Source organism: Phodopus roborovskii, unplaced genomic scaffold (assembly GCF_943737965.1).
Source record: "Phodopus roborovskii unplaced genomic scaffold, PHOROB, whole genome shotgun sequence".
Lineage (NCBI taxonomy): Eukaryota > Metazoa > Chordata > Mammalia > Rodentia > Cricetidae > Phodopus > Phodopus roborovskii.
In genome coordinates this window covers 3620010-3692098 of record NW_026125540.1, presented here as the reverse complement: position 1 = coordinate 3692098, position 72089 = coordinate 3620010, and the positions used below count along the sequence as shown (strand labels likewise).

General features: G+C 37.2%; 1 protein-coding gene across 2 annotated transcripts; it reads left to right on the top strand.

The window, feature by feature from the left end:
- Positions 1 to 46766: 46766 nt before the first annotated feature.
- Pcdh18 (protocadherin 18) lies at positions 46767 to 59878 on the top strand. 2 transcript variants are annotated; one of them, XM_051176894.1, is made up of 4 exons: positions 46767 to 49786; positions 50583 to 50671; positions 50765 to 50928; positions 58018 to 59878. In XM_051176894.1, the coding sequence occupies exons 1-4, from the start codon at positions 47300 to 47302 to the stop codon at positions 58683 to 58685; spliced, it is 3408 nt and encodes a 1135-aa protein (XP_051032851.1). In that variant the 5' UTR covers positions 46767 to 47299; the 3' UTR covers positions 58686 to 59878. The 2 variants fall into 2 exon arrangements, with proteins under 2 accessions (XP_051032851.1, XP_051032852.1); XM_051176895.1 differs by having other exon boundaries at positions 46769 to 49786; positions 50586 to 50671.
- Positions 59879 to 72089: the final 12211 nt, after the last annotated feature.

Genomic DNA, 72089 nt, shown 5'->3' with positions numbered 1-72089 from the left:
ACTGCCTATGGATGGAAGCAATAGCACTTTCTGCTTCATGTTTGTCAGTCCTTATATAAATTTAAGTCTAGGTTGTTTTATTACCTAGAGAATAAACTATGGATGAACTGCTTCTGTTAACAAGATTCCTACATTTGCCACAAAGTTTTCGAATCCTTCCTTTCACTGAGGTGTCACTTTACCTTTGTGTATTTTTTGATCATCTTTCAATGAAAGATTTATTTTCCTATGGCCATGAACTTACTTAGGAACTTTTCATAACCTGTAATGAATACATAACCTCTAAGAATACAGTTATACACTGGTATTAATACAAGTAAACAAATGTGTTGTGTATGCACACACTCATATTCCATTACACATGTGTACATAACACACACACACACACACACACACACACACACACACACACACACACATTTGGATTATTGTGTCAGCCCCTACAACAACAGAGTGAAGTGTTTCACAATGGTCACAAGAAGGCTTGAAAGGCAAAAAGGCTGTTTCTGCTCAGATAAAGACGGAAGTTTTAGAATGAGAGGTAGCAATGTTGTGCCCCAGGCTGAGGCTGAAGCCCCATGAGTCCCTTGGTGTTCTGCTGGTACTAAGCTTGGTGCCAAGGCTGAAGATTGTGAGCCTGACTACCAAGGCTGATGGGAACAGCAAAGAACACACTGCTCACCAGAAGTTAATTGACTCATAGCCTATAGGATGTGCTGTCTATAGGATGGATTGTTCCTCTGAGTTTGCCCATTCCTTCTGGAAACAACCATATAACCACACCAAGTGTACATTGCCAGTTTTCCAGGTATCTCAAAATCCAGTAATATTTACATGATCATTCATCATGTTCCTTTAAATTCTTTGTACAGAAGTTATGTCTATGTAATTATTTTTTGTTCTAACAACGGTCCTGTGTTTTGAATACTACATTTCATTCCACTTTATCATCTCTCTATGACATTGAAATATTTTCATGTACAGCTTAGATTAGAAGCTATTTTACATCATGACTTGAAAATACCCACTATTGGCTATTAGTTTGAACTTCTAATCCTTGGGTAGTGATGCTGTTATGAAACAGTGGAAAAGTAGGTCCTTGAGTCATGTTGAGACATCATGGCCTTGCTGTTTTCTGTTCTCCTGTCTGCCTTCCATTTACCTGCTACATACTTGTCCATTAGAATGTTTTTTGCAAGTGAATGGTACCAACAATCCATGTGTTCAAAACTCTGAAATTGTGAGTCAAAGTAAGGCTATCTTCCCATACACTGCTCAAACATTATTGACCACAGTAATGTAACTATGAGGTTGATTTCAGATACAAGAGGACAGTGTATAAAGTCCATTAGGATATCAGTTCCTGTTCCATGAATCTGTTTCTTGCCAATATTTCTAATTTTATTTCTTTCTATCCACTCGTGCTTCTTGAAGTAGGTATAGTGGTAAACTTCCTTCCTGGCATTCAAGGTACTGAGTTCAATTCCAAAAAACAGTACACAACGTGAAATGTAGAAATTTTGCTCTTCTCTCTCAGACCTCATACATTCATGTCCACAGATTGACCAATTAGTTTGTTTTCTACTATATTGTGACCCTGTCAAAGCAATATTTCTTTTCTTTCTAGTCTCCATCAGATATTGTTGTTAGCAATACAAAAAAAAAGTCTTAAATATGTTCCTTAAAATCAGAAGTATGCTCATCTCACTATAAATTCCACTATTCTTACGAAGCTAGCCTTTTGTCTTCCTTTATTAGGACAACAGTTAAAAACTGAATGTTTTAATTCTCTGCTTCACAAGAGAAATTCCACTGCGTGGAGGAAAACATGGACTGGAACTCAGTTTGTGCAGAAACTCTGTTCAATCCATTATCACACCTGACAAATTCTGTAAACTGTCTTTGAACTTTCTATAGCCATAAAAAGAGATAACACATAATTGATATAGACATGTGAAGAATAGTTTATACTCAAACTTTGCAAGTCGTTTAGTGATTCCAAGTGTTGGCTTTCATTTTGACTAGGTGGTTCCTAACCAACACTTTCCATACCTCCAATTCATGCTCCACAGTGCCATACTCATCACCTCTCACCTCCTTACTCAACAATTCCCTACTTTCCAGGATCTCTTTACCTCAAGTGTGTTCTAACTCACTTCTTTGCTAAACTATCAGAATATTTATTAAAGGAACTTATTAAAAAATATCCCTTGATTTTTAGAGAATATTCTCAATGAGTTTCCACTGCCAAGTAATAATTTGAACTGTTTTATATAGGGTTATCATACACACATTGATAGACCCAATGTTTCACATTTATGAGACTTTGTGTTTACATACATACACACACACACACACACACACACACACACAGTTCTAGTAATTACTGTCACTGATACTACTGAATTAGGACTTTTAATGATTTATTATTTTATATACTATATTGTAGGTAGAGTTTATGTGTGACATATGTATTTGTGAGAGTACAGGTATATTGTGGTGTGTATGTATGCATTCCAGAGGATAACCTTGGAGAGTCAATTCTTTCCTTCTACTTTTGGTTATAGGAATCAAACTCAGAACTTGAGGCTTGCATTACAAGGACTCTTACCCACTGAACCATCTGACTACTACTGAAGACAGCTCTGTTTTTAATCTGCCTGACACTCTGCACACTGTTTTATTCCTCACTAGACTTGTAGTAAAGTGTGCCAAGCCATAGTCTTCTGCTTTTGTGGAGAATTTCTAGTCAGTCTGGAGCACCTCTGCAATCATATTATTAGTTTATATTTTTGTTTTGCTTTGTTTTATAATTTTGTAAATTTTTATAAATTTACCTTTATCCAACACATATTTCCTGACTGCCAGTTCCAGTCACTTTTTCCTCTATTCTTGTGTGAGTTTAATGTCATCCTATGTTTCAAATTGTGCTTTCTTATAGAAAATGATTAATAGTTTTAATCTGTACATTTTCTACTTATTATACTGTTTTATTCATAATAAATACCATATGCTGATTTATTCTTCATTACTTATGTACTAATATATCCATTTAGTTACAAAATTATATATGATGCTATTTATATATTTGTTTATATTTATGATCATAGATTTATTACAGTGACTCTGATCAATGATTCACACAATTCATGGTGATTTGTCATTTATGTAAAGTTAATGGAAAAAGAAAGTGAGCTGACTTCATTGGATATCATGCATGTTCAATCCTAACTTTTATACATATTTTATACATATTAGTACACAGCCATTCACTGAGATGTAGGAAACCTCCTGGTGGCCATATTTCCTTGTATAAACAAAACAACTATCTTTCTGTCCCCTAGAAACCATGGGTGTCAATAGCTCTTCAGCTAGGTGTGAGTCCTCAGATCACACTGCCATCTTGAAATTTTAATTCTCTTGACCATTTGCTGGTCTTATATAGGTAACCACAGTCACTGTGAGTACTAACTCACAGTGTAAGATGTATAAGAGCTAATCAAATCTAGAGGGCAGCATTTCACAACACTCTGCCCCAACTTTGGGGTCTAAACTTCTTTCTGACTCCTTCTTTGCCATGTTCCTTGGGCCTTTGGCAGGAATTGGTGAGGAAGAGATTTGATACGGATGTCCTGGCAATGCTGGAGCATTCACAATCACTTGTTCTAGTCAGTAGTGTATCTGCCTTAACCACCTACAGCAACAAAATCTCTGGCCAAATTTGGGAGTGGCACAAATTTATAGTTATAAGTGCAAAATTTAGAAGGCAGTTTCCCAGCTTGACCATTTAGAAACAGCAAAAACAAAGCAACATTCATGTATTTTAAAACAATTCTGTCTCAGTTTCCTATACCTTTCACCTTTGCTTTTAAGAAAACTTACTTGACTATGAACCAGAGCTCTCTGTATGTGCAAGTGAAAGAGTGATGTAATTGGAAACATCCTAACTTTTTTCTGTGGGAATAAGTATGAGAATAGAAAATAAAATAGATGGAGGAGAGAACAGAGGTCAAAATCTTCCACATATAGACATGAAACAGCAGGCTTAAACTGATTTAAGAACAGAATTACAGGAGTGTGTCCACTGCACTTGAAAGATGTGCCAGCGTTAATCTTTCTGCTAATTCTGATTCAGACAGAAACCTTGATGTAAGCTTCAAAATGCCCCCAGGATACAGAGTGACAGCAGATACAAATCTAGCTTGTGATTGGTGAATGGCACTAGTAATCCTGAAGGCATCACAGGCTCTGAAATAGAAACTGCAACCTCCTTGTGTTTCTTTTGTCTGAGAAAATTTTAAAAAGTATTTATGTGTTTCAGAGGACACAGATACCAATGATTGAGAAGGTGTCCAGTGACTAGGCATGTTTTTAAGACTAGAATGTGTTTAAAAGTTGTGGGTCTCTAATCCCTTTAAGAAGCAGTTGTTGGGTCCAATGTGTGAGAAAACCAAATTTTGTATTTTTACACAAAGCCAGTTTCTTCCTAGATATCACCTCTCCCTAAAGTTAGTGCTGTAATTCTCCCACAAGTCTGGGTTTCTCCTGAGAGTAGTTATGTCTCACAGTTCATAGTCTGGAATGTGTGACTATGTGACAGGAAGATCTTCCCATTTTTTAAAAATTGTTTTTCTTTCAGAGAAGTTAAGACAGAGTGTAGGCATGTGAAAACCAAAAGGCAACAGGGAAAAATATGTGATACATATTTGTTTCATTTTGAGTACATCTCTCAGTCCATTCAGTATGAATGCCAGTGATTCTGGAATTTAAAGCAGTTCCCACTGCAGTCTATGCCAATAAAGGCCTCTACTGCAGGAACCTAAAACGCAAGCTATAGATTTTAATGAGGAGCGCCTTCATGATTTTCATTTATCAATATGAGAAAATGTGCAGTAGCTTGTTAATTCTATGAAAAAAATAATAGGGGCTATCTCTGAGTCACAACTTTTGAGACCCTACTTCTCATACTGGGTCACCTTGCTCAATCTTAATACGTGGGGATGTGCTAAGTCTTACTGCAACTTGATATGCCATGTTTTATTGATGCTCATAGGAGACCTGCTCTTTCCTGGATGGAGATGGAAGTGGAGGGGAGTGAGTGGTGGGAAGGGGAAAGGAGAAGAGGGACTAGGAGGGAAGGATGAGGGAAAGGCTGCATCCAGGATGTAAACTAAATACATGAGTCCAAAATTTTTTCATTAAAATGATGATAGATACGTATAAAATAAACATTGAAGATAAGTGCATGCACATGTGAGCGCACACACGCAAACACACACACACACACACACACACACACACACACACACACACACCTCACAATAGAGTTACAAGGCCAGTAAAATGGTTCTGTGGGTAAAGGCATTGCTATCCAGCCTTACAACCAGAACTCAGTCTCTAGAACCCCAGAAGCAGGACAACTAGCTCATACAAATTTGTGCTCTGACTTCTACCAGTGTTTATTTCCTTTCTTTCTTTCTTCCTTTCTTTCTTCCTTCCTTCCTTCCTTTCTTTCTTTCTTCCTTTCTTTCTCTCTCTCTCTCTCTCTCCCTCTCTCTCTCTCTCTCTCTCTCTCTTTTTCTGGTATACAAGCCTGTGTGCACACACACACACACATACAAGCTACCTGCCTCTTGTTCACTCTAAATGGAGCTTCTTTTTCCTCACTTGTGTATCTCCTTTTATTAAGCTGTTGGTGTCAGGACAAAAGTTTCCTTATCTGAGGTGATAGATAGCAGGGAAGCTTGCTTCCTCATGCCTGCATCTTTCAGTGAGCAAGTAAGATTGGGAAACATATTTATAACAATACATGGATGCACTGAATTAGAAAAGACAGTTTCAGAGCAATGACAAGCTTTTATTTCCCCTCTGATGCACACTCCACCAGGATATGTCACCAATGTGTCTTGGAGCCTTATGTGCTTTGAAAGCTCACCCACCCCCTTGTTTGTGTTTGCTGCTGTTGTTCTTTTTGCTTCTTTTTGTTTTGTTTGTGTTTCCTATGAATCAGGAGTATACTTATGAGGTATCTTCTCTGAAAAGAAGCAATAGTTTTTATTCTTGCATTCTGAGCCTAATTGATAATTTCTATGCAAGAAGTAATTGACATGCTAAACCAGATGAGGGAAAGCCCACAAGTTCTCAACTACAAAGAACCACAGGCAACTGGGGAGCAAAAGAAATTGCTTCTCCAGGGAAGAGCATACCAATTGGTTATCCAATATCAAATTCTCAGCTTGGAAAACATATATACAGGTAACATTATAAAGATGAATAGGATATATATATATATATATATATATATATACATATATATATGTATGTATATATATGTGTGTGTGTATGTACATACATATATGTGTTTATGTATGTACATAGACATATATATATGGAAAGTGAGGTCATGAATTTGAAAGAGAGTAATAGTTTAGAAGGAGCTAAGGGAATGAGGAGATGATGTCACAATATTAAAATCTAAAATAAATAATAAAAATGAAGGGAACCCATCATGACAGAACAGCCCTCGCCTATCAATGGTAGATGAAGTTTTCTCCAGTTATTACAAAGATTCACTGCTGTAGTAAAATTAATTTGAGAACCATTCCAGAAATGAACCTCCTAGAGGACCATATAGACTTCAACAAAGCCCAGGGTTTTTTTATGATCTCCGTATCTACAGCTACCCCTATTGAAAGGGGCAGTGAATCCGGACACTTTGGAAATGGTCTATAATATCTGCATCATTAATTCCTGACTCATAGTGAGGTAATAACTGAGCTGTATTCTCAGATTTTACTTAGCAGATATTACATTTTAACTAGCAAAATCAAATTGCTGGAATGTGTTTCTATTTGGAGTATAGGATTGTTTTTGAGTTCAGTGTTATTCTAAGTCTCAACCTTCCTAATGCTGCAACCCTTTATTTAATACACACTACATGTTGTGGTGACCCTTGTTTTGTTCCTACTTTATAACTGCAATTTTGCTACTATTATGGGCCATAATGTAAATATTACTGGAGATAGAGGTGTGTTAAAGGGGCCACAACTGACATGTTGAGAACCACTGCTCTGAGGTGCATCAAGTTTACAGCACTGGAAAGATTGTACCTGCAGCCTATTTGCTCTTCCCCATCTGACGCACAGGAGGGTGAGTTATTGATAATCTCCTATTACTTGTAGACACAAATCCTACTATGAGACACAAGTCCTGCTATGTCTGAAAATACTGAAACACCTGCCTTAAAAGTTCAACATTCCTATCTTTCAATGGTTTCCTTCTTCTCTAAATTCTGCTATCTGAAGACATTAGTAGTCCACAGCCTAAATTGTGGCAGACACTGCAAATACACTGACAATCATCATAGATCTTACAGTTCCTTTAAGAATCATGTAGTCCAATTTAGGGAGCAAAATAGCTGTCAGTAATTACAGAAGAGGGGATTTGTAACATTCTAATGACACAGAAATGCCTCTGCATGTACTTATGAAAACTGTGACCTGTTTTGTACTGTGATTTGCAAATCTTCACTGGAAACACTAATGTCTATTAGTAATTTTATCGTGGGGCGTGTGTGTGTGTGTGTGTGTGTGTGTGTGTGTGTGTGTGTGTGTGTGTGTAGGGAGGAGGGCATATGTACCATTGCATAAAAGTGGGTCTCAGAAGATAATTTACAGAAACTGGTTCTCTCCTCCCACAATATGAACTCCAGACCCTGAACTAAGGTCATCGGGCTTGAGGGAAGTGTCTATATCCACTGACCCACCTCCTCATGGGCCCAATAATATGTATATTATAATCATATCTAAGAAGAATTGTGAATCTTAAAAATGTCTGAAGTAAATTTAACACAGTTGTTCTGATTATTGGGCAAATTACAGTGTTTGTTATGTATTCCTGACTAGTCTCATGTAGTAAAAACTTGAGAAATGTTGATTACAAGTAAGCAAATTAAACCTCAGATAAGATAAAAGTGAAGTATTCAGTCACACAACTAACAAGTGGAATATCCATTTGATGAGTTCATTTCTCAGTAATGATTGTAATCCCAAGGGACTGCTGTGACAATAGAGAACACACAGTAGGCACACCAGTTTTTATTGACAAATTAGTGAATGAATGAATGACCCCTTGCTGGTCACTGACTGTTAAATCATGCCTTTGTTTTACTAGGTACAGACACACTTTGTAGAAAGGTTTGGTGCCTAGGTAACGCCTGTTTCATGCTTCCAAAGATTTAAAAGTGCTTCATCTTAATTTAAACTTTTATTTCTTATTTAAACATTCCCAAATGTGGCATAATACACGTTTTCCTCTTAAATTTTATCTGCATTGTATGGAAAGATGGGAGCCTGTTACATATTAGTAGGTATCTCCCTGCTAAAGTTAGTTTCCAGTTTCATGGGGACCATTTATTAGATCTGTGATCATGGGGAAATAAAAGTTTGAAAGATCTTCCATGTATAAAATGTCAAGAAATGATATTTCTCCATCACCTTATTGTACAGCTTAAATTGAACTCCTTAGTATGTTCTTTTCACAGTAGCTGCCAATATAGAGCATAAAAATAAGTTAGCATCTATTCCCTTGCATAATTTTAAACAGTTAACTTTTATGATATTCTAGTATACACAAAAATCTTTCAAAGTTTGCTATCCTAACCTATAAATCCCATAACATATTGTCAAATGTTTAGCAACAAAAAAGTTGTAAATGGAGTTGTTATTCAAAGAACTTAAATTTAACTTCAAAACATTTATTTAATTGTTTATACATGGGTGCTTTGCCTGCATGCATGTTGGTGCACCTCGGATATGCCTAACTCTGATATAGACTAGAAGACAATTCAGGGCCCCTGCTAATGGTGTAATAGACATTTGTAGGCTGCCATATGAGTGATCAGAATTTAACCTGGGTCCTCTGCAAGAGCAGTCCGTTCTCTTTACTTTTGAACTATCTTCCCAGACCCTAAATTTAACTTTTTTGTCTAGATCTTTCTGAATTTCTTCCTGAGCTCTGGGATGGGAGGTATGAATATGCACCACCATGACCTGCCTAAAATTTAACTCTAATGCTGATCATTTGACATGCAGTATTCTTGAATGGCTGCTCTAATGCACTTGAGTCTTGGGAAATGAAGACCACAAATAAAGACATTAAAAGCCTTTGGTGCCGTTACCATCTCTGTCTATTCAATACAGAGCATGTACGCAGAGGCACAAGGATTCCAATTCTGAAATGTGCCTATGCCTTAGTCAAGGCTAGAAAACAGCTGAAGAAACCATGTCTTCTGTTACTGCCTTGATACTGGGCCCTCACTGGAGGCCCTCTTGCATATCCTATTGTTGCCTTGTGTCACAGAGATCCTGTGATTTTGGATGTGCAGGTCCAGCCTTTTCACGTGTTTCAGCAGTTGATAGAAGAGGTGGGTGTTGGGATGGGCTACCTTGTAGTCCTGGTTCTGGGCCTGGTTGGTAACAAGGTTGGTGAGCTTGCCCTAATTGTCACCATTCGGGTGAGCTCTCCAGAACAGCCCCAGCTGGCTCACTCAATGTAGCAAACCGAAAGGAATGAGGCCAGTTCCTGTGCTCTCAAACCCTTGTTTCCAGATCGCCTGTACTCACACCAGAGCCAGTTCTACTGTTTTTTTTTCCCACGTAAGGTGCAAGATGCACTGTCTGGATTGTGGCGCTTTGGTGAGGGGCAGAGCCAGCTCTCCTCATGCCTCCGAGGTTGGCTCTACTCCCTGTTGCCGATGTCAAGGGATGGGGGAAGGTCATAATTCCCTTAGTCTTGCCTACCCATAGCCTTTGAGAGAGGGGGCAGAGGCAACGCTCCTGTTCTCACACACACAGGCTTGGCTTATCTAAGCCCCCACTAATATAGTCAGCTCTATTGTGCTGCCCAGGTGAGGTGCAGGGCCAGCTATCCTTAACTTTGCCGCCGGTGGGGGCAGTGCCAATTCTCCCACTCTCGTGACCTCAGGGCCAGCTCTCGCATGCATCCACCACAGGCAGTGAGGGGTAATGGAGGGGGAAGGTCATCTCTCTGTCACCTACTCCAACACACAGTTGATGAAGGCTTGCATCAGATCTCCCAAGTGCAGTGGTAGTACAGGATCAACTGCAGCTCCCTCAATGTGGTCAGTTCTATTATGCTGCCTGTAATAACTATAGGGTCTGCTCTCCCTAGTACTGCTACAGCTATAAGTGGCAGGATCAGTTCTCCCACTCTTGTGACCCCAGGACCAGTTTTTCTGACTGCAATAGGTGGTGTGTGTTAAAGGGCAAGGAACAAGGGACATGTCTTTCCCCCACTCACATGATAGCATTTTTTAAATTAAGGTTCCTTCCTTTTGGATGACTCTAACTTGTATTAAGTTGACATAAGACAATCCAAGACAATGTGGAAAGGATGTATGTCAGTAAAAACGGTAGACAGAGGGAAAGAGCTAATGGAAAACTTTGAGGAACATTTTGGGCTTTAGATGGACTTGTTGAACTCTCTACTTAGACAAGTGCTAGAAACTGTTATAGAAGCTTGTATGGAGTTGGGTCCAGAAATCAATTTCAGGGGCTGAGAGTGTAGATCATTGGTGAGTGCTGGCCCAACAAATACAAGTTCCAGCCTTTGATCTCCAACATCACACAGGAACACAAATGAGCTTCAGTGCCAATTGTAAATGCTTAAGAGCAGATGCAATTTTGTGGGAGAAGATCAATGACAAGAGACAGGAGATTCGGAAAAGTAAACCTAGCTCAAGGAAACTTTGCATTTAACTTGAGAGAGTCTAAAGAAAGGGTTGCCATCAGAACCAGACTGTAGAGAGAATAAGAAACTGAGACCTGCTAAAGAGAACATTATGTTTACAAACATGATCTGTCAGTATTCAGTGCAGGCTTTACATATCATTCCATACTACTTATTATTGAATTATTGGATATTCAATATGAGAAACATAAAGCATATTTGCAAGTAACAGAAATATTGTTTTTTCCATGTCTTTATCTTGAACATACCTATTCACCATTGTTAACCTTAATTTCTGGTTATGGCTCATGCATACTAAGTATTCATTGGCATTAATATATATTTTGCTTTAAGATTTAATAAATTATCATTTTCAATGGAGCTTTAAGTTTGCTTTACAATTATTATTTTTGGTGTGTGCATGAATGGATATAGATCATAGTATACTTGTGGAGTCTGTTTTTTCCCTAATATGTGGCTATCAAGGACCAATCTTAAGTCATCAGGTTTGTTGGCCATTTTGCTGACCCAAATTTCAGTCCAGATTGTTTTTCTCAACTCTTTTGCTTTATACGTATTAGAATAAAGGAACATGGCATAAATCAAAGTTTAAAAAAGCCCTCTTCATTACAAGTATTCCAGTCCTCCTTAAATCAAAGCCTATGTGACTGTTATATATCATGATTAAACTTAGAGGAAGATGTGGGATCTCAGCCATTTTCTCTCCTTTTTTTGAATCATAGACAACCAATTCTTTTAAAGACTTGTTCAACTATAAAACCATCTCGTTCCAACACCATTCTTTGATTTCTTAGATGAGTATTTATTCCCAAAAGATTTTTTAAAAATCTTATAATAGTTTCCCACATACACTTTCTTGTATGAAGTCTTTGATTATGTCAATTCCCTGTTTACTGATGCTTAAAATGTTCAAAAGGGCAGACTAGAGGAATGGGGCTTTACCTTAATAGATTTTACTTAATTAAATGTCATCTTTTGTATTAAGATCCTTTAGTGCATATGAGAATTTTTATTGTTATGTTTATAATTATTCCAGACAATAAATTACTGTACATTTTCAAATTTCTAGTTAATTTAGGCAAAACAGTGCTTGATAGCGTATTCTACTCAGAATGTATCAAGAGACAATCAACTAATTTAAAAGGAAAGATATATCTTGACTCTCACAAATAAATTTTCTATGCAAATGTCAAAGATAATATGCAAATATGCTCATGTTTGCATATAAATATACATAAGTCTATGCAAGTGTGCTAATCAACAATAAATTTTATTTGACTCATAGTTTCAGTCCATGATCAGTTCCCTCTGTTGCTTTGTAGTGATTCAGCATTTATGTTAGGAATGAATACAAGTAGAGCTTCACAATTTGTAAGATGGTATGTAAGAGAGAGGAGAGGAAAGAGAGAGACACAGGAAGAGAGAAAACATTTTTAACTTCAGGTGTTAGTTTATGAAACACATTACTTACGGGAGATGTCATTCTGTATATGTTTCTCATACTGGTTAATGAATAAAGCACTTTTGGCCAATAGGAAAGCAAGATAGGCAGGACTAGTAGACGAGGAGGAAAGAGAAAGAGTAAGGAGGAGCCAAGATGGAGAGTCTGGAGAAAGCAGTATGCCAGCTGGCTCCCCGGTAAGAGAAATACATAGATCAGCAGAAATGGGTTAATAATTAAGACAGAGTTAGCCAATAAGAAACTAGTAAGGGGCCAACAGATTATATCAAATACAGAGTCTCGGTGTGCATTATTTGGGGCTGGTGCGGTGGCAAGACAAGACCAGGTGTCGGGCTGAAAAACCATACTCCATTACACATTACCTCTTGGCTTTTTCAGATATAAAGATGCCTAATACTATGTATTTTAGTCTAAGAAAGCTCAAATTGCACTCATATCATATGTAGAGGAAAAATATGTCTATTTTCAAGAAATATGGAAACATGATAATGAGACATTATTTTAACAGTTATTTTGGAAATCCAGATTGAGGATTTATATTCAATCTGGGGGTAACTTTTGTCAAGGTAATGAAAATACCTGTATACTATAAAAGAATTCTAATTCTCTAGTTTGGAGTGGTACATGTTGAAGAAATTAGTATATAATTTTAAATACTAGTAAGTGCTACAAAGGAAAATGAGAAGCATTATACAATAGTAAGGGTGAAGAATTTGGAAAAGAAGCATTGAGCAGAGAAACCTGTGAAGAAACAGCTTAATTTACAGTGACATTAGTCTCAAATATACAAATGAGCTTGTCTTGCTCAGGTGTATCAAAGAAAGTCTGAAGAAGTTTAAATAAGAGATAAGGGTACAGTGGTCAATAATATTCAGAATATAGGGCTTTGATTTCCCAATAGTATTATATTCTAATTACAAAGGAAAATGGTGAAATTGGCCAGTTTTAATGGCAGTGTTCTTTTTCTCTTCTGTAACTTCTGTTTGTTTTGAACAGGAGAGCTTTGGCAGCCACACATGTGGATAAACACACATGGGGTGGGGGGAGAGGAGAAAGAGAGGGGTAATCAGGCAGAAATTGAAAGAATGTTCAATGGGACAACATACTATAACAGCCTTATGGTACAGTTTTCTTCATCTGTTTAATGGGTACAAAGATGCAAGAACTCAATAACAGAAATATATATGGAAAATATGCAATTTCATAGGCACACAAACATGGAAGGGCATGGAACTTCCTAATTAGAACTATTAAATTGGGAGTTAGTATTGTGTTGCTTTTATGAGTACTAGTTTGATTCAGGTATTGTTCCTCCCTATGAAACCTGTCTCCCACATGCAAGCTTTATGATCTTAAATTGTTCATTAAGACTTTAGAATGTCAGATTCCTCTTCTTAAGAGAAGGATGAGTTCTGGGGGTCAACCAGTCTCACAGTTAAGAGAGAGGAGGGCAGAGACAATATGGAGGAGCTGGTAAGATAATCAGCACAAGGTCATTATCTGAGCTTCACAGAGTAAGAAACAGAAGCAATTCCATGTAATTCCTACCTACTGGAGTCAAAGTTTAGACCAAGGCAGTCTGAAGCTGGGACCCATGGTTGATTTCTCATTATATAGCTACCTCTTATTGTCTGTGTGCTTTAATACTAACTTCAATTTCCAGTGTAGGTCATTATCAATCTACACAGGAAATGGAGATTCCCCCCCCACACACACACACTTTATCATCACTGCTCTCAAGCATACTGTGATTTTCAACTTGGAGATGTGCAATAGTAGAACTATCAGAACCTTGCTGGAGGCCAGGAATGCAACTACACCTCCCGTGATACTCAAGTAACACCCTCAAACCCACAAAAAAGAATCCTCCAGCTCAATCTGTCATTCCTGCTAAGACTGAGAATCTATGGGTTGAGGTAAATATCTACTAAAAAAGAAGAGGCAGCATACAGAGTAAAAAGAACAAACTACAAACATACTGAAAGGGGACAGATAAAAAGAGTCAAGAATATGTAGAAAGTACTTACTGAAGTACAATATAAAAGAGTTTCCATTTCCTCTGAAAGCTGCAATATTGGCATGGAGGGAATGACCTCCATAAATTACTGCTTTACACTTTAACTCATTCTTGACATATGATATTAGTTTTCAGGAATGTGATAAAGGAAAAGAAATGAGATTTAGCCTACACATTTTGCAAACCCAAGATTTTAAACATAATTTTTTGCAGTGTGTGACAAGGAGATGAAGGATCTATTAGCTCTTCTTCAGGATGAAGCATAGCCATTTAGGAGGCCTCCACTAAGTCCTACTCATAAGCATGCTTTTAATTAAGTACTTGAAAAGCCTAATACTATAAAATCTAGTTTCTGTCCTACAGTTGCTTTTTGTCAAATTTTAATAATTAAGCCATTGCAAGCTCTTCTGTGTCCCTCTGCTCTAGAAGTATATCATTTTGTTAGATGCTATCAGTCCTAGTTCGCTTCTATTACCGTCATAAATAGCATGCTCAAAAGCATGTTTGGTGGGGGGATGGGGAGAGCACTTATTTTATCTTACAGTTTACAGTCCATCATCAAGAGAAGAGAAGAACTCAAGGCAAGAATATGGTGGAAACTGAAGCAGAGACCATGGTGGAAGCTGCATACTGGATTGCTCCTTCTGATTCACTCACCTAGCTTTCTTATCTGATTCAGTTCTAGCTATCTTACATAGTTCAGGCCTGCCTGCCTAGGGATTGTGCTCCCACATGGGCCAGAGTCTTTCCACATCTGTCATCAGTAGAGATAGTTCTTCCACAGCCATGGTCACAGGCCAATCTGATGGAGGCAATTCTTTAACTGAAGCTGCCTCTTCCCTGATGACTAGTTTGTTTCCAGTTGACGGTAAAAACTATCCAGTACACCATTTATTTCGGACATTTTGTGCTACTGACATGGCTGCAAAATAGGTAGCAGGATTGGTTGGCTCCCATAAAACTGAGTGATGACAACATTCACAGAACTTAGATTAAGAGAAAATACTTTCCAACACATGGACTAAAATGAGCTATCACTAAATCATTCTGACTTTGACATAAATATATCTCTAATATCAAAAATTATGAGCTCTTAAATTATTTGAAATTAAATTGTATATAACCATACCACCCTGAACACACCTGATCTCATCTGAAATTAAGTGGCTATGAAAGTCATGCCACAGTGGGTAAAAATGGGGAACTCTAGTATGGGTTTCCCTTTTGTAGATGTTACCCACAGTCAATGTAAATAACTTTCTTTAACATGGAATGTCAATTTGCCTAAGTAACAGCAACCAATGAGATGGCTTCTGAGAAAGGACAGACCTCATTTACAAATGGGGTAAATTACACTTCAGAGTGTAGAAAATGGAGGTGGCAAGAGACTGAAGAAAGTGATCACTTAGTCAACTGCTTTCTGCCATCAGGCTGATCCCCAACACTGGATGTTTACTAATTGAAATGATAGTGCTCAGAGCTCTTTATTCTTTATTTTTGGAGGGAAATGTGGTCATTTTGTGAACATTTTAAATCATATAGATATCTGGGATTCTATACTCCTTAGGCCCAAGACAGAGCACTGCCTCTTTGATCTTAGTTTTGCCACTGGTAATGGGAGAATAAGATTGTCCCTCAAACACAAAGGCAAACAGAGCATCTAGCAGTAAGATCAATAAGAGGTCAGTAGAAAAAGACGACTGGCTGATTGAATTCTGAAGGGGGAGAACAGGTCAGACTATACTGTACAGGAAGAGCTGTGTGTAGTGGCTTTGACTCAGAGCCGTACCATGAGCAATGGGACAATGGGGCTGGACACTTGATTTCAGTGGCTACTCAGTGCTTTGGCTCCTAGTGAGTTGTGCAGAGCTTTGACAATAGCATAGTAATGTAAGCAGCACGGATATAATGAAGTTATTTTTCTTTTAGTTCCCTCTAAAATAGAGGGAAAATAGGAATGAGCCATCACTCTGTGATGAATACAGAATATCAGAAAATCACTTCCCATATGCTAGATAAATAACAACCATAAATCTCTCAAATGACAAAAAATAAGAAAGTCTGTTTATAAAACAATTCTTTTAACATCTCCTATGAGAAACCTAAGAGAAGATGCTTATTTAATTTTTAATGTGATGCTTTTTTTGGTAGGAAATTTAATGCTAAGTTAACATTTTTAAGAGGAAAAAATTGATAAATGGATAATTTAAATGTTTTCCTAATTGTAGTGCTCCTTGGGGTAAATACTTCATGATTGGCAGAGGTTTCTTTGCTTCTTTCTGGTTCCCATGGTCAGTATACCATATATTTTTTGGTAACTACGTAATAGGCTGAATTTACACTGTCAAGATTTGGGGAATTTAATTGACAGAGGTTTTAGCTTCTCTAAGGTATACATTTCCACTCACATCTAACTGGCACATAGCGTTTCTAGAATCTTGGGGGTGCTAATAGAAGACAACTCCTCAAAGTTATCTCTCAAAACTGTTGAAATTAATTAAGAGAAATTTGAACTGGGTCATTTGAGAGAATGATTACACACACACACACACACACACACACATATATATATATATATGTGTGTATATATATATATATATATATATATATACACATATATATTTGTTCTCACTTTGAACTTAGGTTAGGAAAACACAGACATGCACATACAGAGACACACATTAAAACATGGCATTATTCACACACAATTGTAGACAATGACCACTCATAATCGAGGTTTGGTTACAAAGTAAAACTTTTGCTACTACATGTATATACTACTGAAATTTTCATGTGATTGAATATATGCTGCCTTCTATCAGCAATATGTTTTTCATGTTTTAAGCATTGGCTATCTTCCTAATTTACTTCAAGTTGCTATACTGAGTATTTGGTGCATATAAAGCTTAAAGAGTCAGTGCCTTTCCTAGTTTAATAGTTTTAGGGAAAAGGACACACATTTTTTATTAAGAGCTTCAAATGATAAAATTGATACATTTAAAAAATATTTTTAGGTTGGCTGCACGTGAAAATAATAAGCGTAATGATATGATGTCAGAATAATGTTATATATTATGGCAAACTAATAACCTCCAGGGTGCTCAACTTCCATGAAATTCATTTCATATCTCATCCATTATGGAGGACCTGTGAAAAATAGTTTACTCTTCCCTTTCTGAGCTATTTGGCATTGCAAGCGAACCTCGTGGAAGCAAAGAGATTAGATACTGTCATTTTCAAAGGGTAAAATCTTTGAAAGTCCCTTCCTAATTCTCAAAATGTCTTGGCAATAAAAATCTCTTTATGCAAATAATAGAGAAAGAAGGAAAGCTAGTCATTTTCCCCCCATAGCTTTCAAAGTACATATATTCTTTTCCTTTAACATGCCACTTAGCCTGGGGCTTTTCCTACACACAATCACAGATCTATGTTCATAGACTAACTTCTCAAAGGCTTCTCTGTGAAGATAGGCATTAACACTTCCCTACAAGGGAACACAGGAAACTTTTAACCCCTTGCTGCCCATCTACAGAGTTATAGCAGACAATGACTCTGTTCTCACCAACACTGATTTGTTTTCTATTCACCATAAAAGATGCACTTTGGCAAGCATTCTGATTTTCATTGATTTCTTACTGCTTAAAAATAGTGTGTCTGGGTGGCTCAGGACCTTCTTTGAAACTGTAAAAATATCCCCAGAACCTCTGGTTGTGCACATGTACCTATGAGTAGCTTAAACCATACAAGCTTTCCCAGCCTAATCATTTGAAGAAACAGACACACATTTATTAAGTATGCAACTGATAAAATTGCTAGACTTTTTCAACATTTTAGGCAGGTTTTAGAAGAGGTTTACATTGGATTGATGCAGGGGTTTTCACACAATATTGTACAAACGCCTTTTAACACTGTCTTTAGATCTTCCATGTTCACTCTTCCATCTAAATTGCCAGTTTTATCACCTAAAATAACTACCAGCCCAAAATTAGCCCTCCAATTGAGCATCCTTGGCTTTCACCTAATCTGCTTGTGTTTCATTTCCATGTATTCAGTTTCTACATAATTCTTAGAATTCAATGTATGGAATCTCATTCATAAAAGGACTTGTGGGCTGGTGAGATGGTGCAATGAGTAAGGTCACTTGACATCAAGCCTGATGACTAGAGTTGTTTACAGTCCACATAATGGAAGAAGATTGACTCCTGAAATTTTTCCTACCTGTATTGATCAGACACATAAACACACTCCCCCCCCACATTCATACATATACACAGAGACAGAGAGAGATCACACACACATACTCACAAATGAACAAACAAACAAATAATAGAATGTTTGTGATTCCCCTAAGAGGAATTAAACTCTTCCCTCTCACAATTCCATTTTCCAGCTATGTCCCAAATCAACACTAGCTACTACTACATGAATGAACATGGAATCTTCCTCAATGCATTGCATCTTGTTGAAGCCTGATTTATAATGGGAGGTGAGTCTTCGACAGGGTCAGCTCTCCCAGAAAGTCAAACCCAACTGGATTCCCAGGTTATCTGTAAACCACCTTCTTCCCTCTTCATGTAGTCCATGATGTGAGCAAGGATATACACCTGTATTCTGAGCTACATGTCCTTAGGAAGTTTTCTTACTTTTGTATTTTTAGTTCAATCAACCCCCTTACCCACCCACCCCCACACTCAGTTTCTCTTCTTTGGATGAAGCTGAATTGTACATTGCGGTAAAATTTTATGTTATTTTACCTTTACTCTCCTGTGATGAACAATACAGGTACTTCATCAAAACCCAATGACATTATATTTCATTCATTCTTTGACTTCATGTGTCAAGTGCAGCATTTGATTTTGTGGATTTTTCTTCCAGAGTCTCAGTGCATGTGAAAATGCAAGGAGAAGCCAGGTGTTGGTGGTGCATACCTTTAATCCCATCACTCGGGAGGCAGAGGCAGGAGAATCTCTGTGAGTTCGAGGATAGCCTAGTCTACAGGGCTAGTTCCAGGGCAGGCTCCAAAGCAATACAGAGAAACCCTGTCTCAAAAACAAAACAAAACTAAACGACAAATGCAAGGAGAGAAACACAGAGGTCCTGTTCACCCATTAGAGAATTTCCAACCACATTCATGGCCACAGGATTGGCACAAAATGCCCATTGCACAAATATGAGTTTCTCTCTGTGCCATATTTGGCTTCTGGGATTGTCTCTCCATATTTATTGAAGACTCCCCTGGAAAAGCTCCACACTCCTATCCTACCATGCCTAAGTCAGGCATGGACTTCCATCTCGGCAATTACTCACCAGAATAAATGCTTTCTCACCCCATCACTCTGAGTGTGGGCTGTCTCCTTTTCCTTACACACACACACACACACACACACACACACACACACACACACACACACACACACAAAGAGAAAGAGAGAAAGAGAGAGAAAAAGAGAGATACATACACAAAGAGGGAGACACACACACATATACACTGCTCATCTACTTACTACTTGAGGTTCTTTTTGCTACTACTAGGCATGTAATTTTAGACTTATCCAATCTCATAGGGAAATCGCTTCAAATAATTTTTTATGGAATCATCCAAGAACTTTAAGTAATTTCTATATTCCCTTCTCCCTCTCCCTTCTTTATCATTTTCAGATACTTTGAGGTTAAAATCTTCATTCTCTATGTCTCTGATATATTTGTATTGTAATATATTCCTTGAATTACTTTTTCACTATTAATCTCCCAACTCTGATAAGCCATTTTTGCCTATATCATTTGATTATGCTATAAATCATGATACCATTTTTCTATACATCTCCTTCCTTTTTTTCTTCCTCCTCTCTTATTCTCTCTCTCCCTCCATCTGTTATCCCTTCTACATTCTTTCCCCCCTTTCTCCATCCCTCCCCGTCTTTCTGGTTTCTGACAGATCTTCCTTAGTAGCTCCACCTGTCCTGAAACTCCTCCTGAGCCAAGGCTGGCATTGACTCAGGAACTTACTGGCTCAGCCTTCTAACTGCTAGGTTTACAGGCATGTGTAGCCACACTCAGGCCTGTTATTTTCTTGTGTTAAATATTAATCATTATTCATCCCTTATGACATCTTTGGCACATAGAACTTTTCAAATAAAACACTCATATGTCCATGTCTGCAGTCAAGTCCATCAGAAAATAGCTCATAATTCTTTGCTAGCCACTAATCTCTATACTAAGGATCCGGTATCATTTTTCTTTTTTTAATTCTTAAAATTAATCATCTATCATGAACTATGAAGATAGTTCTTGCCACTTCTCTGAAGACTGGCATTTATTAAGAAGGTAAATACACCCTCTCCCTCTGTGTGTACACGTGTATGTCTGTGTAGTTATGTGTGTGTATACATATATTTATGTGCATTATTATGTAACCATATATTACATATGTTGCATTTTACATTTATTTAGTTTATTTATATGTATATATGTAAGCATGCCCATGCCACCATGTGCATATAAAAATTCTCTCCTTCTTGAAAGTTCCAGGAATTGTCAGGCTTGGCAGCAAGCACCTTTACCCACTGTTTCTCTCACTCTACATAAACAATTTAATTTTTAAAATCCTAATTATTTGGTGGTGGGAAGGTATGCCACTGCCACAGTATGTGGAAATTGGGAAACCATTTTTAAAAGTTGGTTCTTTCCTTCCCCTCTGCATTTTGGGGATAGAACTCAGGGCATCAGTATTTATCACATAGGAAGTGAGTTTATCTCCCAAAGCATCTCACTCACTAGCCCTTTACCCAATAATTTTCAGTGTTTGGATGAAGTTCAAAATTCACACTCTGTGTGAAAATACTTTGGACACTGTTAAATCCTCATGAGTATACTGAAATATGTATTTGAAAACCAACTTTCATTCTACTATTAGTGATTAATGAAAATATGGTATGAGCATAGACTGTCCATGGAATAGTTTTTATTTTATTTCAGCAGCTGTGAGATGTACTTGTTGAATTTAACATCTAGATATTCCTTTCATTTACAGATAAGAGCTCTAATATGAATTTAAGGTTCCCCAGTAGGGAAATGATGTGGGAAATTCAAAGAACTCTGAAAATCAAAACCTTTGTCAAGAATCTCCTTAGCAATCCCTGAGAAATAACATAAATACAGCCATTTCTCAAGAGCCATATCTAATATACATTTTTCTGGTTATAAAATCTAAGCTCTGTATTGATAGAAGAGAGAAAACTATATATAGTGAGGGAATTAAGGACAAGAAAATTATACTTTATGTTTTAAAATACAAGGTAAATGGAATTATTCTTTCATTTATTTATTTAACAAAATATATCCAATATTCAGTGTAGGCTGCATATGTAATCATTGTTAGAAATAAAATAATGTGCATGATCATGATCTATTATCACCATATTGAATCTTAGAATATGAAGTCGAAAAGTCAATATTAAGATTCACTGTTTTGACAACATCTATATAGTAGGATCCTATAATGAGGTATTTGTCTCTGGTTAGGAGAATAATGGAAAACCATGGCAAAGCAACATGCCTGTAGCATATAAAGACTAAGTGATTACTCACTAGAATTAAAGAGGGAGTGGAAGGGATACAGCACTGTCACATAAGTGGTCATGATTAATAGTATACAGACTTAGCAATGCCTAATGTTCTGCCAAAGAAAGGCTGAAGGAAAATGAGAAGCTGATTGGGAGTGTGAGAGGGGAGGAATAGTTAAGGTATAAACTATACAAAGGATTATAAAATCTGATACTGAGGGAGCTGATTTAATTATACCATTTTCAGCTTTCATTTAAAACTTTTATGTTTTTGTCATTGTATATACACAATACTGGCATGGTCTTATGTAGGGAAAGTTATTTAGTGTCTCCTGTCAAATTTTCCTTTTTATGATTTTAAAGTGAAATTTTAAGTTCACATGAAGAGAGACTTTCTTTGATACTAATGTTAATATAGATAGTATTCAGATAATATATGTAGTATTCGGATACTACAAGAGTAACTGAATTCTACATATTAATTCTTTAATGTATGAAAGTTTTACTTCAATGAATTGAGATTTTCAAACATAGGATTAAATTTTGTATTTTCTTTATTAATAATAGGATTTCATAGAAATTGAGATAATAATAAACGCAATACTGACACTGGCTTAAAATATCTATAGACCATCTCTAAGAAGAATTTTTACATTGTCAGAAAGCAATGGTTGGGTTTTAAAAGGAATTACAGTAGAAAGCAATGGTCCTGTTGTGTTTGGAGAACAACATGGCGTGATAGATACATTTTTTTCTAAGTACCTAGGTGAGTTCTGATTGGAAAGTCCTAATTTTATTGTGAGTATGCAGCCATCTAAAAATGAAGTGTTGATGGACTACTAGATTTGTCTTGACCTCATTCTTGTCTTGGAACAGTATCTGAATCAAAAACAAGGTGCAAAAAGGTATTGGAAAGATTCCTCTAAAAATGTGTTCCCTCCTCTGTGTAGTACCCTTGCTAACATTTTTTAAAGCTAGCATTAGGATTACTCTTGCTATATTACTGGTGTTATCATTTGACAATAATAGCTGACCACATAACAGGTAGTAAATTCTACATATTCACTACCTCATAGAATAACCAATGAATATAGCATTCTATCACTTAGAATGTCCAATATATGGGGTTATAATTCTGCTGTCTCTATTTTACAAAAAAAATGATTTTTTGATAAACAGTGAAATCACTAATTTGGCCATGTTTAAATTCGGTAAATGGCAACTGTGAAAATGGGAATTAACTCCAACAAAGTATATCTCTAGAGTTATATTCTGGTTATCTATGTGTTATACTTTTTTCACCCCAACACCCCACACACACACCCACATCCCACACACATACAGAGGGGGGAATGAGGGAGAGAGAGAGAGAGACATACATTTTTCCATAAACTCATATTCATGCATACTTGCATAGACAGGTAAAATCTATTCATAAGGCATTTTTAAGTATAAATATCTAGAAATATGATATGGTTATATCTTATGAAGCAGTTACCTTGGATGATTCAATGAAAGCCCAAAGAAGGAGCTTAATTGATAATGAATTTGCTTCATGTGTCCTTCCCCATGTCACTCTACTACATCTCTCACTCTGGGATATATTTCCCACTTATTAATTACACCATCTCAAACATTTGTAATTTCCTGACTGAAACCCAAATAAACCTGTAGCAGCCTGAAAGCTTCTTGTTAGACTCTAAGTCAATAAAAGATTATAAATCCTTAGTAACTCTCAAGTGCATTCCAGAGTCAGGAAAGGCCATTTGCCAGAAAGTCACACTGCTTGGAACAATTTCTGAATTACTGGCACTAGATATCTCTGTATTGATTTATTGACTATTACGATAGGAATTCAAGCTTAAGTAGCAACTGAAATAAATCAGTTATTTTGGAGGGTTTAAAAATATATATATATCATCATTTTCTTCTTTAATCAGATTTATCATAGCAAATCTTAATATTGTAAAACATTCTTGATTGCTTCTTTATTTATTTAGACTTGTAGTTTAAGCTGGCCTTCTACTCACGATGTTGTCTACAATGACTTACCATGCAGCCTACAATGACCTGAAACATCTGATGCTCTAGCCTCTCCTTTAAAAGTGTTTGGATTTCAGGAATGCATCATTAGTCAGGATGGGTTTTCTCTTTACTGCCTCCTTCTTTCTCTTTCATATTTCTCTTTTAATTTTATATAGCTTAAATTGTAATATAAAGAAAATAAGGATCACACTTTGTGATCCATTGAATGTAGAGTTTTGCACATCAGCTCCAATATTGCTAGAATTTTTTTGTTGACAATTTATTTTTTCTGTAGAATTCCCCCCATTCTGAGTTTTGCTGATTGCCTCGCAGCAGGGTCTTTAGCACTGTTTTCTTCTCTGTGATTTCCTCCACTTCAGGAACTAGCTGCAGAATACTGTCAGATTCATACTAGATTTCTCTGACTTGTCTGCTGGTTGAGTGGTGACAGGTGTTTTCATCAGAGTCACAAGTATCTGGTTGCCTTCCTGTGATACTGTCAGTCACAGATGATGATGACTAGGTCTTTCATTCAGTATCTATATAAAAATGGTTACCTTCCATGTCCTCCATGCTCATGATTTTCTTTGATTGGATTAGGATACTTATAATGATGAAACCTCTGTATGTTGATTCTGGTTAAGTACAAGTAGATGTTGCTCCCACAAAAGGGTTATTCAATATCCTCCTTCAATTATGAAATATTTATTTCCCTTTGCACCTGTAAAAGATCCTGTAGAATTACTGTTTGCTTTTTACCAATATCAGGAGTTCATAGATTTGTGTTCATTTGGCACATTTTGATACTTAACCTCTGTGATGCTTAAATGGTTCCATGTTTTTCCAAGGATAAATTTTCCAGGTCTGATTCTGAGTCTTCAAGACCTTATTTTCTTAGGCTTTGAGGGCAGTTTTTCTTTCCATTATAGGGATTTGATCCAGGCTACTCTGGCACATTTCCTGCTTCAAACCAGAAGTAACCACTTCCCCACTGGGCCTTAGATACCATCATTGGAAATAATGCTGAGAGACCACAGTTATGTAAAGAATCACATTTCTAATGAATTAGTTACTGATTATATTCCGTGTTAGGAAACAGAAACATTAGTGAGTAACTCTGTGTTGTTGCATTGTTTCAAGCAGGGTCTCATATACCTAAAACTGGTTTCAAACTGGTTTTGTAGCAAGTTTATACCATGACTCCTGATGTTTCTGTCCTGAATTCTCAAATTGCTTGAATTATAGGCATTGACCACCATGGCTAGAAGAGAGTGTGTGGTTCTAAAAAATAAACCACTAGTTTATGTTTGTTTCTTGTTTTTTTTCTTAGTTGAGACATGAATCTTTCTTTTATAATTACACAGAATATTTTGATCATTGAAAATTTCAGTGTACAACTAGCATATCTAGCATATGTTCGAACATACACAGCATTCATCTTTATCTCTTAATTCCATATGCTTTATTTTCTACAGGAGATTAATTTCAGAAAGTTTTGTGGCTTTTATATCCATTTTTCTTCTTTTTTTTTCTTTTTCTTTTTTTTTTTTTTTTTTTTTTGTTCAAGTACATTTGACACACAGGCTATTAGTTTACATTTGTCTGATAATCCATGACATATGACATAATATTTCATAAACAGGTAACTACTGCTTAGGATAACTCTTTATTCTGCTTGCCTAATCATATATATGATTGGCTTTTAGATAATCCTTATAGTCCCCTACTAAACATAACTTATTTACATTGTAAATTAATTTTGTGTTTTGGAACTTGAATTCTGATGGGATAAATACTTTTATTCACAGTATTATTTGGATTGTGTCCACTCAATGTTATTATTTGAAGATATTTGGTCATGCCATTTAATCAAGAAGGAAAATGGTCTGCTGGACAGAAAATGAAATGGTAAGAAAATAAGTTATAGATTGTTCAGTTGGTTGACTTGGCCAAATAAGCAGATAGTAACATTTCCTCATACTTGACATGACTGAGGGGGAATCTCAGCAACAAAGAAGTATACATAGATCACTGTCAACTTGGCATCACTCTGAAATCTTCGCTATCAACTTTGGCCTCTGGTTCTCTGATACCAGTCCTTTGCCATTGCTTTCACTATGTTCATTATTATTTTGTTGTTGTCCTTGTTATCTTCTTTTTCTTTAAGACTACCTTTTACCCTTTTGTTTACCAATTTCATCCATAATATACCATTTAAATAAAGAAAATGAATGTTTTAAAATTTTAGTACTTGAGCTATACAGTAAGCTATCAATTTCATATTACTCATGTACTTGACACCCAGTGAAAGCACTAAATAGTCTTCCAGCATTCCTCCACAGTGATGGGAAGAAAATCTCTTTAGCTCTTTAAACTCTATATGATGTACTTCCTATTTATGTGTAACATCCTTAGATATTCCATGTACCTTACCTATGTGGCCCAACACATTTACTTCTGAGATCTACTGACAGAACCTAAAGACATCTGGGTAGAACCTCTGCTTTCCAATTTTCCCTCATCTTCATGATTTTCACATCACCACATCTGAATAACATAGACTGTGAAATTTGTGCTGGAGCTCATCTTTCAGCATTTCTATTTGCTATTTATTGTCTCCAAACTTCAATAGGTCATTTTCTCACAATGAATGAAGAGGTCTTCTTATCAGGGATAAAGGATGTGATTTTTATGCTTTTTAGATGATTTCATAGACACAAAGACAAGTTTATAGGAATCTATAAGCTTTCACACCTGTCTATGCTCCCTGGATCAATAAAACACTTTTATTTCTAGATAATGACAAAGGTAGGGATTGTTTCTAAATCAGTATTATTTTTAATGGATGAGTTATAAGATATTGTTTAATATTGATAATTTGCTGCTGTCTTTTCTCTGTCTGTATATTATCATTTATGTGTTACTTATTTGCATATTTTGTTGTATGCTTTACTGTTATATATGTGTACATATATTGGATAGAACCATTTGTGTGTGTGTGTGTGTGTGTGTGTGTGTGTGTGTGTGTGCGTGCGTGCATGTATGTGTGTGTGGTTAATCTTGGTTTTCAGTGTTTAGAATCATGTAAAGGACCCACATCTGGGCCTGTATCTGAGAATATTTATAGAATGAGTTGGGAAGATCTACTCTGAATGGAAATTGCACTATTTCACTGGCTATGATCCTGAGCTAAAGAAAAAAGAGAATGCAATCTAGCCAGCACTAGAATTTGTGACTATCTTCTTACTGACTGTGGATACTTCCTGCTTCTGCCACCATCACTGCTTTCCTTGACTGTACCATCAGACTCAGTGAACCAAATAAATCCTCCCACAAATTGATTTTTGTTGGTTATTTTGCCACAGATATTAGAGAACTAAGTAACATATTACTCTTATTGGAGTCCTCTGAAGATTGTAGGATAGGAAAAGGTGGCAATGAATGTTTCATCCTATACTGCCCTGTCACCCTTCTTTCCATGTAGACTTATGATGCCTTTATGACCTTCCAAAGATAACTCATGTCCCTTCCTCTTCTGCCTTTCTCATTGTGACCACCTTTATACTTGAGTCTCAGAAGAAATATAAATAACAATTTTGTTAAAGAATTAGACTTCATTTATTTATTCCAATATTATACGTATAATATGGCTATCATATTTCTTCATGTTTAGTTTATTTTTTTTAATTTTAGAAAGATGCTTGTTCTTGATTTGAGGTGACAATAACATGTTGCAACTTTTCAAAATGTCCAACACACAATGCAGACCCAGGAAATCAGATTCTGTGGTGAGCAGACATCAGTGTTTTGTTAAGTTCTTAAGTAATGTCAACATGAAACCAAGACATAGAACCTTTAGAGAACATTGCATTGTTCTAAGAATTATTACATGTACAATTCTGAATTCCTAAGAGCATGCTTTTAGTGTGGCCAGCATAGCTTTGAGCAGAAAAAAAAAAATCAATACAAACATCTCTTTAAATCATTCACTCCTAACAAGACCTATTAGCCAACCTATTGTTCATAATCAGGAAATTGCTAAGATTACATAATAACTTGAAGAATACAATATATATTAATGTTGACTTGAAATTGTGATGAAGTCAAAAGAGAGGTCCATGCTAATATGCAAATGACCAGTTCAAGCTACAGATTAAAAATATTTAAATAAGAATAATACTCAATTTACCTAATGAATATGACATTCAAAACTGTTATCTTGTAAAACTATTTCAACTCCAACATTATATTTTATTGTATTTTGCTTTATCCACATACCAACATTTTAAATTGAAATGGCTCATATGCCATGCAATATACAATTGATTTATTTTATATTTTCTCAGCAGCTTTATTCCATAATTTAAGGTGACTACCATAAGGGCAAACAGTCAAACAATATTTTAATAACACGATATTAAACAATGCTCAAGGCAAAGTGTGACTGTGACATTTTAACATTGATTAGTAAAATGAATTTAATTCAGATATTTCATCTAAAAATTAAATTCAGTGAATCAATTCTTTTTGACATATGCAAAATTTTCCCTGAGTAAATGGTAATATTTTTCCATTTGCTTTTCATAAGGAAAAGTGTGCATGTTAAGTGTTAGAGAATTCAGGCTAATTTTAATTATCATCGAGAAAGTATCAAAATTTATATATTGCCTTTGCTTGTTAAGAAATGATAGCAGCTGTTTCATTATGCATTGTAACTGCTCTGGGTTTCACTCATTTCCCTGAGAACATATGCTCTTTAGAAACGTTTTAGGAAACATTTGAATGTTGTCATTCTTATGTCTCTGGAGAGAAAGCAAGCTCTATTATTTTAATCATATTTCAATGTGTGACTATATCATTTCATTTTCTTGAAATGTTGTATTGTTATATGTATGTATGCAAACTATGAGTCACACTCCTATGAACTATAAGTTAATGACATACCTGTCTGTACTCTGTTCTTACTGTAAAAAATGTCTCACACTATGAATTTTTGTAATATTTGAAATGTAATTTAGAAATCTGTGTGTTTTGATTTGTGTGAATTTCACATTTTCTGTAATATACTAGGGAATTGAAATATTTGTAAAAAGTTCATACCCCAAACCTAGGCAAGTGTGACTCATGGGATTGGTTAATGGCTATGACAGTGCAAATCTATGAAGTAAGAGACTATCTAAATGCAAATGTTAAAGAAAGTTGTCTAGGTATCTGAGAAGATAATCTAGTATAGGGAGTAGAAAGCCAGACAGGCTGGCAGCATAATCCAAACCATCGTTCCTGCAGTATTTAACAGTACAAAGATCAAAAGTACTCTCCTATGGAGTAGGTCCAAAAAATGAGGGTGCTAGGAGAGACTTCCAAACCTGGTCAGCATCATTCACTTTCTGCTGTGGATACAAAAGCAATAGCCAAAGGGAGTTTGGAGTAAATGTCAATAACTTAGAGTTGGAAGATAAAATATTTGAAACTGAATTGCATGGAAAATTTCCTATTACAATAGACCAATAGGCAAAGATAACATGCCAGGGAAGGAACACATCCAGTTAAAGTTATGCAAAAGCTTTGTTTTTCTTTTATTTCTGAGCTCTGGTATTCATCTCCCCTCCCTGACTCAGACAAGGATTGGTTTCAGATGTGCTGGAGCACTCCAGGGGAGGAAGCACAAGGCTCCCTGCATGGAGAAGGAAGAAGAGAAGTACCAAAGCTGTGAACTGGACAGCATACATATGGGTACCAGGACTCAAGAAGCAAGCAAATAGTATGCATTTTATCCTCATAGATATAACATTTACAATTATTCATAGCAACACTTTTGCAGTGCAGGAAACAGCCAGGACTGGGGCATTCAGCTTCACTGAATCTGTGTGGATCTTGGAAATAACCAGAAATGTTTATTCTTGGCCCCTGGAATAACAGAAATAATTTCAGGCATCTTATTCTATCCTGTCAAGGATTTCTGTGTGCAGATATAGTTTTTGGATAAAATGATATCCCCTAGACCAAGACGCAAATAACATTTGCAACCCCCTCAGTTACCTACTTCATAAACTTTTATTTTTGTCTAAGTAGCTTTGAAACAATGCATTTTCTGTAGATTCAGGATTTCACAACTTGCCTTTCACAACTGAATTGTAACAAACTATGAACATTTAAGTACTAAAAATAAAGATCACCATTTATATGCTGACCAGTTTGAGTTAGATCAGACTCCGGACATCTCTGTTATTATTTTCTCCTATTTTATTTGAGGAAATTTGTATTCTAAAAGACACAATGGGGCATGAAATGAGATTAATATATATATATATATATATATATATATATATATATATATAATGTTTTAAAATGTTTTTAATCCTGAGCCAGTGAAATGGTTCGGTGGAGAACTGATTTCTAAGAGTTCTGTTGAACTCCTTTCATGACCTGTGGCACACATGTATCTCCATGACTCCATAAATAAACATGTGAAAGAAATAAAAAAGTTTTATTTCTAATGTCAGTTTTTCACATGTGTGTGTTCTATACATACCAAACGCAGTATGATGCCATGTGTATTTGTGAACATAGCTGAAATCGTGTATTTGTATCTTTGAGACTCCAGTGAAATGCAGGAAGATTAGTGTAAAGCTCAATAGCATGAAGCTCAATAAATACAAAAATTCCAGCATTAGCATTGCAAACGACATTTCCTAATTGTAGTCATTGAGGCAAAATTTTGTATATTGCAGACAAGCTTGCAAACTTTCTCTTCCAAACCCAAATTTTCATGTAAGTTCATATGAAAATTTCAGCTCATGGTACAATTCAGCTTCTAGCCCTCAGTAGCCTGTGTTTCTTTTGTCATTATTTCATCTGAGTGCTTTGTTCTCTGTAGTTATTTCTCAAAATTAAGTGTTATCTGTAAAAGAAGTTTCAGCTTTCAAATCACTTGGTTTAGAACAACCAAGGAGGTTTTACTGAAACCTCTTTGAAATATAGAAGTCAATAAATTTCAAACTTCTACTTAAATCGAGGGGAAGGAATATTTTTGCTTCTCTTGTTCATCATTAACTTTTTACTAAATAAAGTTTATGAATAAGTAGTTAAAGAAACTATGTAGAGACAGAATGACAGTATGTCTGATATGTATTCAATTTAACTTGGATTAAGCCTGGGTCCTACAAGGTCCTACACACTCTTGCCTGGGTGTGTCTTGTGTTGTTCTTTCCTTTCATATATTCTGTGCATTCTGTATATTCCGTATGTTCTGTATATTCTGTATATTCTGTATATTATTTTGTGCATTCTGTATATTCTGTGCATTCTGTATAGTCTGAATAGTCTGTATATTCCTTATATTTTGCTTAACTGAAAATTAGTTGGTGTTATTTTTGCATACAGTTGTACTCTTGGTTAAAGTTTATATAAATTACAGAATCTGACCTGGAGCCAAGGGTACAGCAAATGTAAAATTTTTAAGTGACTGTATTAGAGATAAATAAAAGCCTTTGAAGTAGATATGTTCTTGAGTGAAGTGGCATGCTATAAACTATGATCTCCATGTCAAGATCTGAGTTTCCTTTCATGATTTGGGTTAAGCTGTTTTTACTACTTCAGTTTTTATTTCTAGAGTTTTCTGGACTGGGATCCTATTCTCAGAGATGCATCCTCCTACTGGAAGGTGGGAGAAGAAGTGAGAATACTTCTAGAGGAATGAGAAGGAGCTTTATCAAGGAGGCAGCAGGATGAGATCCTTGGTTGTGGCTGCCCAGCAGGAGTTGTGTGAATGTTAATGAGACCAGGGAGGTGGCAGATACTCATGTTCCCTTAGGATGCAAATCCCACCAACAAATACCTTCAAAGGAACCTTCATGGACATCTTGGCCCCCTGGAGATGAGGATAGACCCACCCATAGCCACATGCAACCTGATGTACCTACTGTTTTTACAAAGGCCTATGACAATAACAGAGTTGTTTGTTGTCTTCTGCAGGGATTTTATGACACTGGGAATTTTTCTTTTCTTTTTTGACCTTACTAAAGGAATGGAACATCAGATCCTTTATGAGGAAACATTTGCACCCATGGCAGTCAGAGGGAGAAATTCTTGTTCATTATAGTGTACATTTAATATCACTGAACACAAATCAGTACATATACTGATAAAGAATTTGCCCTTCAAACTCTTGATTGAAGTTATTTGTGTTACACATACTTATGGGACCTAAGGTTCTGATTATGATCTTGAGGAAGTATTTTTGTCCTTACAGGATAATTACAATAGGGAATTTAGAGTTTATATAAAAAAATGGTGATGCACACCAGTTATTTAGCCCACCATTTAGGAAGCTAAACTGGGAGGGTATACAAATTCCCAGCCAATGAGATTGTCTGAAATACAAATAAATGTAGGACTTAGGGTTATTATAAGTGTTCACTACTAAGAAAAAAATAAAAACATTTGATTCTCTAGAGCGTCTTAGCCAAAGTGCTATGCACAGACTGTAAGACTCGCAGAGGGCGTGGACCCTCACGCCCCAACTCAGGAAAGGTGCCCCCCCCCCCCACAAATCATTCAGGAGAAGCAGTCTTGATGCAAAAGATATTTTATATTCCAGTGCACTGGGGTTTGCAGCCACACTCCATGTGGAAGTTGGGGACTGGGAATCCTGGGTACAGGGTTCAGACATCTTTTATAGGGTTACAACAAAGCCCGCGCATCATAAACCAATCATCTCATAGCATCCAGTAGCTCAGGAAGTCTGCTTTCACTAGGGCTTCTGGGTAGTATGACAAGTCTCATTTCTTGTTCATACACTCACAGGTGCTGTAGTAAAACCACCCTGTCATAAACAGTCAAGAATGTGACCTTTTGCCTACTCCTGGGGTCAGTGCAGAGCTAGGCTAAATTTTTCCATCCTTCCAAGTCCTGCTTTGATCTCATTCGAGTTTAAACTTTCTGTACCCTGATAAGCCTCTCTACTGATACAGCAATCCAAATCAGACAAGTGAAACCAAATTAGAAAAAGCACATATTGAATGGATACAATGATCTGGGATGTCTTTCCAGGCCGACAGAGAGGAGACCAGATCAGAAAACCACTCTTCTGTTTCACTGGGGGACAGTTTAAATATCCTGTGGGAGTGGTCTTGAGCATCTCTGCGGGAGAGGGACATCTTTGGTGTTTTCTCTGACAAACAGCAGGATTAGAAGTGAGATGGTGGAGCAAGGCTTCTGGTGAAGCTGCCACCAGAACAGAGTTGTTGCTCAAAATTAGTAATTGTTGGTAGTTACTAATTACTGAAAATAAACCCAATTTATTTTCAGTGCCTCTGAGTCAGCATCCAGGTCATCACTGTTTAGGTGCAGGCTGCAGCTCACCTAACCCCTTTCAAAAAATGCCCACCAAGATGTGCACTCCCACCCCAAAGCTGCTCAAGACCATTTCTATGGGTAGTGCAAACTTCATGCGGTCTTTTTGTTCTCGTTGTCTCCTCTCTGTGGGCAGAAAAATCATCCAGGAGCTGTATAGTCATTAAAGCTGGACTTTTGATTTTTAATTCGGTTTGATTTGGTTACTGCATTAGAGGAGACACTTAACATCGAGGTACAGAATCTTTTCAGTCACAAGCCCCCAATGTGACACACTCTATAGCCCTTTATAAAAACTGTACTTTTCCAGCCTGCTCTTTTTCTCCATCATCCTCTCTTAGAGGTGACCTTTGTGATTCCCCTCATGTTCAATAAATCTCTCAAGTGAGGTGTGGTTCATGGTGTGGCTTTGTGGCATTCCCTGGCTCCATCCGTCAACACACTCTTCTGCCATGAAACCGTAAGAGTAACACTCTGTTAAATATGTCAGACTGGAAAGACTTGAGTGTTATATTTAAGGAAATGGGATGATCATAATGGTGGATAACAAATCTGAACCAATAGTGGCCACTAAGGAATGTGTGCCAGAGTTTTCCTTTTGGGTGTTCTGGAACTCTCCAAAATTTAGCAAAGGATACAAACCTCTAGGAAACTGATTATGCATTAGTTACTTTCATTACTAAGTATGCACATAGCTGCTTTGCAGAAATGTTGTAGAGAGTATCATATTCTAGTATTAGAAAACAGGGCTCATATAATGGTTGTGGCTATGTGGTGATTTGCCTACTAGCAAGGACCAAGAAGGGAGAATCATTCTCTCTCAAGGTTAAACAAAGGCTATTATTGTTATGGGAATTCCTCAGAAAAGGTCACTCCAAAAGTTTGTAGACAGTTGAAAGATTTTATCCCATCTAGGTGGGACTACACTCAGATATTTGGGGAACACTTGTACAAGTAAGTGCCCAGAGCACAGAGTTTTTGAAGGAAAAAAAAAAAAAAAAAAAAAAAAAAAGATGTTCTGGCATCTGGCAGGGAGTGGAGTGGTGCTGTGGCTCCCTACATGCAAACAGTTTAAGAGAAGCTACAATAAGCAGCTAGCTGTAGGTGTAGTCTGCAAGCTGTTTAGCAGAGAAGCTAGCTGGGGCATCTTGACCTTGTATTCCAAGAAAAGATTTAGGTACTTTTCCATAGGACTTCTCATCAAGAAGACACAATTCTAGTCAAATCTACAATGGCTTTAGCAAGAATACAAGATGGAGGAACCTCTGCACTGTCTTGCCCAGTCACATTTGGTCTTACATTTATTCAGCTATTTGACTGACCCTCACTGATATAAAAAAGCAATTTCTGAGCTCACTGAGGAATTCCTTTTGACATCATGCATTAACAATACAGATTTTAGATGAAATAGAGACTTTAAGCTCCTATCGCAAATATCCATTCAGATGCTGGTTGGGAGGCACTGTGGCACAGGATTATTCTGTTTATAAAGATCTAAAAGACTATAGTAAATAAAACTTTTTTGTAACAATACAGTATGTGCTTCTGACTTACTGAGAAGTCAGATATGGAAGCCTGTGGGAACAACATGTAAATCCAAGCAGGCTGTTTACACTAGGATCTGATCCTGCATAGTAATCATGTCCAATCCAAGCAGAACCTTCAGAATTTAAAACTAAGAGAAAGAACCAAAGTAAGGTGTGGGATAATTGCAAAGTGCTTAAACGCATACCCTGTTTCTGAAAATCAGAGATGTCTATAAGTTTATCACTACATAGACAGATCTTCTTAATTATAATAGTGTGCTTTGATGAACTGCTCTGAGGGAATAATCATTTTGAGATTTGTTCTCATGTACTTTTAAAAATAAATATATTTTTTCTAAAAGGAACACATTGAAGCAGAAATTATAATCGTTTTAGCCCTGAGAGTTATAAGGATTGTGAATATTATTTTACAATTTCACTAAATACACATTAGGAACTCAGAAATGCTATGATCTATATGTTTCTTACCATTTAAAGGTTTCTTTGTAATTATATTTGGTTCTGACTTCAGAGCTTCTGTCTGAACATTGGAAAGCACAGTTGCTTTCCTTAAAATAAACCAGTCTTCACTTCAAATGTTAATGCCTTTCATTTAGTAGAATTTCTGTCAAAATATAATGTACCTTTATAATGGAAAGTACTCAGGATCATCAGGAGTTCTATTTATGTCCTCCTCCTGAGTTTGTGATTTAGTCCTTTATTCAAAAATAAATAGAAGACCAGCAATGGAATGCTTAGGCAACATCAAAGAGCTGGGAGGTGGGAAGTGGTCCTCTTTGATCTCTTGTCCCTATCAGGGCCCTGGACTTTGCTAACTCTTGTGTCTGTCTTCTGAATGGATCTGCTTAAAGTTAGGAATGCTTGTGACTACCACATGAACAAGCACCCCATTTGCACTCTCCCAGAAACTGTTCTCTCCTATCCAGAAGAATCTGGTCTCAGGGAGATTTTGTATACTTATGAAGTCATCCTACCTAAGGAAACTGAGATTTTTAGAACTGGTTAAAAGCATGAGTATTATCTTTCCCTCTTGGTGTGCCTTCATCATGTTCAAGGGTACTCTCCTAATCACACTGTCAATGAATTTCTGCTTGCTGGTTTTGTTTTACAGGCTTCATTTTTTTTTTTTTCTCCATGAAAACATTTTCCTTGAGGTAGGCAACAAGGCTCAGTTGGGAAAATTCTTATTACTAAATTTAAGGACCTGAGTACATACATATTCCCAGGACCCATGTACAAAGTGAACACTTAAGCTTAGTCCCTGGTAGTTGGAGAAAATTGGCTCTCTCAGACTATCAAGCTTAGACTATTAGTGAGCTCCAGATTCAGTAACAGACTTTGTCTCCAAAAGTATGTTGGAGAAATGCAGAAGAAGACACATGATGCCAAGCTCTGGCCTCTAGATGAACCTGCATGCATACAACTGCACACTTGAATATGGACCTGCATCACACACTCAAAAATAAAAAGAGGAAGAAAATTACCTCAGTGAGTGTGTTAATATTCCTTCCTCCATAACTGCACAGTTTTGGGTAAATGAGAGACTTTAAAGATACAGTAAAGATACAGTAGCCTGTTTGCCTTCTTTTTTTTTTTTTTTTTTTTTTTTTTTTTTTGAGAAACAAGTCATTGCACAGATACAGATTTTAGAGGCAGATGGGTATATGATGAATGCAATTTTTATTAAATTGTAGCATAACAATTTATAAAATAATAATGTCATAATTATAAAATAACATAAGTATTATGAGTTTTAGCTCCCCTATACATAAATGGTTCTAAGATTCTCATGGTCAACATAAGCTGGTCATTATTCAACATTATTCAGTGTGCACTGTTTTAACTTGCTAATTAACTTCGCTGTTTCAGCTCTTTGTTCTATGTGAAGAGAAGAGGAATTTCTGCATCACAAGGCAAAAATGCTGCTGCTCTGGATCAATTACAACAACCCCATTCTCTTTGCTATAGGTTGTTTAAAGGATAAACATGTGACACAATTCTATCCAGGGAGTTTTGAGAGGTAATTAGTAGGAGGCTTGAAGAGAGTACTCTACTTCCTGATAAAATATCTAGTATATCTTTGGTTACTCTGTATTTATTCTGAGTGGAGTCATGTTTCTTATAACTATACAACAGTTATGAGGTCATGAAGAAACTTACTAGGGTAACACAGCATGATGACATCACCGTGGGATGGGAGACACACAGCTCATGAAGGTGTCCCCAATGGTACCTGTTTATTCAAGATTGGAAGTGTCAACTTTTGCATCATGTGATGTGATAGGAAAACTCACTTAAATCTTTTGCCCACATTGTGTTATTTATATTTTATCTGTTTTAATAATTATAAACATTCCATTGCAATCACTACAGACAGAAATAAATAATAAATGTATATATGCATTACATGCATACATTTGTATATTACATATATAAAATCTTCTGTTGACCATAATGGTTTTCAGCATTGTCATCCTTATTTCTATTACATTTCTGAGAGTTACATTTCATTACTAGAGTAAAGTGCTCTGGGTAGACAATACCAGTTATAACTGGCTAATTTGTCATAATTAAATTAACTTATCTATATCTGAATGAAAATGAACTCAGTGATAAGGGAGGTACAATGCTCATGTAAATGGTAGCTTGTTATATTTCCTACCAGAAACAGTCATTATTAGAATAAAGCTTTAGATTCTCTTCTCAGCTCTATTACTTTTGTAATACTGCATACATAGAAATGTTTTAACATATTTATGGACACAAATGCCATTTAACAGTGGGACAATATTCTGACACTAGGTGATGGTGTATAGATACAAATGAGTATATTTACACAATGTCAGCTCACTGTAATGTCACTAGGCTATAATCTTAGGACTCGACCAGTGTAAATCTTGCCCTCTGTTGAACAGAGCAGCCCTTCTGAGTTCATGAGTATAATTCAAATACATCTGATATTTGTATATTAACACCATTGCTATCCTTTGTGAGTAGCTAAGAACTAAGCATTTGTATCTCCAGAACTCAGCTTCTGCTGCATTTATAGTCCATTAATCATTTGTTGCTTTTACTTTATGAAATCTTAATTATTCTTAATGGAAGTTGTTTTTCAAGAGATAGCAACTTTATCTTTCTCAGGAAAAATTAAGCTATAATTTGATAATCCTATCTTAACCATACTGAAAATTTCAGATTAAACTCATTAAAAAGAACCCAAGTAGTAGCTGATAATCAGGATGTGACTAATTTTCTACAAATACTAAGAAAATAAGCAATTGGATCCTGTTGTTGCCAACAATATAATTATACTTAACAATGGTAACTTTCATTGCATATTTCATATTAATATTCAATAATCTATATTAAGTTCAACATTATATTAAAAATATCCACTCCTGATGTCTTATTCTAATGTAATGAATGCACCCTGAGAAAATAATTGCCTTGGCTTTCATTAGTTAAGAGGATCTGCGAAGTTCTCCTTTATAATCTTTGATCTTTTATCTTTAGAATAGTCAGTAGTCTTTGGAGAGTAGAATGCCCAAAGTTGGAATGCTAAAATAAGACATTTATTAAGGGGCATCTAGATGGAGTATTCATAGAGTGGAATTCTGAGACGAGCACAGAGAGTACACTTTTTGTCATGTTTCCACTTGTTCTCTTAGGCCTGCACCAGAAGTGCTTAAATGTAAGGAAGTTTATAACTTACATATTGTCAAATCCAAATGCACAGCCTGACCTAAATATGTATGTGTATATATGCATGAAATGTATGTACACATATGTGTACATTATGTGTATATGCATATATGTTATATATAATATATGTAATAGATTTTATATATATGTGTGAGTGTAATATATAAGTAACGACATTGAAAATACTTTGTCTTCAGAAATTACTATCTAAAAAGACCTATATCTCTTTTTATGAAAAATGTTTTCCTGTAAGTGAAAACTATACTTCCTAAATGGATAAACAGGATAATATGTAGTATAAGACATTGAATCCAAATCTTAATTTCCTTCCTTGCCATGAAACCAATCTGAGAAAATTTCCTTATATCAATTCTACTTAATGTTCTTGAATGAATGATATCTTAGATTAAACCTTTCTTCCAATAATCTTCTCCACGTGCCAATTTTCTTCCTACTCCCTGGAGGAACCAAGCCTCAAAGCCCATAGAATTAAGTATTATCTTTTTAGAATGCTTACTGCTGTTGACAATAGATGACTCCATAGCAATATATCTCTAATTTCAATATATATGAGAACCTCCTAAAGATCTAATTAAGATGCACAGCATGTTTAAGTATGGTTGCTTTCTGAGATTCTTCAATTTCAACAAGGTTCTATATGTAGCCATGGCTGCTGGTCTGTAGACCATCCCTGACAGTCCTGTTTTGCTTTAAGAATGGAGATTCATTTCTTCCTCTCCTTCTCTATTCTTCTCTCCACTCTGTCTTCCTGATCCCTCATGTTTTCCTCCACACCCCCCCTTTCTCCCCTCTTCTTTCTCCTATCTCACTCCATGCTCCAGACTTACTTAGGAGACCTTGTTCCTTTCCCTTTCTCCAGGGGACCATGTTTGTCTCTCTTAGGGTCCTCCTTGTTCCCTAGCTTTTCTGGGATTGGGGATTGTAGGCTAGTTATCCTTTGTTCTATGTCTAATATCCACTTATGAGTGAGTACATACCAGAGTTAACCCACTCAGGATGTTTTTTTTTTCCAGTTCCCCCCATTTGCCTGTGAAATTCAAGATTTCATTTCTTTTTCCTGCTGAGTAGTACTCCATTGTGTAAATGTACCACATTTTCTTTATCCATTCTTCAGTTGAGGGACATCTAGGTTGCTTCCAGTTTCCAAATATAACAATTAATGCTACTATGTGTAAGGAGTAAGGTTTTTCCTCCTGCTGCCTGGTCTTGTCCCGCCGCTGCACCAGCCCCAAATAACACACAGAGACTCTGTGTTTGATATAATTCTGTTGGCCGGTTACTAGTTTCTTATCGGCTAGCTCTGTCTTAATTATTATCCCATTTCTATGTATTTCCATGTGGTCCTATGTGGTCTTCTTACCAGGGAAAGCGGCCAGTGTCTCGTCTCCTCAGTCTCTTGTCTCCTCAGTCTCTCTATCTTGACTCCTTACTACTTCCTCCTTCCTCCTTGTCTCCTAGTCCCTCCTATCTTCCTTTCCTATTGGACATCAGTGCTTTATTCATTAACCAGTATGAGAAACATATACAGAATGTCATCTCCCATCAACTATGAACATAGTTGAACAGATGTCCTTGTGGTTTGCATAAGTATCCTTTGAGTATATGCCTAAGAATGAAATCTTGAGGTAGACTGATTCCCAGTTTCCTCTAGCAATGTAGGAGTATTTCTCTTTCTCCACATCCTCTCCAGCATAAACTTTAATTGGTGTTTTTGATTTTAGCCATTCTGACAGGAGTAGGATGCCATCTCAGAGTTGTTTTAATTTGCATTTCCCTGATGGCTAAAGATGTTGAGTAATTTCTTAAGTGCCTTTCTGTCTTCCTCTATTGAGAATTGTCTATTTAGTTCTGTACCCCACTTTTTAATTGGATTATTTGGTGTTTTGGTGACTAGCTTTTTGAGTTCTTTGTATATTTTGGAAATCAGTTCCCTGTCAGATGTGGGATTGGTGACAATATTTTCCTAGTATATGGGCTGTTGTTTTGTCTTATTGTGTCCTTTGCCTTTCAGAAGCTTCTCAGTTTTAATAGAGGGAGCCATTGTAAGTTTAAAGAGAAATCTGGCACTACAGAAATGTTCAGGGATCCACAAGGATGACCCCAACTAAGATTCTAAGCAATAGTGGAGAGGCTGACTTAAATGTTTTTCTCCTATAATGAGATTGATGACTACATTAAATGCCATCCTAGAGCCTTCATTCAGTAGCTGATGGAAGCAGAAGCAGAGATTCACAGCCAAGCACTGAGCTGAACTTCTGGAACCCAGTTGTAAAGAGGGAGGAGTGATGAGCAAAAGTGTCCAGACCATGATGGGGAAACCCACAGAGGCAGCTGACCTGAGCAAGTGGAAGATCACAGACTCCACCCTGACAGCTGGTGGTGAACCAGCAAAGGACTGAAACAGACCCCCAAAATGTTGGTGTCAGCTGAGAAGCCTGGGCAGTCTATGGGGTCTCTGGCAGTGGAAGCAGCATTTATCCCTAGAGCACGGATGGGCTTTGGGAACCTATTCTCTATGGACAGATACTCTCTCAGCCTAGATACATGGGTGAGGGCCTAGGTTCTGTCTGAAATGATGTGTCAGATTTTAATGATCCCTCAAAGGAGACCTCAACCTCCCTGGGGAGTAGATTGGGTGTGGGATGGGAAGTTGGTGGGGGAAATGGGAGGATGTGAGGGAGAGGGAACTTGGATTGATATGTAAAATATGATTGTTTTTAATTTAAATAATAATTTATTTTTAAAAATGAAGATTCAATTCACTCAAAGTCATTTCAGCTGCAATAACAGTTATGTAGGCTGAGATTCTTACTTCAGGAATTCATTTGAAGGAATGGATTTAGGAAGCCAGGTGTGGTGGAACAGACCTTTAATCCCAGCACTGGGGAGGCAGAAGCAGGTGGCTTTCTGTGAATTTTAGTCCAGTAGGCTCTACACAGAAAAAGACAGGGCTACATAGAGAAACCATGTCTAAAAAAACAGAAAACAAAATAAAATAAGAAGAGATTCAATGTTATTAATCCTAATGTCAACCCTGCAGTACCTAGTTGACCTGTGACAGTATCTTAGTCTCAAAAGTAGCATAGGATTACAGTTTGGGCTCCTTCTTGTTCTCCAGGTCTCTGGATGTGCCTGTTTTTCTCCTCATTTTGATCTCCACTTTCATAACCTGCTTGTTGTAGAAGACCTGGAGCCAGAAAATAAATAGCAACTCACCTAGATGTCTACCATTTGGACTCAGAAGATTGTCTTTTGCCAAACTTAAGTCACCTGCTAGAACTTGGCATGGTCCCTTTGGCAGGACATCCCAAATACCAATTGCCCATGCGGACACAATTAACCTAGCACCTGTCACTCCAGTCAGTAGATTCCAAGCCTTTCTGGCTCTTGGCTTCTTCTGCCTCCTAAACAGCCATGTCTCCAGGTGTGGGGCTGTCCTGTGGCCCTCAGCCCATTTTGTTTTGATTGGAGTTACCAAAGTTTCTTCTACTCTACAAGTTGAAATTCTGGATAGAGTCTCAGTTTTCATCTGTAAACCTAGGTTGTTAAATTTGTGCCAACAAGAGGGGAATACTGTTTACTTAATTTTTACTATTACCTTCTTGACTGGAGTAGTATAGAGAATCCAGGGAGAACAACATAGACAGATATTATATGGTTGGCAAAAGTTGTGAATACTTTTAAAATAAAAGTTGTATTTGATAATTTTCCTTTCCTTGCTATTGACAACATATGTAAAATTACATACACACACTATATATCTATATATAATCTATATCCTTTAGGTCAGGTGAGAATCTATACAACATGTACAATATATCAATTGTATATCTGATCTAATATAAAGATTATTAAGTATCTAGAAAGTTTTTCTTAATTGTAGCATTAGGTGTATTTATATGACTGAAGATGTAGAGATATACTTAGGTATACTTAGTGAAAAGTTTCTACACCCAGACAAGCCTCTCTCCCAAACACAACAACCCAAATCAGGCCAAATCAAAATGAATTGGGAAAAGCCCATGTTTAATGGATACAGCTCTCTTGGGTGACCTTCCAGCCCCACCCCCCACCCCTCTCGATGGAAAATCTATGAGTCTGTTCTCTGAGGGGCAGTTTAGGGGAGCAGTTTAAATAACCTGCAGGAGTGGTCTTGAGCTTTTCTGAGGGGAGGGGCCATCACTTGGAGAGCTTTCTGAGATACAGCAGGGTTTGGAGGGAGGTAGGGGAGGGGTGCCTAGGTTGAACCTCCACCATAACACTTAGTAGAGCTTATAGAATTTTCTTCAATAAAACCATAGCCTTTCAAGATCTGCATAGCCCCATATGGCTAGTTTTGTCTCCTATGGCATAGGTGGCTTTCTTAAAGCAAACTAGAGAGAGCTTTAGCTTTCAAGCCTAAGATACATATATACATATGTACATATGTATACATACACACACACACACACACACACACACACACACACACACATATATATATATATATATAGATCTAACACACATTTCCTTTTCTACAACAAAGGTCACCCTGAAAATGGATCCACAAAGGCTAAGAAAGTACTGTGGCCTAGCCTTTATGCATGTAACAGTTTTTAAGATTCTTGTAAGAACTTTCTACAGAAAGTCATTATCATAATTACCACTAAAAGATTATATGGACCCATCAAAATTAGGTGTGTGTCCCAGAATTCTACAGCTTTCAATTGTTGACATCTGTAATTACTCATTGGCTGAATTCATCTACCAAGTGCTTTCTTTTAATCACCTCTGTAGTACTGGGTTTCCTTAACTTCACTAATCTTTGATAAAGTCTTTCTCTTTTCTAATTTCCCAGGATACATTGTAAAGTAATTAATGTGACTCATTATGCCCACATGGTGTCAAGCAGGGCCATGCATTCCTTCAACAAGGTAATACATAACAAATACCAGGGAGACTGAAATGTTATCTCAGTCTAGAAGAGAATAAAATGTATCCTTCTTTTCTATACTTGTGGTAGAAAAGATATAACATGGTGAATTGCAAGTGAATATTTACTACTTTAACATTCTAACTTATTTTAAATTTTCATAAACTATTATGAAATATACATTAATAACTATAATGTTTAAAAATCAATTTCTATGTTTCAGAAAAGAAACATTATTTTTACATTCCAATACCAAAAGAGATTTTATTTTTTAATATTTAATATGGAGAAACTTAACCCTTAGAGGTGAGGCTTGGTTTTCTCTCATTCTTTGATAGGAAGAAAAAGTTTAAGAATTCAGGCAAAGAAAGCTGACTTTTCTTTAAAAAAGAAGGAATCAGTATAGATGTCACTTGTACATATAAACATATGTATACACATGTATGTCACTCCCACACACTATTACATGAACGTACATATATGTAATCACATGTATACATACCTTACTATGCACATAGATGGATAAACACACACACTGAAGAGACAGAGAGAGAGACAGACAGAGAGAGTGTCATGGATAAAGTATGTCCAACATACTGGACATAGTCAACTTCAAATCCAGAGACACAGGACAGCTTTGCTCTCATATCTGACTTTACTTACATGGCTACAGTATTCAAGCCACAAGAACATTCCTTATCCTTGTCAACAGAAGCAGCCATATCAAATTAGTAATATGGCATCAGCTGTCTTTCACTGGCTACCTGAGATTTTTTTTTTTTTTTTTTGAGAAGGTCATCCATTGGTTCACTCATTTGTGAAAGTTCTAAAGAAGTAAGTTCCACCAATGCATGATCACATGACTATGAGCTCATTTTTCTTCTTTGTCAGTAGTAGTCTGAGAGATATTTTGTTATTGTTGTTTGTTATTATTGCTGTTTGCTTTTGTACTTCCTTGTAGTGATAGAAAGTAATGAAATTTTGAATTGCTAGAATTAATAAAACGTATAAAGAAAAGAAATGTTTTTGTTTAGGTCTCCCTCTAAAGTGTCCTCACCAAATAGGCATTTTTTTTTTTTTTGGTAGAGGAAGCTGGTTTTGAACTCTTCGAGTACCACCTGTCTTCTAAGTGCTTACATTAAAGGTATAAGCTACCATGTCCCATAGACCCTGGGTTCTGTTCAAAGTACCATAGGAGAAAAAAAATCAATAAAAAGAATACATTATCAAGTAGATATGTAAACCACTCAGGAAAACACATGAAAATGAAATCATATTTGGTGCCTATACTGCTCTAAGTGAAAAGACCCATTTTCTATGAGATGATTCCGAGATCATTAGCGTTCTTCATGGCCACATCTCTACATTTCACATAGCAATTTTGCTAAATACCTTGGGGAATGGCATTGAAGTCATTTTCATAATATTTGTGTGCAAGCATACTGTCAGAAGTAAGAGAAAGATTTTCTAAAGCACTGAGTTCTAAGCAAAGGGGAAGGTATATTTTGTAAATTCGGGTATTTAAACCCAAGGCTTGAGTTTTGGGGGTATGCTTATCCCATTCACAAAGAAAACTGTCCTCAAACTGGCAGAATTAGATTACTTTGGAATTCTAACCCCAACTTTAAATAGTCAATAATTCCTTTCTTTGCTTATTTGGCTTTTACATAGGGGTTCACTAAACCTTCAACTGATATAATTATTGGCTCAGATTGTTAGCAATCTAGGCCAGATGGCTGTAGGTTTCTAAAGGCCCAGTTGCTTGTGGTGGTTTTCAGAGTTTGTCTATAGGATTTGGGGATCAGCAATTTGAAAGGGTTGCAAACTTGTAAAATGGTGTTATTCATGAGGCCAGAGTGTTCATCAGCGTGACCCAGCAATAAACGCATTCATTATGGGCATTCCTATTCTCCACAATTTGCCACACAGCACTGGTTTCGGGTGGGTGGGGAGGAGACAATGGCTTATAAAATGCATTTGAATGCCTAAAATGAAGGAGAGTTCGGGCTGGGACTCTGATTCCTTCTTTGGGAAGAACCTTCTCAGGGATTTTAACAGAGTTCTGCTGAGAGTAAGCAAAGTGGAAAAATTGGAAAATTACTTTTTATAAAATGTGTTTCTGGGGGCAAAATAGAGTGGGAGAGTAAATAAATGGAAAATAAGTTACAGGGAAATTCTGTGAAGCAGGGAATATGCAAGTAGCTGAAGACTGCTGAGGAATAATGCAAAAGGTGGGGGGAGGGCGCGCAAGAATGGAGCTACAGCGATAAACTTAAAAGGCGCCTTAGAGCAGAAGGAACATCATAAATAATCATATTTTCAAATAAGAATACCATATCAACTCTGTGACCTGGATACAGCACCAAGCTCCTGAGATATCTCCAGCACTCTGATGCACACAAAATGCAATTTTCAGCTCAGGCATTTTATTTCTCAGTGTAAACAACCTTTGGATTTTTTTTTTATTAAATACGTATCTGGAAACTGTTTCCATAAATAATGTATATATTATAAAAATTTGACTTGTAATCTATTGAGTCCATGTCTCCTCAGTCTTCATTGTGAAAACTCATTAAAGATAGTACTCTATTCGTAGAATTCACGAGGCGAAAGCTACCAATTTTACCCAAGAAAAATTGGATTTTTTTTTAAGTGCAAGACAAAGAAATATGAGAAACAATTTTGCTCAAACAAAAGAAAGGGCTGAAATAAGGTAGAATTACTTTGTTAATTAGTTCCAAATTCTGAGGTGTTCCTTTAAATCTTGCTAATTAAGAGGAATCAGGAGGGTAAGATAGCCCCTTTCTTATCTTCAAAGAGTAAAGATGAAAGAAAACAGAAAATGAAACCTCTCCACTTGGGCTGTTCTTTAAAACAGAGCTCCAAGAAAATCGGCTTGTGTTCTCCTTGGAGGAAAAAAGACCCAAGACCCAAGTATTTGCCGAGGGGGAGGGGAAGTGCATAATTAGAAGCAAGTTTCCCCATTTTATTAAATTCCTTCACCGACAAAATACACTTGGAGGTATTTTAAGTAAAACCAGCATTTAAGAAACGCCGAAAAGCAGATGATTACATGTTTGTGGCACAAGAAAAAGTCAATTAAGAAAACAAGAACTATTCAGTGCCATATAAATACCAGAAGTTGATTTAAAGTTTTTTCTTGCTTTCTTTTTCCTCTTTCTCTCCTCCCTGTCCCCCACCCCCACCTCCCTTTCCTGCTGCAATTTGTCTCCCCTTTGTCGTGGCACGCTTGGAGAAAGTGGATGGAGGGTGGAGGAGGGTTGGGGAGGGCTGAACCCCACCCCCGGCCGCGCTCCCGCGCCCCCGCCTGTCCTCAGCCTGCGCCCGCCACCCTCCTGCTCCCACCCTCCACGCGCGCCCTCCCTCGCTCCGGTGACTCCAGCAGCTTCGGATTTGGAAGCTCGCTGATTGGCTGGAAGCGATTCAACACACGCCAGGCAAAGAGCTTTGTCTGAGTTGAAGTGAAGTTGTAGAGATTTTCAGACTGGAGTCAGCAATCACGGGTGTTTAGTCTGCAGTCGAACAGAGAAAGGAAAAAAAAAAAAAAAAAAAAAAAAAAAAAAATCAAGAATCGCCCGGGAAAGACACAAGGCAGACTCCGCCAGCACCCTGCAATAGACGGGGACCGAGTCCATGCTGGGAGCCAGGCCGAGGTGACAAGCTGCTCCCAGCCAGGAGGACTGGTGGCCACCCTCACCAGGAGGAGACTTCATGCTCCTGTCCAGAAGTCGCCACACGGTGTGTATGAAAACTGAAGTTTGTGAGCTGTTAATTGCTGTGTGATTAAGAGTCGCTTTCAAGTCGCAAGACCTGATGTGGCTTAGAGCTCTGAGTGGCGGGGAGGAAGTTGAAGGGATTGCTGGGCTGTGCTAACTCGCCCTGGGAAGGGAATCTGGGGACTGACCAATGCACCAAATGAATACTAAAATGCACTTTAGATTCGCACTTGCACTTCTGATGGCATTTTTCAGCCACGATGTCCTGAGTAAGAATCTGAAATACAGGATTTATGAAGAGCAGAGGGTCGGATCGGTAATTGCTAGACTATCAGAAGATGTGGCTGACGTTTTATTGAAGCTACCGAACCCTTCTGCCGTTCGTTTTCGAGCCATGCCAAGGGGGAATTCTCCTCTCCTGGTGGTAAATGAGAACACCGGAGAAATCAGCATAGGGGCTAAAATCGACCGCGAGCAACTATGCCAAAAAAACTTGAACTGTTCAATAGAGTTTGATGTGCTCACTCTGCCCACCGAGCATTTGCAGCTGTTCCATATTGAAGTGGACGTGCTGGACATTAATGACAATTCCCCTCAATTCTCAAGACCCGTCATTCCCATTGAGATATCGGAGAGTGCGGCAGTCGGGACTCGCATCCCGCTGGACAGTGCGTTCGATCCAGATGTTGGGGAAAATTCCCTCCACACCTACTCGCTCTCCGCCAATGATTTTTTCAGTATCGAAGTAAGGACCAGGACAGATGGGGCTAAGTACGCTGAACTCATAGTGGTGAAGGAGTTGGATCGCGAGCTGAAGGCGAGCTACGAACTTCAGCTCACCGCTTCTGACATGGGAGTGCCCCAGAGGTCTGGCTCCTCTGTTCTGAAAATAAGCATTTCGGATTCCAACGACAACAGCCCTGCATTTGAAGAGCCCTCTTACACAATACAACTCTTAGAAAACTCCCCAGTTGGAACCTTGCTCCTGGATCTAAATGCCACCGATCCAGATGAGGGCGCTAATGGGAAAATTGTGTATTCTTTCAGCAGTCATGTGTCTCCCAAAATTATAGAGACTTTCAAGATCGACTCAGAAAGAGGACATTTGACTCTTTTCAAGCCAGTGGATTACGAAGTCACCAAGTCTTATGAGATTGATGTTCAGGCCCAAGATTTGGGTCCCAATTCCATTCCTGCTCATTGCAAAATTATAATTAAGGTTGTGGATGTCAATGACAATAAACCTGAAATTAGCATAAACCTTATGTCCCCTGGAAAAGAAGAAATATCTTATGTTTTTGAAGGGGATCCCATAGATACATTTGTTGCTATTGTCAGGGTTCAAGACAAGGACTCTGGGCTGAATGGTGAAATAATATGTAAGCTTCATGGGCATGGACATTTTAAACTTCAGAAGACATATGAAAACAACTACTTAATCTTGACCAATGCCACGTTGGATAGAGAAAAGAGATCTGAGTATAGTTTGACTGTGATTGCTGAGGACAAGGGGACACCCAGCCTCTCTTCAGTAAAACATTTTACTGTTCAAATCAATGACATAAATGACAATCCACCTCGCTTCCAGAGGAGCCGCTATGAATTTGTCATCTCTGAGAATAACTCTCCAGGGGCGTATATCACAACAGTGACAGCCACAGATCCAGATCTTGGTGAAAATGGACATGTGACATACACCATTTTGGAGAGTTTTGTCTTGGGAAGTTCCATTACCACATATGTAACCATTGATCCTTCTAATGGCGCCATCTATGCCCTCAGGATCTTCGATCATGAAGAAGTGAGTCAGATCACTTTTGTGGTGGAGGCAAGGGATGGGGGCAGTCAGAAACAGCTTGTAAGCAACACGACAGTTGTTCTGACCATCATTGATGAAAATGACAACAACCCTGTGGTTATTGGGCCTGCAATGCACAATAATACTGCAGAGATCTCCATCCCCAAGGGAGCTGAAAGTGGCTTTCATGTCACAAGAATAAGGGCGATTGACAGAGACTCTGGTGCAAATGCTGAACTCACCTGCTCCATAGTAGCAGGTAATGAGGAGAACATCTTCATCATGGATCCCAGGTCATGTGACATTCACACTAATGTCAGCATGGAATCCATTCCCTCCACTGAATGGCCACTCTCAGTTATCATCCAGGACAAAGGCAATCCTCCTCTGCATACCAAAGTCCTTCTGAAGTGCATGATCTTTGACTATGCAGAATCTGTGACAAGCACAGCCATGACTTCTGTCAGCCATTCATCCTTGGATGTGTCCATGATCATAATTATTTCCTTAGGAGCAATTTGCGCAGTGTTATTGGTTATTATGGTACTCTTTGCAACAAGGTGTAATCGAGAAAAGAAAGACACTAGGTCCTACAACTGCAGGGTGGCAGAATCCACTTACCAGCATCACCCCAAAAGACCATCCAGGCAGATTCACAAAGGGGACATAACACTAGTGCCTACCATTAATGGCACACTGCCCATCAGATCTCATCACAGATCCTCTCCATCTTCATCTCCAACTATGGAACGGGGACAAATGGGCAGCCGTCAGAGTCACAACAGTCACCAGTCACTCAACAGTTTGGTGACCATCTCATCAAACCACGTGCCAGAGAATTTCTCATTAGAGCTCACCCACGCCACTCCTGCTGTTGAGGTAAGATCATAAACTACATCACCTGGTAAAGCCATCAGTTAGTGCTCAGGGGCTGAGCAGTAATTGCACCTTTAAGACTATCATTGATAAGTAACAAAACCCAGTTCCAGTAGGACTCAAATCACAGTGTGTATCTATCACAGGTATGCACTTCATCACACTTTTCTAGTTTTTATAAATAATTCACTTGCATGTAATATGTGTGATGTAAGAGAATAAATATGAAGCTCACACTGGACTGTCTAATCAGAGTCCCTTCACTTCTCAGAGTAAAACGCTGGGAGATAAAAAGGAAAAAAAATTAAAAAATTAAAAAAAAACTAAAGGGACCCACATATTCTCAATGTTAAAATCTCTTCTGAAAAAAAAAAAATCAACATCCTGGGTTTCAGGAATCTCATTCCAGGGCATGCTGTCCTTGCAAAACTTTGAAGAGTTTTCTGGCATTGTTAACAGTTTATTTTACTGGGTTTCTTTGGAGTATTTTTCTTAAATGTCTGACCATTTTATCTGAACTGTAAAAGAAGGCAGTTATTTAAAAGGAAGTCTTTCAAGAATGAGCAACTCAGCTGTGTTTTGAGATTATCCAATTCTCCCTGCAATCTATTTTAGCTGTGTTTCTTTCCTGGCTGGTGCACTTTCTGCACAGTCTAGCCTACGTAAATCACTGACATAGAGAAATGATGAGCTTGGCGTGTAATAACAAGCCTCTCCTTTCCCTTGCTTAATGCACGTGAATGCATGAGGTTTATTTTTTCCTCCCATCAGAAATCAGTTCTGTCTCTTTGGTTTCCAGCAGGTCTCCCAGCTTCTCTCCATGCTTCATCAGGGGCAATATCAGCCAAGGCCAAGTTTTCGAGGAAACAAATATTCCAGGAGCTATAGGTATGAATTATCCTCTGTGTAAGCTCTTAAGTCTCAAGTAGCTTAAATGCTGAAAAATAAAATTGTGCTTTTTCATTTCACTGATCTTTCTAGATATGCCCTTCAAGACATGGATAAATTTAGCTTGAAAGACAGTGGCCGTGGAGACAGTGAAGCAGGAGACAGTGATTATGATTTGGGGCGAGATTCTCCAATAGATAGGCTGCTGGGGGAAGGATTCAGTGACCTCTTTCTCACAGATGGAAGAATTCCAGCAGGTAAGAGGGAAATGATAGCTAAATGTATTTTTTTTTACAGCTACTACAGCACCAGGATGATGGACACCTTCTCTCATGCTTCTAATTCTGCTGTCTTTTTCCTTTGCACTAAAGTAGATGTCATCTGCCCACTATGAACAGTGAACAAGCATGAGACACTTGCATTTTTGTTTTCTTCTCAAAGTCCACAATAAGCAGTTGGTAGGGAAGTAAGAAATATGGGGGCTTAAAAAGTAAAGGAGGTATAAGAACACAGAAGAAAAGGAGACTTCTACCCTCCTCTTTCTGTCTTGTGCAGCAGTGCCATAGGGCATCCCCTAAGCAACTCTAGAAAATTACTGGTTGGCTGTTTGTATTCCGACAGCCTGTTTGGTGAACAGTGGTGAGCTAGACTGTAATTTGGAGGATGAATTTCCTGTGATGGGAACCAACTCACAAAATCAGAGACTTAAATACACCAAAAAGGGTATACTTTAAGCACTAAAAATAGGTGAAGGAATGTACCTTTGTCAGTGGTGAGCAGAGCATATTTCATGCCACTTTTCATTTTGAGTCTGTACAGCAATGGAGCAGGAAAACAAACCCAGAGGGGAATTTATAAAGCACACAGCTAAGTGTGTGGAGATGCTGTTAAGTTTTGAACCAGTTTTTCCTTAGTGATTCTTGCTTCTAATTGTGCAGTAGGAACTCTGATCCAACTAAGCAAATACTTAGAGCATCAGTTGCTGTTCTGTTGTTAGGGGATGTAGTAAGAAACCAATCTTTAGGAACACAGAGATGTTCCTCTGACTATCCATGTCTAAATTCATTGACTGTAATCAAAGAATAGCCTGCCTGCTTGGGGTACATTATTTTAACCATCATAAGCTTCAGTTTTCAAAGATGACATTTGACATTTGACAATACATATAAAGAAAAAGAACAATAGTCTACTCCCATCTTCTGTCTAACATGAACTTTTGATCTAAGGATACAGTAGTATAGGAAACATAAGGGAGTTTACCAGAAATTTGGGGAAATTCAGTAAACAGAACTTTAGCTCTCATGAGCTATAGGAGTCCTGATAGCAGCAGCTAATCATCAGTAGGCATCCTTACCTACTGTCTCAGGGTATCCTCTGGGTCTAGGCTGAGTACTCTGGGATCAAATAGAGTATTTTACCTGCCTTGTTTTGCTCCAGGGTTTGACCCTGGAACTGTACTGGTAGTTGTTGACTTTATACACATTTCAGTGAATAAGCTCTTATCATGTTGAAAACATTGATGTTATGCTCATTGGAGTTAGTTGTGGTGGTGGCAGTGACATTAGTATTTATGCATGCTTTCATCTTTGAAAACTGAAAGCTTATGAAGGTTAAAATAATGTACCCCAAGCAGGCAGGCTATTCTTGGAGGAATGAGATGGTGAGATCTGAATCAATTTCCACACCACCTAATCACTAATCTATGTCTTAGTTAAGTAACAAATGTTTTCTTTCTAAATAAAATGTCTGGCTTGTTCTTCTTCTCCTCTCTGTCTCTGTCTGTTTGTCTGTCTGTCTGTCTCTCTCTCTCTCTCTCTCTGCATGTGTGTAAGTGCACACATCTGCACACGTATTTGCCCATCTGTGCCTATATAGGAGGCAGAAGACAATGGTCTTCCTCTATTCACTTTGCCTTGTTGCCTTGAGATATGATGTCTCTTTCAAAAATTCATGGATACAGCTAGCCAGTTGACCAGCAAGCTTCCAGGATACCTACCTTTGTCCCCTTATGTCAGGGTTACAGGCACAAGCAGCCACATCTAGCTTGTATATGGGTGCTGGAGAGGCAAACTCATACTTCCATACTTGCACAGAAGTGTTCTTACCCTCTGAGACATCTCCCTAGACCCTTATTTGGCTTTCTATCATTTTATACCAGCCTCTCTGCAAACACTAAGTATTGCTCATTCAGTTATGTGAATACAAAGATATTTTATCTCTGTCTAGACACATGTATAGGAAGTATATCTAGTTGCATTGAGGCCTACTGTGTGCATGACAGCCTATAGTTGCATGGTTTCCCATGAAAACTATTATTTTAAATTTTGTATATTGTTTAGACCAATTTGAAGACAAATCTCTGAAGTTTCTCAGGACAACATGCTCAAAGACAATTACTTTTCTTTTTCTGGCTTATATAATGAAGTAGCTGGCTGAATTTGTATAATTCTATGATATGATAATGCTGATAGAACCCTAGACTAAATTAGTAGAATTACTCAGATTAGATTATTTCCTTAACAGGAACACATGGGCAAAACATCAATATTGCAGTAGATATTTTAAAATGCTTAGGGTTCATTTTTTGGAATTCTAATTTATCATGACAATAAAAATAGACAATAAAAATTGGACTATTCCAGAAAAATAACCTTGCCATTTTGGGATCTAAACAACATCTGGTGTCTTTTTCAATTCCAACATCATATAATTTGAATAATTAGTGTATTATTTTTATACTCAAACATTTATTCACTCATTCATTACTTGCAGTTCTGGGAATTGAACCCAGAAAACCACTCAAATCAAAATTGTGCTTTCCCTCTTTGCAATGCTTCTCATATGTATTTTCTTCAGAAAAAAAGCAGAGTTGAGTTATCTTTCCCTTTTCCTTCCAAAGTTACTGTCTTCCATATGTTTATGGCAGGAGAATTATCTGTTATTTGAACTAAAAATGATTAACAAATGTTAAAGAATAAAGAGATTGTGTTAATTGTAGGTAGGCAAAGATAAACTCTAGAAAACTGCCAGTCTTTATCTCTATCAGTATCACATAGTTGTCCAAAATTATAGACCTTGTGTGTGTGTGTGTGTGTGTGTGTGTGTGTGTGCATGTATCTGTGTTTCTTATCAATTATATCAATGCATAGAAGATGCATTACTGCCTTAGTTGCTTCCTGTTTCTACATGGACTGAGCTATTCTCAAGTTACAGAGAACAGGGAAATGAACAGTGATTGGTGATGCTGCCATTGTCTTCATATTTCAAAGGCACAGATTGCTGCATACTGAGTGTCTACAGAGATAAACATCTTTTAATCATGAGTGTCATTGCAGTGACACTGTGTCAACATTCTAGATTCCTATTCATTCTGGCAACTTCTACAGGCACATTAGGTTGTAAAACTTGTGGTTTGCAAAAGTATCTACCCAGGAAATACCCCAAGTAGAGAAAAATGTTGGCTCACATCTGAATATTATTAACAGAGATCAGCACAATTTTCTAAAGTATGTATATTTTTAGGACTTAAGTGTCTCATACCAACTGTTTTTCTGCATTGATTTGTGAACAAATATAGACTGTGTTGCTCTGCATGACTTGCCAACAGGGTCATTTTTGGTCATTCCCACACAAATGTAGTTTTTTTTTTTTTTTTTTTTTTGAGCAGCTAAACAAACAAGCATATTTTATCTGTTGGCTCATGTTTGTCAGCTCTTTTCTTTCTTCCTCATTCAAGTTTGAACTCCAATACTAAGCATGTTCCCAGTGTATAATGTTGCACATAGATAGTTGTAAAGTCTCCCCTGCCTAGTATTTTTCTACTTTATTTTGTTTCTCTACTTTTCATCATCTTTCGTCTGTGAATCCTTCAAATACTCATTTTTCATTATTCTATTCTGTTCTCCTACTAGGTGTTTTTGCTGGCTCCTATAGCTGATTTACTGTACTATTGGGCATGATGATATTCTGCATTCCTTGGCCCCTCCCTCTATCAAATCTTTACTCCATACACTTTTCACAAACTTTTCAGAAAATTTAAATCACTTTTTTTTTTTTTTTCTTTTGGCTCAAAGTCAATCCCTGACTCATGTTGCTCAGCAACGCTGAACACAATTATTAGATTTGTATTCCAAGTCCAATGAAATGTACTCTTGGCTTAATCTCAGTTTTGTCAGTTTTGAATCCTTTGCAACAGGCAAAGAGGCTTCTCTTCTCACAGCACACCAATGCTTTGCACACACTTCCCCTCCTACAGGAAAAGCTGCCTTTTACTCACTTTGTGAGGTATACCTGTTATTTTTAATTAACTCTGCCTTTTGAGATACCAACACTCACATCTACTCCTTTTCCTTCCTTAACATATCCTGAATATCATCTTATTTGCCACTTTACCTGAGTCTCTATGTCATTTGTTATATGTATCTTAGAAGTAGGTTGTAGTCCTTTTGACAAGGAGGCACCGAAACAGTCCATAGTTGATAGGATCTTCAAGGATAACCTACTAGCCCCTCTGTAGCTAATTGACTTGACTGAAGTTTTCTCTTATACCCACTGCACTGCTTTCCTCCACCATACTTGTAAGGTACAGGACACTAATAAAATTCACAGTCAAGTATGACACAGAAGACCTCCCATGTCTACCTGTTCCTATCACCATAAAAACTATCACCTTAGAGAGTGTTCAAACATTCCCAAGAATAGCAGAAAAGATGGACATTGCTTAGCTTCTCATGATACTTACATGTGGGATGGAACATTTTCAACACCAAGCCACACATATCAAGGAGTAAGGTTGAGGTTAGAACATCCATAACAATGAACATACTTTCCTCTGTTCCTCTCATCCAATTTACCTTTAATTATTCCCCTTTCCTCACCATGGCCTCATTTTTGCTACCCTTTCCTGTGGCCTACCTTCATAAATTTTCTTTTATTCCATTTCTATTAACATGTATGTGGTGTACATTTGAGTCTGTATGTTTACATGTATGTGGATATGTATGTGTGATGAGTGTGCTTATATGTGAGTACCCATGTGTGTAGAGTCCTGTTATAATACCTGCAATCATCCACAATAGCTAGTCCATCTTATTCAACAAGGCAGGACCACACAATCAAATGCAGAGTCCATTGATGGCAGTGGTCTGGCTAGCTGGCTTGTTCTGGGAATACATTGTCTTCATTATCCAAGGCAGGAGTTTCAGGTAAACCACTACATTCACTTGGCATGTCCAAGGGTTCTAAGGATCCTAAATGCAGTACTTGTGATTGTGCAGCAAGTACTCTATCCATGGAGAAATCTCTCCAGACCTCCTTTGGATTTTAGGTCAATTAATTAAATTCTCATTTATCTATTGTGCTATAAATGCTATCCACTTCTTACCAATCATTCCTAAGATAATTGTGTTAGTCATGTGGGTCAAGCTGTTATATTATCATGTTGTCCGTGTGCTCAATGTGTTCATGTATTGAGAAAGCTTACATATGGTCAAGGCCCTTAGAATCCCAGGTAATTTTTGTCTTTGTTAAAGAAATCAAAGCCAAATGAGGCAGTGCTGTGAGGAAGTTTTCCCCAAGCCTAAAGGCCCAAAATTGAGGGCCAGAACAACAATCACAGCTCTGTTCTTTCTTCTGTCAGGATGGGAGTCAGACAGTATACACAGATCTTCTTTCCATGTTCAGAAACGAAGAGGACAAATCAGGGACTGGAGGTGGGGGCATCATCATGGTGATTGCTCTCAGCTGGGGAAACCTAGGTGCTATCTATAGCAGTTGTTTTTTTTTCCTCTTTGCTGTTTTCTCCACAGAATGGGTTAAAACAAGTGTTGACAAACTCTTCAATGCAGCACAATACCTGAAGTTGCTCATTGGAAACTGTTTTTATTTTAAATCATCCTGGTTTGTTAGGTTGACTTTCTTCACAGCACAATGACACAGTCAGTCCTTTAAGTCCTCTAAGAACAAAGGTTCCTTGCCTCGATTCTTAGATTTTTCTCAGTGTTTTGTTTGTTTGTTTGTTTCACAATTTACGATTTATAATTCTTGGATTCATATAATCTGGTCCCTTCTCTTACAGCACTTGTTTTCATTTTTGTTCCTCAATTTTTCCCTTTTTCTATAAAGAACAGAGGTCCAGAGGGATCTAAAGACCAGAATTAGCATGAAGGTCAGTGATAAAGCACTGACTTCCACATAGTTAAAGGAAATCATTATTTATTCCTTTCTGCTTACTTTTCATCCAGAAAATATTGTGACCACAATCTCTATACAGCTCCTTGACCATCCTGTAGAGATGCTATGGTGCACATAGTAGGTGATTTCATCCCGTAACAAGCAGTGTGGCATGTCATAAATTCAGCAATGACCAAACTGGAAATCCTCTCTCAGCAGCTACTGCTGTAAAAACCAGTGTTGACAGTTCCTTTACATTTTCTAAAACTTTGCCATTTGTCTAAAAGTGTACAGATATTGAAAAGACGAGGTTTTCTCTGGATCAAGTGGTTGTTTCTGCATATTTTTACATAGCTCAAAATTCATGCATTTTTAGCAGCTCTATACACTAAATTTAGTGATCCCCCTCTTTTATTTTTTGCTTTTCTCATTTGTAGTACTTTTTTTTTTTTTTTGGAATGTGGCCACTATGTAACCAGAATATGTGGCACACAACTAAAGAATGAACCTTTCATAATCTTCAGCTTTCAGTGACTTTTCCATGTAATGAAATATTAATGTATTTCAACAGGGCAACTCAGGATACCTAAGGTAGTAATTAAGAACACTTTGCACTGTTATTTGTTATTTTAATTAATAGGCCATTATACAATGTATAAAATCCTTAGGAGACACTGATAAAGACAATAATTGGAGAAATAAGATTCTAAGTGCCTCCATTCAAATAAAAAGCAGGTCGAGAGTTTATTATCAAGGAGGTTAGTTAAAGATATGTTGAGGAGATTACCTAGTGTTATTCCAAAGCAAGGATTCCACCTCAAAGTCTATTTCTTGCTGTTGTCATTGTACAACTTACTTTTATATTTTGTTTGCTCACCAAAGCCTTGGATTTTTGGGCCATGTTTATGTATAAATAATCATCTGATTTATGTTCACAGTAAACTACTAAAAATGATTATTCCTTTGCCTTTAATAGATGGGAGGATATACAAGTAACCATGGGAACTGGTCCATAAAGCATGGTAACTAGTTTATCTACTGTGCTAGTAACAGGTTGGCATCATGACATTAGTAAGAAACCTTCTCTTTCTACCCTTAAGAATAAAATGACACTCCCATGGCTTTGAGTGATGCTACGTATAATAACAGGCCCTCCTTGTGTTGTTTGTTCTCAGCAATGCGGCTGTGCACAGAGGAGTGCAGGGTCCTGGGCCACTCTGACCAGTGCTGGATGCCCCCACTGCCCTCACCATCCTCTGACTACAGAAGCAACATGTTCATTCCCGGAGAAGAATTCCCAGCGCAGCCTCAGCAGCAGCTCTCACATCAGGGCCTTGATGATGACAGCCAGCCTGCAGAATCTGGGGAGAAAAAAAAGAGCTTTTCCACCTTTGGAAAGGATTCTCCCAGCGATGAGGACTCGGGGGACTCTAGCACATCATCTCTGCTATCTGAAATGAGCAGTGTGTTCCAGCGCCTCCTCCCTGCATCCCTAGAAACCTATCCTGAATGCAGCGAAGGGGACCGCTCCAATTCACTGGAACGTCGAAAGGGTCCAGCACAGGCAAAAACGGGGGGTTACCCACAAGGGGTCGCGGCCTGGGCAGCCAGCACACATTTTCAGAACCCCACCAGCAGCTCTGGGACCCCTCTGGGGACTCACTCCAGCGTGCAGCCATCTTCTAAGTGGCTGCCAGCCATGGAGGAGATCCCTGAAAACTATGAGGAAGATGATTTTGACAATGTGCTCAATCATCTTAGTGATGGGAAACACGAACTCATGGATGCCAGCGAGCTGGTGGCTGAGATCAACAAACTGCTTCAAGACGTCCGTCAGAGCTAGGGGACTTTGGCTGAGCTTTTGTGTTTCCGAGTGTGGAATTAGGGGAGAGGGAAAACCCCTGAAAAACTGGCGTTGCCAAATAGTTGCATTTATCATAAATGTGTCTGTGTATATTGAATATTAAATACTGTATTTTCGTATGTACACGATGCAAGTGTGATTATTTTAATCTGTATTTTAAAAATACATTTGTACCTTATATTTATGTGTAATTTAACAGACAAATTTTATTTTTTTACTCCCATGACAAACATGTTTTTCCTAATCATGCAGAACTAGCCACTATTTGAATCTATATCCTTTTCAACCAAAGGTACTGTTTAGATTAGTTACATTGGGACAGAATTAAGCTCTATGAACAATCCCATTAATGCATTAGGTAATTCTTAGTTTCATTAAGCAATGCAACAACTCCTTTTTCAATATTTACAAAAATTTAACCAATTTTATGATTAATTTGTACTGCTTTCTGTTAGCTGTGATAAATTCAATGACGTAGAAATTCTTCATAGCAATGATGTGTTCATCCATGTTGCCTGCCAGTGAATGGCTCCTGTCATTGTAGAGCATCACACTGGCTTGGTATTGAGAACATTTTTCCAGTAGCAAAATAATATCTACTTATAATTTAAACTAAACAGTGAATCTGATTTGATCCTTGCCATGTGAAATACGATCTAATGAAGTGGAATGTGTACTCTAAATGAATGACATTATATATTTACCAGCATGGAGTGTTAACAGACAAATACAGATATGTCAGTACTCCAACCCTCCCCCACAGGTAGCAAACATATTTGATTTACCGGAAACTCCTATTTTAATCTCTCCCTGTCTTCTCATAATACTTGAACATTTGTAGCGACTGCATTGCCTCTTTTGGCTATAATCATTCACTTTTAGCTTTTGTCTCTTGTGCATGCTTTCATGGTTTTGCTTGTATTTTTAGCATATGAACATTTATAAAGTCACGTTTTTGTTACTGCTATTTTGTTTGATTTATTGTGTGACAAATGGAAACTTTATTTATTGTACTGTTATCTTCAATGTGGAATGCCTTGGTACGCAAGATCCTTATTATGACTATGATCATTTATGTTCAAGCTTCTATGAATGTTATTTCTATTAATACACTATCTTAATTGTACTGTTCTGAAAATTTTACTGTCAGTGAAAATAAAAGGAAAATTAAAAGCAAAGCTAAGAAACTGTCTACAAGTCAGAACCCTGCTTTCATGTTTTAAATGTTTTTTGTGCTCAAAACTCCCTGAGGGGGAATTCAACATTGGGCATCAAATGACAGAAAGGGAATAACCAAGTGGCTTGGCAACTAACAAAAACACACTGGAAAGGAAATGAGTCAGAGACCAGTCATGGGAATGAAAGCAATTGATTGGACTTCTTTTATATTATATGATTTTAATGTATTTAGTGTAAGCAAAAACACAAATAACAGATTTAATATTGCTCAAATTACAAAACTCTTTCTCAGAACATGTAATGCTAAGTTGATCAAGAAGATATGACAATAGATTCACAGGTTTCCCAAGAGGCTAAAATATCCCCCTTGACATCACAACGGGGGATTGACCTGATGTCTCACTGAGATAACCACAGAATGCCTAATACTAAGATATTTAAATTTACAAATGAATCCTTCACTAAATAGAATGTATTATCTCTTCCAAAAGGCATATATGCCTCAATAGTTGGGACTGCAACTACAGTCCATTTTTTTATTTTTTTATTTTTTTTTCAATAGGTCACAGTCACTAATGCTATACTCATTTAAATATACCTTTCCTTTAATTCCTCCTTCTTTCAGTAATGTTATTATTGAAGAAGACTTTCATAACTTCACTGCTCTTAATTCACAGCATCAGCAGTAACTGAAGAGGTAAAACTAGAAATAGAGATTTTGAATAATGAGAAATAAATAAGACAACATTCCCACATAAGGCATTCTGTGTGTCCAACCCCTGAGTTCTCCTGGCTTCTCTGGTTATTCTTTCTTCCCATACCCACAGAAAGGGAGGACTGTTGCATGATCTCAGATTATTTTCATATCCCTTTCCACAGTAATATTTTCTTGAATACCAGGATGTCATGTGCATTTACCATGATTTAACATCTCATCCATTCTGACCTCCTATGGTTTACCTACTTTCTCCTAGTTCTCTAGAAACAAACAAATTGACAATTAAGGATGTCTTACCTATTTATCATTCCCCATTTCCTTTGCTCCCTGTGGATTCTTTTCAATACTACTCAATAACAAGCTCCCACTAAGGAAATTGTCTTCCAAGAAAGAGAGTGCAGCTACTAATATGCTGCTTCACAAATCCTCGTAACCAGTGCCTACAGAATGCTGGGATGGACTTCAACTTTTTACAGGTCATTCACATCCTGATTTATTCTTCACTGTTTTCTGTCTTAGTATTTAACAGGCTATGACTCAAAACTCTGTTAATCATTTACGTCAATTCTCCTGTCTTCTGTGAGTCACACTCACCACTTACTAATATATAATTATTAAAATTCTTGTTTTACTGAAGTAACAGGGAGAGTCCTATTAGTAGAATCAATTTCATTCTTTTCCTACTAATGTCAGAGGATTTTCAAAGCTGAGTTGAAATTCAAAGAACAGTGTAAGTATGCAAGGAGCAAGCAATTTCATATGGAAGCAATTGCACTGATGAGAAGGTTATCTCAAACCTGGCATGGTCTCACATAGCTGAAGCAGGTGTTCCTCAGTATGCAATGAATTTGTATGCTTTCCTTTCTGTCCTGATATTTCTGTTCCAACTCAGTATGTCAATAACATGGTATCACAGAATCGAAGATCAAGGAGACTCTGGTTGAGTGATGAATATTCTGTGAGAAAGTTAAAACCAAACTACAAAAGATTTAATGATTTATGTGAAGCTTTAAAACTGTTCAAAAGGGTACACATTTGAAAAGAGATAGTGACTTTGAATTAATTATTTTTCCATTGTGTATGTGTGTTTCTGTATACATTTTTACATGTGTATGGGAACACACTCATAAGTGCATGTGAAGATCTGAGGTTGCTTTCTGGAGTCATCCTTTATTGTTCTACTTTATTCATTAAGGTAGCATCATTCAGTGAAAGCAGAACTATTTGATATGGCTTATTTTGCTTATCTTGCTAGTCATTTTGATCAGAGAGTCCCCTGTTTCTTTCCACCATGCAAGATTAAAAGGAGCCCATCATGCCCACCTGCTACATGGATTCTGTGGATTTAACTCCATTTTTGTGCTCCTCTGGTGAGTACTTTAAGCACTAAGCCCCAAATTATTATTCTCCAACCCCAAATTATTTCTTTAAATTCATAGAACAAAACTTACTTTGGGTTCATAAGGTATCTTACAATGTGAAAGTATAAGTTATCAAACTAGTTGTAAACAGTTAGGGTATGAATTCTGTGTGTTTGAATAATTTGAAGTTTTCATTTTTATTAGGTTCATCAGATCACCAAACAGTCATGTGATCCAGTTCAATTCTTAGAGTCACTTCCAAAACTACTCAATATCACATACAGCTTGTTGTAATTGAAACATCTTAATTGAAGTCTATTTTCATTTTCCATTTATATCTTTGATGTCATAGGTCAATATATATGTTCTGAAACAATTAATAGGGACTGGTTTCCTACAGTATGGATAAAACTAGAGTAAATGTGAAAATGGTGGTAAACAATCACCATTAATTTGCTCTGTTTTACTATACTCTATCCTACGCAACATGAGGATCTGCTAAAATATTTTATGGGGGCCTCACATAATAAAAATTGCTATCCATACTTTCTGACTTCTGAAATAGTAGGAATACAACATCCTCTGGCGTTTTAAAATAATAGTTTTTTATTTCTTTTTATGACTTCTGAAACATACTCTTAATTCTTGTTTGCCTGCTCAGATTTTATCTCTTCAATTTATTTCTTTAATGGTATTCCCTCTTAGTAGCATATCCTACTGTCCACATTTATAGCTCCCATCTCCAAATATAGCTTTCATATAACCACCTAGATTTTACTTACCATTTTCTATTGTGTTTCCTTGTTATCAATATGATTAGCATCATATTTTTTAAATACAAAGCTAATACTTTTTACTCGTAGTAAACTTCACTCATTTCATTCATTAGTTTAGTGAAAAAGTAAGCTCACAAAAATAAAGATTCAAACTTTAGTTTTTATTCTAAGCTTTAAAGCATATGTCCTGGGTGTCAGAAAACACATGTATGCAAAGCTGAATATTAAGAAAAGAAAAATTTTTCCCAAAATATAATTTTTAAGTGATTTAGAATAAAACTGGGAAAAGTGATCTTAGACTTTCATAATAATTGAATGCAAATGAAAACACAATATCAAGAAAAGATCTTTACTATACATGTCTCTCTGTCTCTCACTCTCTCTCTTTCTCTCTCTCTCTCTGTGTGTGATAACATTAGTAATTGAAGTATGAAGTCTTCAGTGTGAATACATTTAGGAGGGTAAAAATATAAGCTCTTGATGTCTCTATTGTTCTCACAGTCATGATCTTGACAAGAAACCTTTGAACAGAGCTTTGAAGGAAGTTGCCTCATTCCCTGAGCATCTTGGTCCTGGAATGCAGGCATTTGAACTAGAGGTGCCAGGTATCAGCCAGTCTCTACAAGAAGGGATGGTGAAGAATATAGCCCCCATTACATTTCAAAGTGCTTTTATCTAAATGAAATCAAGCTTTCTAAAAGTTCCAGATCCATTCTTGTTATATTAAAGGTATATTCTGCTGCTGAAAATAGATAACCACATCATATTCTACACAGAAACAATGCAGATCTTTTCTTTGAAGGTGTACCATTTTGTTAAACAATATTTTAGGTCCTAACTTATCTACAAAACTTCATGTATATTGTGTTAGATTCTGCTAATTTTTGTCAACCTGATATAAGCTAGGTGCAACTGGGAAGAATTTCAAATGAGAAAATGGAAATTAGTAGAATGCTTTAAGCACTACTACTAGTAGATGTATGGGAGGCAGAGATGCTAAGAGATATTTGAATTTTGGAGAGTGCACTCAAGAAGTTTCAGAGGAGAAGAATTGAGGAATGTACTCAAGAGTTTTCAGAAGAGAAGAATTTTAGTACATTGCCTGGAGATTATTCTTGAGATGTGTTGGTAAAGAAAGTAGCTGCCTATTGTCTTTGTCCGAAGAGTTTGCCCGAGGCTAAAGTGAATTTTGGGTTGATTCTGTTGAGAGAAGAAATTTCAAAACAATCTAGTATAGATTCTGTCTTATGGATAACAGGAGTAACTCTAATGATGATTTATAATGAAAAGGATCAAACTGAGCAGGATAAGTTCCAAAAAGGAAATTTTGATGAGAAAAAGAGCACCAGAAAGTAGAGTATAGCTTAATCCTGTGGTTTAGGAGACAAATGGATTAAGAAATGGAATAAAAGGAGTAGTTATCATAGGGCAAGATCCTACCCAGCTAATATTCCAATTTATGGAAAGAAATTAAAGAAAAGTTTGAGTAGGGTGTGGTGGAGCACACCTTTAATCCTTGCACTTGGAAGGCAGAGCCTGGTGGAACTCTGAGTGTGAGGCCAGCCTGGTTTAGAGAGCAAGTTCCAAGACAGCCAAGTTTATGCAGTGTTGGTGAAGGTATAATTGAATGAAGTAATACTATTCCAGCACTAGTAAGCAGCAGAACTTGGTATTTTTGGCGATGTAGTTCTGGCTTGAGAGATAAGAAAAAAGGAAAAGGGTATGGAATTTGTCTCTATGCCTAAAGAAAGCTACTGAGGCCAGGCATGTGTCCCTGAATGGAAGCCTAGTAGAAAGCTCATTTAGTGAAACTGTGATATTGAAGCCTGGATTTCCTTGGAGAACTCAAGATGATAGAGGTGCCAGAGTCATGTAATACCTGCTGAGGGCAGCTGCCAACAAGGGATGGAACAAACCCAAGAGAAAAGAACTGTGTTGTAGTCAACAGAATTGGAGATATGAAGAACATTTTGACATCAGACATGGAGACATAGAGTTTAGTTTGTCCAGCTGGTTTTGGTCTTGCTTTGGTCCAGAATTTTCTCACTGTGTTCCTTTCCCTATATTTTGGAATGGTAACATATATTCTGTGCCATTATATGTGAGAAAAATATGACCTTTTTTATTTTTACTTTGCATATGTTACAGTTAAGAGATTTTATGAATCTCAGAAGAGAATTTGAACTTCGGACATTCAAACATTGTTGAGATTGTCATAGACTACATAGATTTTTGAAGTTGGACTAAATGAATTTTTCATTATGTTATTGTTGCAAGCATTTTGTCTGGAAGGAAGAATGGCCAGATGTGCGATTGTTCACTGATTCATGAGCCGTAGCCAATGAATTGGCTGAATTGAAAAGAACATGATTGCAAAATTGCTGTTAAAGACATCTGTGGAAGAAGTATGTGGATAAACCTCTCCAAAGGATGAAGGATGTGAAGATACTTAAATCCCATGCAAATGCTTGTCAAAAGGTGACTTTAGCTGAAGAGGAATTCAATAATCAAGTAGATAGGATGTTTTAGTTTGGGTTTTTATTGCTGTGAAGAGACACCATGAGCACTCTGAATAATTCTGTTCTCTAGTACCTTTCAGAGATGTCTCTGAAAGGAGTTGTAGTGCTTAATACAGCTTTCCACTTCTGGGTAGTGGCTGTATAACTTGCAGAACCATCAGAAAACTAGGCCTTAGTCTTTTCTTCCTCAGTCAGCCACTCATAGGGCCAAACCTTGGGCTGGATGTGCATGCATGCCAGTAAATTAACATTGTAATGGGTGTAGAAACCACATACATTTGTGCAACTTTGTTACATAACTTGCATATGTCTTGAGGACCTACTCAGGCCTGATCTCATATATACCACTTTTATTTCATAATAGATTGCTGTTGTGTGTATCCTACTTCATGATTTTCTGAGTAAGATAACACCCAGCTCATGGTGGAAAATTCAGGTCTCATAGTAACTTGGTGCCCCATTGTCAAATATTCATATTCCACTAAGGCTCAATAGAACCCAAGAGCTGTCTTTCAAAGGGAGACTAGTTGTCTGCAGATGATGGTAAAGCATTGCTCCAAAATCCTAAAGATCTCTTATGTGATTCAAATAAATTCATCTGCCAAAGGCTGTAAACAACATCTGTATCTGCTACTGATACCTCAAGTACTACTGAGTCTATATGATTATATGGTCCAAGTGGTAGAGCACCTTCAACCGGGAACTGTTGAAGATCTTTTTTTTTTTTTCTCTTGTGGGTTCCTCACAAATATAGAAGCTCTGTGAGTCTCTTGTTGTATGTACTAGAGTAACACACCCATGTAGGGAATGTGCTGTTTCTACAATCCATATAAACCCACTAAACATTGCACTTCTTTCTTGGTGGTTGTAGGGGTCAGGTACAATAACTTATCTTTTACCCTGGAAGGAATATTTCTGCATGTCCTCTACTACTGGTCTCCTCATAATTTTACTGAGGTAGAAAGCCCTTGAATTTTGGTTGGATTTATTTCCCATCTGATGGGAGATGTCATTCTGTAAATATGTTTCTCTTATTGGTTAATGAATAAAGCACTCTTGGCCAATAGGAAAGCAAGATAGGTGGGACTATGAGACAAGGGGGATTTGAGGAAGTAGTAGGGAGGAGTTAGCATGGAGAGACTAGAGAGAGAAGAACTCCAGCCCCTCTCTCCGGTAAGATCAAACTACTTGGAAATACTTAGATTAATAGAAATGGGTTAATAATTAAGAAAAGAGCTAGTCAATAAGAAATGCAAGTAACAGGCCAACAGAATTATATCTAGTACAGAGTCTCTATGTGTTATTTGGGGCAGGCATGGCAGTGGGACCGGCAGCAGGGAAACCCTACTCCTAAAACCATCCTCTGATATGGGTATGTTTATTACTCATGAGTCTGGAATGGCTGACACTTGTCTGAATCAGTAGAATTTAAAAATTTAGTGTGTCAGTGTGGTATTTTGTGGAAGAAACAGTCAAGATCCCTTCTAAGTTATGACACAAGGCAGGAGAGTTAACAAATCCTTGAGGGAAAACAGTAAAGGTATACTGCTGGCCTTGCAAACTGAAAGCAAATTGTATCTAGTAATCCTTATTCACAGTTATTTAGAAAAAAAAAAGCATTTGCCAGATATATAGATGCATACTGTGTACCAGAAGATTTGTTAATACCCTTAAGTAAGATACCACATCTGATACAGCAACTGCAATCAGAGTCACTACTTGATTGAGTTTTCTATAATCAAGTATCGTTCTTCATGGTCCATCTGACTTCTGCACTTGCCAAATAGAAGGGTTAAAGGGAGATGTGCTGGGGACCAATGACCCCAAATCTTTCATGATCTTGACGGTGACATTAATTTCTGCAATACTTCCAGGAATGCATACTATTTTTGATTCACAGTTTTACTTTACAGATGCAACTCTAAAGATCACAATTTAGTCTTTCCAACCACAATAGTGCTCACTCCACAGGTCAGAAAACCAACATGAAAATTCTGCCAGCTTCAGGGTTTATCTATCCCATTTTTACACTCTAAGACTGGGGAAATAACCACATGATATGTTCAGAGACCAGTGAGGAAATAACCACAAGATGAATTCACTGGATCTACTGTGAGTCATAAGAGCCAGATCTTAGCCAAAACTCTATTACGATCATCTAACCGTCAAACACTCCTATTTTAACTGGAGGGGTACACTGTTTCTTGGGATAACACAGAATTGGAGTCAATTTAGAATAGACTCAGGAAAGTCTAACTGTTTCCTTTTCCATAGTGTACAGTTATCCTTGTAAAAGGTCATAGGCTCCTTTGGGAAAGGACTAGGGGAAGTCTAACTGAATACCTTTTAGGTGGCTTATCAAAGTCCTTCCTTAGGGGAACTTGCCATTCTTTTATTCAAGGTGATCTGGGTGCACAAACTGGCTCCAGTCTGGAAATTGATTCATGGACTGAGATTCCCTTTTGCCAACATGTAATGTAGACTTTCTTTCATTTGTTTGAGAAGTTAGCCACTTAATGCCTAGCATTTCCACTTAGAGGGCCTGTATCCATAACTCAGCCTGGTCCACTTTTATGTCCTTGATTCAGTTTTATGTCTCACACATATTCCCATAGTTCTGCTTGAATGAAATAGCAAACTCATTAAGCTCTTTAGTAGTGTAGCACACCTTCTTATAGACTGCACTTTCTATTTCCTCTTTAGGAGCCTGGTTAGCCTTAAGTCCTGTTATAGGTCCAGAGACAATTATTGGTGGGTCCTGAGGAAAAGCAGTGTTGTCCTGCCTGGCATTTCCTTCAGAAAAAAGTCACTTGAGTTTTAGCAGACAATTAAGGATTAATATCCCCAGCCGTACATAGAAAAGGCAATATTTCAAGGGGTTGGAGAATATATCCATTTTCTATTGATGGTGGAGAGACTATTTCCTCAATTGAGGTAAACCCTTGAGAATCTGAGAATTCAAAGTTTTAAGCTTCAATAGAGTCTTTCTACACATCTCCATCCCATGTTATAAGGCCCCATTGCTTATCAGCTAATACTCTTATTTTAACTAGTGGCACCCTCGAAAGTTCGTACTTGAATTTTCCCTGTAATTCAGACAACTTTGTTTCATTTTTTATTTTATTTTTGATTTGTCGAGACCACATTTCTCTATGTAACAGGCTGTCCTTGAACTTGTTTTATAGACTAGGCAGGCATCCTACTCACAGAGATCCACCTGCTTACCGGATGTGGCCCAGCTCTTCCAACAATGGAAGCCAAAAAGAAAGACTGAGTACATATATGTCCTTATATAGACTCTCAGCAAAAGGTATGGTTCAAACTAGAAATGTGTCTTCCCATCACAAATTAATCAAAAATATGCCTCATTTTGGATTTTAGTTAATTCTAGATGTAGTCAAGTTGACAATCAAGAATAGCCATCACAGTGGACTATTGCAGCAGAATAGAAACTGAACTTAGAAAATTTCAACAATGTGATTTTCTAAACAAGATTTAAAATAACAACAACACCAATTGTCTGGTACTAGCTTAAATGAGGGAATTTTCACACAGTTTTACTTCAAGAAGAATTGCAATTGGTAGTTGTAGAGAGATGGAGAACCAGTCTTAGCTAATCAAACAGGTCAGCTCTAAACCTACATAGTAAACAGAAATAATCTCAGAATGTTCCATTTACATAAACACATACAATTATAGAGAGTAGGTAAAATAAATTTGAAAAGGAGTGGGATGGACACTGAAGGAGTTGGATGGAGGTGACTGAGGAGAGGATGTTGTAAATACAGTTCATATATGAAACTATAAAAAATGAATAAAAATTATAAGGTGAAATAAACCTTTGCTTTTGGTTATGGTGTTAGTCACAGCAATAGAAGGCAAACTGGGACATGTATGATGACATAGGTGAAAAGGTGAAATGAGAATGTTGTATTATTTCTAACCAAAGAAAAGCCTGTTTCATTGCCACCTGGCCATTGGAGAATGTTTCCTATAGTGGTGCTTGGCAACCATGCTCATTGTCAACTTTCTCCCTAGGGAATTTTGCTGGTTGCAGAGGGGAAGGGTGGCAATTACATGACTGAACTACCTGTCCATGACAAAAGAAAGCCAATGGGAATGGGCTCAGAGGACCAGCCATAATATGGATCCAACAAGACTGCATCATGTGGCTTTTATAGCCCAGTTTTATTTCTGGGTGAATTTAAGCATCCATGGAAACATGGAATCCCACTATCCTTAACTCATATATTGACTGTCATACAACAATTTTGAGTTAAAAGCTACATCAATGAACACATTAATCAAATAAATAGAAGATCATCAAAGTCCACCAGGATCACATTCACAGTGGGAGAGGGAACAGGTACCAGAGTACATGTTCATTTTATCCCATGATGTCATGAAATTCAGGAAGATAGAGACAAGACCCAAACACTCAGTTCTACTAACCAATGCACCCCAGGGCACCAGAACAACCCTTGACCCATAGGTTTTCTTTAAACATTTGAAGTACAAGGACATAGTTAGGGTTTCTATTGCTATTCTGAAACACCATGACCACAGGCAATTTGTGGAGGAATGAGTTTATTTTAATTATATTTCCAAATCATAGCTCATCATTGAAGACAGTTAGGCACTTAGACAGGGCAAGAGCCTGGAGGCAGGAGCTGATGCAGAGGCCTTGAAGGAGTGCTGTTTACAGGTTTGCTCCTCATGGTTTTTTCCGCTTGATTTTTATAGAACCCAGACCTGCCAGCCAAAAGGAGTCATCTGTAATGGGCTGGGCACTCCAACATCAATAACTAATGAAGAAAAATTCCCTACATGCTTGCTGACACCTGATCTTATGGAGCCATTTTATCAATTGAAGTTCCCTTGTCTCAGAAGACTATAGCTTACTTCCAGTTGACATAAAGCTAGCCAACATTCATACTATAAATAAATGATTGCACATTTTAAAACTCATATTCTGGAGAAATGGATGCACTGTTAACATTACAAGATATACTTTTGCATGCATGCTTGAGTGATAGTCCTGTTGGGCCTAAGGTTGAGTTAATTGTCAACAAACAGTGTTTTCTGTTTACAACATGAATGGGAAGTCAAGAAAAACTAGGATCAGAAAAAAGTATACATGCCTGTTTTTTTCACTTTCCTGAGAACCATCCAGGTTTTCTGCAGTAACTGGCAATTTTTTTTAAGGGAGGCATAGTGCATTCTTTTCCTCCATAGATCAGGAGAGATAGTTGTAGTTTGTCCTGGTTTTCTTTCAGTAGTTATGATAAAACACTGACAAAAAAGTAAAAAAGTAACTTGGGAAGGAAGTGTTTATTTGGATCACATCTTATAGTAAATCATCCAGAGAAGCAAAGGTATTAATTCAAGGAAGAAATCTAGAGGCAAAAATGGAATCAAAGGACATGAAGGAACTCTGTTTACTAGTTTGCTTTCTATTGCTGGCTCAGCTTGCTTTCTAATACAACCCAGGCCACCTGCCTAGGGGTGGTAACTCTCAGAGTGTGCTGCATCTTCCCACATCAGTCATTAATCAAGAAAATGTCCCAAGCATATGCCCACAGGCAACTTTAGTTTGTATCAATTTGACACAAAATAAGCAGCACATATGTTACATTTTATTTTTATTTATGTGTATGATCAGGGCTTGTACATGGAGGTCAGAGGATGAACTTTGTGCATGATTAGGTCTGCAAATTTCCAAGGATACTCTTCTCTCACTGTAGGAACACTGGAATTACATATGTGTGCTACCTTGACTGACCTTATGTGGGTTCTAAAGACCCAAACTCAAGTGATCACAGTTGTGTACCACTCTCTTTACACTGAGTATTCTCCCCACTATACTGTTGCATCTGAAATTTCAAAGATGGTGTTCTCTCATCCCTGGCAGTGGGTGTGGTTCAGTCACATGGTATATGGACAATGTGAGTTCTAGATTAGTAGAGTAATGCTAGTAACTAGGCAGGATTTCTTTCCTCATTGGACTGTTATACGGAATAGGTAATTGGAAACACAGTCTTCATATTAGAAGAATCTAGGTATATTTGTAACAAAACATTCCATTTTCTTATGTCCATTGTTTTTTGTTTGTTTGTTTTTGGTGAATGGACTCATCAGCTTAGGTGCAGAACTTGAGAAACAACTGTTTGAGATCTTACCAAACATATTGAAAACAAAACATTTTAAAAGATAATAAATTATGGGTCATATTATATTAACTGATGAGGACTAATTGCTGAAAAATTAAACTCAAAATGAGTAACATAAAATAAAAACCTGATCCCTTTCTTCCATGGGACCATTTAGTAGGCATATGTCTTCTAGAAAGTGTACTCCCTGATCATTCTATAAGAATCTCACTTCCATCCTGACATAAGGCAAAGTGAAGAAGTAATATAAATAATTATTAGGTTCCAGATCTAAAAATGTCATATGACATTTCTCCTGGGATTTCTCATTAGCTATAATTAATCACATGACCACACAAGGATCCTATGACATGTTCGGTATAAAATTTGTTGAGTTGCGTTGACTGTGCAAAAAGATATTTTGGAGTTCTAGCACATCTAAATTGTCACTATAAATCACATGCTATTGCTACAGTAATTTTATTTTTAAAATATATTTGTTTGTTTTTATTTTATATGTATGGTATTTTTCCTATATATATACACATTAAATATGTACATATTAAATAAAAATAATGCAGTGAGCAGAGAGTCCAGAAGAGGACATTTGATCTCTGGGAACTAGAGTTACAGGTAGTTGTTAGTGCCTAGGAGTTGAACTGTGGTCTTCTGGAAGAGCAA

Excerpts from the sequence above, each read along its gene's own strand:
- Pcdh18 (XM_051176894.1), top strand. The coding sequence starts at position 47,300 with ATGCACCAAATGAATACTAAAATGCACTTTAGATTCGCACTTGCACTT. Across the intron at positions 50,672-50,764 it reads AAATATTCCAGGAGCTATAG|ATATGCCCTTCAAGACATGG; the intron begins GTATGAATTATC and ends TGATCTTTCTAG. Across the intron at positions 50,929-58,017 it reads AGATGGAAGAATTCCAGCAG|CAATGCGGCTGTGCACAGAG; the intron begins GTAAGAGGGAAA and ends GTTTGTTCTCAG.